A 72,089-nucleotide genomic window follows, 5' to 3' on the forward strand; every position below is an offset into this window, starting at 1 on the left:
TAATATGTACTGGTCAACCAAAAGATCCAAACCTGTCTCTATTGTAGAAATCATATTAGCATAGCTAATACGAGCAGACATAAAAAGAGTTGTGAATTTCAACCATCAACCAGCCAGACTAATCCAAGAAAAAGAAAAGCAGATATAGATCCAACTGATGGTCCTGAACCAAAACAACGTAGATTTTTAACTACACCTATTGCAACAGCTTGGTCGTCTCAATGATTACCCTTTTGAATCAGAGCCACACTGTGTATAAACACTTTCTTGAAGAACATAAAATCTTCAATAATAGAACTCCTAAGAAATAAACTAAAATAAATCTATCAAGTTTTATACTACTCTATCCTCTGAATATGAGAAACCTGATAAAACACATCATACATTTTGCCATTCAGCTTCTATATTTGAGAGATATAGATAATTTGGAACAAATCTATGCCCAGCTTATGGGCATATTACTTACAAAACATGAGGAATTTGAGGCTAAAGGATCTGGTTGGAAATTATGTGGACTCCTACACAAACTAAAACTTAAAATAAGTCAATTTCCATCTCTCTCAGCTTCTACTTATCTCCCTCTTCCAGTGAATATTCAAAATAAGAAAGCTGTAGTTAATATAGAAAATAAAGATAACAAGTGTTTTCTGTGGTGTGTCTTGGCAAAACTTTACCCAGTTGATAGGAAAGACAATCCAGAACTAGTTCATCATTATATACAGCATGAGACAAAATTTAAGCATGCTATGTTAGGTATCCAAATCCTGTTGTTATATCTGATGTAACAAAGTTTGAAAAACAAGCAAGATAATTTTTCTTGGCAATCAATGTGTATGCTTATACAGATAATAATTTTGTATATCCTCTCAGAATAACTACCAACGATGATAATAATGCTACTGAGATTGATTTGTTACTTATTTCAGATGACAAGAATTTCCATTACTGTTTTATTCGTAATCTTTCTCGTTTGGTTAGAAGTCAAATAACTAAATATCCTGGGGAAATCAAAATTTGTCGTAGGTGTTTGACTACATTTGATAATCATATTGAACAGAAATATGTCAAATATAATAATCCAGAAATTGCTAACAAGAACCTTAAAGAACACAAACAATACTGTGGTGAGAACAAGCCTGTAAATATGATTATGCCCAAACCAAAAGAAGTTGAGAAATTCAAACAACACAAGGTCCTGTTGGAGCATCCAGCTATAATAATAGCAGATTTTGAGGCATTTCTCAAACCATTCAACTATTCAGATCCTGATCCTGAAATTTCTTCTACTACACCTTATCAACTCCATGAGTTTTGTAGTTCTGGTTATGTAGTTGAGTGGCGTAATTCATTAAAACCTAATAGCCTTATGTATACAGAGGACCTAATGCTGTCAAACACTTTTTCCAAAAAATTAAAAGAAGAATTAAGGACAATTGGTAAAGTATTATGTGTCAAAACCAAGAGTACCATTATCTGCTGCTGAAGAGCAATTATATGATGCTACTGAGATTTTCCCACAGTGCAATTCATATTATGCAGATGATAATAAGAACATTCATCATCATTGTCATTTCACAGGAGAAAATTTGGGGATTTTGTGCAACAGCTGTAATCTCAAAATACAAAGAGACAAATGTGTCCCCATATTCTTTCATCATGGCACTGGCTATGCTTTTCACTATTTGGTGAAACATATCAGTTATGATACAGAGCATATAGATGTTCTAGCAGGAAATCAAAAGAGATATATTAGTCTTAGCAAAACAGTAAAGATATCTGAGAACAGTACTATTAAGATGAGATTTCTAGACTCTATGGAATTTCTCTCTGCTGGCCTAGATGCTCTTGCCAACAAATTATCTGATGATCAGTTTCAAATCACAACTAATAGTTTGTAACGTGTAGCAGTACCACGTTACAAATATGTATATAAACTAAATGTTTTTCTTTGTTTGGTACTTAAAATTTTTGTGTGTTAATGGTTAATTACGAAGAAAAGTGGAACACACCTCGTATATAGACTATACATCCAGATGTTAAATATAAGTTCAAAGAGTTTGTTTCTTTCTGCCAGCAAGCTGAGCTGGAATTTTTTTTATCGGTGACAACAGTGCGAGAAAACAATCGCTATTGTGTAGAAGCCAGGCAGACTCAACTTTATGTAAACGTTGAAACCGGTGAAAAGACGAAAGATTAGGCTGTCTTCCCCACGCTATATCTGTCGTGTCCCTTGGCGGACAATAATTTAATTAATATCATATTAATCCCTGATTCTTTTACTGCAAGACGGTGTAATCAGAATTTAGTTACGTTAAGGTAAACGAAAGTTATGCCCGCGCAAGACAAAACCTGTATTTAAAAAAAAATTTGCTTAACATTTTAACGTTGTAAACTTTCTTTCTTTTCTTTGTTGTCTTTTCGCGTGGCCGTTGCAGGGAGAGAGGGGAGTTGGAAGAAGTCATACTCCCTAGTCAAATTAAATGCTGAGTGTAACAATTAAAATTATATTGCATAATTAATATTCACAAAAGGGTAAAAATAATAATTTCTGTAGGTAGCTAATTATGTTCCTCCTTGATATTTTATTAATATGTATTTTATTGTAATGTAAAATTGAGGTAAAGATAAAAGTTGGTAAATCCTTCACGGCACCGAGAAATCCTATATAAGCAACAAAGCTCGGTGGCCCGGGGCCTTTGTATTCGAACTCCAGATAAATACGGAACTCGTATTACCGTCTTTTCTTTTCACACCCGTATTTCTGCGCTTACTTCCACGTCGCTACTAGGAATTAGTTTATTCTGGATTACCTTGGGACAATTACTTAGCTCTTCTGGTCAGAAGGCTTATGTTCTCTCGGTTCTATGCTCCTGGTCAGGAGATATAATTGAGAGGATTGTGATTGTCGTAGGATATACCAGAATTCGGGATCGGTCGATAGACTGTTAGTAGTCAACGTTTGTGTCCCTGGTCAGGGAACACCTTTTCTTATTCTGTGGTCACAGATTAATTTTCAGTTCTCTGGTCAGAGGCTGAAAAGAGAAAAGGAAGTTGGATACTTAACTGAATATCGACAGAACCTAGTGGGAAAAAGGATTGTTGATTGCTTATAGAATCTTGGTCAAGATCTATAAGTACATTGAGAACCTTTGACCTAGAATTACGAGGGACCTTACATCGAGGATTGAAGAAGCCGGAATAACCCGAACCTTGAGCCGAGGAGACTCAAGCCCCGAAGCGATACTGAGTGTGAAGCCGAGGCTCAATAGACCCATCGAACCAAGTACGATCCAGGGCGGACCGTTACAAGTTTTCCTGGCTTGGGCATAGAACATATTAGACAAAAATTGGTCTGTCCATATGAATATGTGACTGACCGTACTAAGTTTAATGATGAAACTCTTCCTCCTCTCAAGGAGTTCTACAGCCAACTCAGAGAAAATAATATTACAGATAAAGATTACCATCATGCACAACTGATGTGGAAGACATTAGGGTGTAGGACACTGGGAGATTACCATGATGCTTATCTAAAATTAGATGTGACAATTCTTGCTGATGTATTTCAAGCTTTTAGAAAATTGTCTATGAATATTTATAAATTAGACCCTGCACATTTTTACAATCTGCCAGGGTTAGCTTGAGCAGCTATGTTGCAAGAAAAAAAAATTGAGTTGGAGCTAATTTCAGATGTGGACATGTTTCTTATTATAGAAATAGCTATTCGTGGGGCATAGTACAATGCACACAAAGATATGCAAGGGCCATCAATATACATATGACAAAAGAATATAATTCTAATGAACCCTCTAGCTATATATTCTATGTTTAATTTGTATGGTTATTCAATGATTCAGAAACTCCCCTATGGTGATTTTGAGTGGATAGACCCTTCACTAATAGACATAGAAAATTTTGATGACACTAAGTATGGTTTCTTGGCTGAGGTGGATCTTGTTTTTCCTCATGAATTACATAATCTGTTTTCTGATTTGCCACCAGCCCCTGAGTTAAAGTGTTCACTTGTATCAAAAGAAAAGAAGCTTCTGATTACTCTTGACCCTAAAGAAAGATGTCATACGCTATAAGAATCTCAAATTTTTAATAGAGAAAAAGGTTCATATAGTGCAAATTCGAAGAGTCCTCAGATTCAAGCATTCAAAGTTGTTGAGGCCTTATATTGAAACTAACACAAGACACAGAATACTTGCTACTTCAGATTTACATAAGGATTTCTTCAAATTACTGAGTCATGGTGAGATCATGGAGAATACTAAGAAGCATGTAGATGTAATACTAGTCTCGGATCCAAAAAATGTAATAAGTTATGGCAGATCCAAAATTTAAATTTCGTACAATTTATCATGAAGATTTGTCAGTTTTTCAAATGGAAAAGCCATGGTTCAAATTTAACAAACTTATATATGTAGGAGCTGCAGTTCTGGATATGTCTAAGCTCCACATGTTCCAACTTCACTATAATACAATAAAGCCTTTTTATAAAAATGACATTTTTCTTCTGTATATAGACACAGATAGTTTTATATATCATATCAAGACACCTAATCTGTATGAAGATATAAAACATCCTAAGCTGGTTGATTATCTTGACACATCTTCATACCCTCTTAATTTTGATATTCGTTCCCACAACAAAAAGGTACCAGGTAAACTAAAAGATGAAAAAAATAATGATACTATTAAGGAAGTTATAGGATTATGAGCAAAAATGTATGCAATTAGATCAGAAAAAAGACATTATTAAAAAAGTCAAGGGAGTAGGTAGAACCATAGTAGAGAATAAACTCTCTTTTTATGATTATTTCAACTGTCTCAAAACGGTAAATTTCTCGTAAGGGGCAGACGGATTTCATCAAATTTATAGGAGAAATTACTTACCGAATACAGTTTCTTTATACTTCTGGAAGTTCTGGGAAGTGTTTTCTCGCATCGTTCATTGAATTTTACCTGTAAATCATTTATTTTTCGATATAAATATGTTACCGATGCACGAAAGCTCTTGTATCCAGTTGGATGTAGCCTGTGTGTGATGACGTAATCCCGGTCAGTGTTTCCAAACATGTGTTTTTGTAACTGAAGAAGGTACGTTTCCGCAAATGTTTGTGCGGCTATGTGTCAATGGTTTGTGGGACTATGTGTCAATGGTTCTGGGGTTATGCGAGAATGGTGTGTGGGGCTACGCATATTTTTTCGAAACCAATTTTTAAATATTGTAACCTATACGTGACCCCCTACCTAACCTAACCTTACCGGAAATGGTTCGTGGGGCTATGTATGAATGGTTCTTGGGGCTATGCGGTAATGGTTTGTGGGGCTACGTAGTTATTTTTGGGTGCAGTGAGGTGGAAACACTGCATGCCGAATACGGTAGTGAAGCTGTGGTTGCCGAAGGAAAAAAGAAACGCAGAAAACTTACTTGATATGTCGCAAATAGAGCTTATTTCCGTGAAATAAGCGAAATGCCACCTTCAACAATGTTTCTCAATGCAGAATTAGTAAGTACGAATATTCAAATTAAATGAACTAGCAAACTTCAGCCGTTTGTCCCTTACTAGAAATTTACCCTCAAAACTAAGTCCCCCAAACTAAGGGAAGAAAAAATAATTCAAAGTATTGATCACATATTAACTATAAATAAAATAAGAAAAATTGCCCTGGATTCAGACGATGACTAGAGACAGATTCTCTCATATGAAATACACACATTTGCCTAGGAGATGACAGCCCATTTGATACTTGCCAATAAAAATAACAATGAATCTATTTGGATTTAGAAAAGAAGCTATGGAAGTGCCTGCTCAAATAGTCTCACCAAATTTTACTAATTTCTTGTCTAAACTAAATGGACTACTAATTATCCACTTGTACAGTATCCTAACAGAATATAATGATGATACTGGTAAAATATTATTATATTTTTAACAAAAATCTAAATTTTTACAAATTCCTTATTGGTGGGAAACTTCAATTTACAATAAATCCCGAGAACAAAGGTGAGCTAAAAACATTTACTGGGAGTAATATCTATCGTATTAAATATGATAAGATGAATACTGCAACCACATATGATATATCTGCAAATGATTGTTTGTATATAGAGTTGCTGGGAGAGTATGATAAACTAATACCTTTCTTTATAGAGTTGAAAATCACTTATCCTATAATAAATAACCATCACCACAATGACTAATGATATTTTTGGTCAAACAACAAATATAAAATACATGAAGATAAACAATTGTCTGTGTTTTATGTTGAAAATGGTGACCAATTATTATTTGAAGTTAAACAATTGTACCCTGAGGATAATCCGTTTTCTGTAATCTTATCTTATCAGACACAATGTCTAGACAAGATATAGTTAATGAACTACACAGACCAGGAATTGATGATTTGTGGCAGGCTGATTTGATTGAAATGAACACAGGAAATTTGAAAAATCTGAATAAGATAAATTATGGTTTTAAGTATTTGCTTACTGTAATAGACACTTTTAGTAAATATGCTTGGGATATTCCTCTGAAATCTAAAACAGGAGCTTGCGTCACTGAAGCCTTTAAGTCTATTTTTGAACAAGGCAGAATACCTCGTCACCTACAGACAGACAGAGGAAAATAATTTTACAATTCCACATTCATCAAATTAATGGTCCAGCATATTAGACATTATTCTACATACAGTAATTTGAAAGCTAGCTTAATTTGAGAGATTCAACAGGACACTAAAAAATCATATGTGGAAACAGTTTAGTTTGCAGGGTAGCTATACGTATGAAGCCTGCTGAAGTAACTAAATCTGACGAATTACAATTGAATTACAATTTAGATAGTTTCAAAAATCAAGGCACCCACTGGATCTGTTATTACAAACAAGCTAACATAGCTTTTGTTTTTGATTCTTTTGGTGGAATACCACCATCAGGCTTAGTTAGTTATCTTAATACTTCTAATCTTTATTATAGTGACGAGCGTATCCAGTGTTTTGAGGATGTAAATTGTGGCCACCTATGTGTTTCTATGCTGGCCTTCTTATCTCAAATAAATAAACCAGCAATTGAAGATTACCAGAAAGGATTGTGGCATCTAAAGCATCAAGGGAGTATTCCATCTCACTAGTGAGACTTCAGTACTAAAACTTAGCTTACCCAATGATATTATCTATCCTAAATCTATAACTCTACGTGCTTTCTACAGTATGTATCTTATTCCTAATATCACAGAATACAATAATAAGGTTACAGTAGGAAAATAAAAATATATTATTACTCCTGGTCAGTATAATCTATCAACATTAGAAGTTCACTACCTAGAGGAGTGTTACTATCACAAAATTCTGTTACACCAGAGTAGAATTAGTTTCTGCTACTGAAACAGTTCATCTAGGTACACTTGGTAACCTACTAGGTTTTGAGAATAACACAAAACTTGAGCCTGCCATCAAACATAGGTGGCAATATTTCTAAATTCTTGGCCAAAGAGACTTTGAATATCCATTGTAATGTGGCAGAAGGAATGATTACCAATTCTGATGGCAACATAGGTAGTCAAAAACAAACTGGAATAATAGCAACTTTCAAACCAAATTCTGAGTTCATGGAACCTATCATCTACACACCCTCCTGACCTTTCTATTTTCCAGTAACTCACAATCGTATAGACCACATAGAGTTGGTGGTAACCAATGAAAAAGGAGAAGTAGTAGATTTTGCTGGTGCTTCTACAACAGCAATCATAGAAATTAATATATAACCATTAAAATGGAGCATGTTGAAAGTTATGAATTACAATCTTTTCCTTCCAATCGTCGTATATTTCCTAATCTCAATGAACCCAATCTTGAAATTGAATTTGACGTGTACGTGGGTGACAGTTTTGTACATCCTCACAGGGCTGACTTGTATATTAAATTTGAAATAGTAAAAAATGAAAATAATGAAACATTTCCCCAACTGGTGCAAACATAAAACTAGTAGATAATTTTGTACCACACTTGTTCTCTCAAGTAGTAATTAGAAAACATGGTACTGTGATAGATAGTATAGACTATCCTGGCATTACTTCTACTGCCATAGGAACACTTAAATTTTCCAAAGTAGATGCAACATAATACCAGGCAGGGGAATTTGAATTAGGAACCAAAATTTTGACAAAATAGCACACAGTACTATTTCCCATGCGTCTGCTGCCAGGTCTCTTCTCAGACTACAAGGACATCATATGGAAAGGTGGTTTGAGGGTCACTTTTCGCAGGGCAGCTAATAACAATAATGCACTAATGCGTTATAGTACTTTTAATCCTGATGGTACAACATTACTCAACACCTTACCTGAAACAGCCAAGTGTATCATCAAGACCATGGAGCTGAGGATACCAGTAGTATGATATGAAACTAATTATCCCCTCAAATACAAAGCAAATATTCTTCAAAATCCACAAGTTCCTATTGGATTTTGCATTTACCAGTTTGTCCCAAAACCAGCCTCAGGTGGACACAATAAATTTAACGTCACTAATCCATTCAATAGTATACAATATGATATGCCAGATTTTGTGATTGTGTTGTTCCAGACTGGGAAAGAGAACAGCCAAAAAGAAAAATTCTACCAAATTTGATAATTGCAAAATTAAAAATATTTATCTTAAAAACAGACGTAATAAAATTTTCCCCCGTGAAAATTATAATCTGGACATAGCACAATAGCACACAGACCAATGTTTGTTATTAACACATCAAAAAGAAAACAAATGGTAGTCAATGAAAAAACTAATATCAATATTGTGTGTGAATTCCATGAGCCTGCCTGACAAAACTTTAGGAAGTGTTATTCTTATTGCAGAGAAAACTTTTGTTTATGATGTGAAGAATGAAAGAGTCACAAAATAATTTTAGTTGTCAAAACTCTCTTGATTGTTAATATTACTTAGATCCAAATATTATAAAATTAAACTCTTAAATAAGAGTATATAATAAGTAACATACTTGTAGTATTTACCAGATCTGTGCACATATGAGTATCTAAAATATAACTAGTAATCAAGAAGTCTGTAGTTTTTTCCATACCTAAGAAACTACCTTGACTCCATTCTCAAACAAAACTAGCCACCTGCTTGAAGCATAACCACAAGTACACCCTCAACCAATCAACAGAGTATCATATGACTCTGAGGGTAGATATTCAAAAATGTTAATCACCCTAGTACGAAGGTTTTTTTTAGCATTCGTACTGGGGTTGGGCATTTTGCTAAACGTACAGACTAGCTAAATCTAACAGAAGATATGAAAATATAGCTTAATTTTGACCAAAATAGTTTACTAATATTAATCATCCTAGTGCTAGGTGGGCCAGAACATATCAACTCCTTCTGGCAATTTGCTACACCTAGAAATGAGCTAAATCCACCAGAAAATATAAAAATATAGCTTAATATTGACCAAAATAGTATACTAATATCAATCATCATAGTACGAGGACTTAGAATTCGTAGCATGATTAGACCATTTTGCTACACCTATGAATTAGCTAAATCCACAAGAAGATATGAAAATATAGCTTAATTTTAGCCCAAATAGGTTATGGTATCAAATGACCTTGGAGAAGGTCGTGCGGTGAACTCTCCATATAGTACTACTTCCCTGCACTTTGTTCCATTCCGAGATGACCCCTTTCAACACTCAATGAGAACTAATATGCATTAACCTCAGCTAATCAGTTGGAAGTAAAGTTCCCACACGAGGCTCGCTTTCCTTCGACCTCCAGTATTTCTTAACCCCGCCCCTCTTTCCAAATCAAAGCCATCTGGTGGCAAATTAACTAAACATTTATCTTTTTTACACTCGTACACCTTGCATATGGTTGTTGTTCTGCCATGCCACAACTGTCGGAGAATCAGTCACTCCAAAAAGCACTATCAAGCTTCATCACTCTGCAGGAAGTTTTCTGTCAACTACATGACAATCGATTGCAGTAATCAAGATTGCAGGCTCACAGCCTAGTGCTGCAATTGCGGAGAAGACTATCCGGCGAATTATCTGGGTTGCTGAACTTCTCAGGCTGTCCTTCAGAAGAACACCACTGGCTCGTCTTATAGGCAACCGCGGAGAGAGAAGAGAAACAACAGCAGTGTCTGTCGGCGTAGACAACACCACGTGCGGCAGCAGCAGTGCCCAAGAAACAGCAACCTCACCAACACCAGGGAAGAAGGGCAAGGAATTAGATAATTCGCAATGGACGAGTCATTGGCCGTATTAAACGGATCAGACTCAAACTACAGCAGGCCCATGATCAAACTGCCAAGCTGCAAGTCATGATGGACACTTTCCTCGACTTCATCATTTTTCTATCATGTTCAACTTCACATTAGCTGATAATGGAAAACAGGCATACAAACTGTATTTTTGAATGGCATGAAATGAATGATAAATACATTATTTTTGTACATGTATAACTTTCATGTACAATATATGTTTTACACATATGGAAAATGGAGCGACATGAATTAAGGAAATACATCTGCAACATGCTAACACTAAATTGTCTACGTATTCAAAGTTTATTCAATATACGTATATAATACACATACTATTAAATACATTAGAGAAAACAATTACATCGGGAGCGAAGCGAGCAAGAATATTTTTACATTCAATTTTTGCAACTGAGAACAATTTTGATTTAATAATTTCACGGAGTGCCATGCATTCTCTCTTTTACAATTTTTTTCCGCTGAAGATAATTTTATGAAATGATTTTTTATTTGCATAGAATTTGAAATCGAGGGGGGCAATAGCTCCTCTGTGTCCTCTTCAATTCCCCTTGGCCATGCCCCTAATAGGATGCAAAAAATATCACTGGGCGCCAAGGCATCCTCTCTATCAAAACTTTTTTTCATTTAGATCATTCAGCGAGCATGGCCGACTCCCGCAGCTGTAGCTACTGCTCTGAATTTGAGGAGACTGAGAAAGGAGGACTGCGAGCGAAGCGAGCAAGAAAATTTTAAGAAATGTATTTTTATTTGCATAAAATTTGAAATCGAAGGAATCAATTGCTCCTCTGGCCCCCCCTGCAGGTGTCTTTGCCCGTCAACGTTTGCCCCCTTGCCCCCCTAGACTTGACTTGCGCCGAATGTTGGGGGCAACAATGCCCCACCCTTGTGGTTGCGCCACAGGGAACTGGCTGTGTCAATGAAATCATTAACTTCAATGAAATAACACTCTGGATAAAGTGTAAAGGTGTAGAATTTTAGTTTTCTCAAAGCAAAGCATTTATGAGTGTACCACTAAATGAATCACTAACTGAAACATCTGAAGCCGATGAAAAAAATATTTTCGGAAGAATTTCCTTCAGGGACTTACTGATAAAAATTAATTCCAGATTTGAAGATCATGGATTATTCGAAGATGCATCTGTTTTGAACCATGAGAATTGACCAGAAAATGAAACAACGTATGTTGTATGGTGACAAAGAAATCACTTTATTGTGTGGTAAGGCTGAAATGGAAAGGGACTGCTCAGTTCACAATGAATGCAAAACCATGAAGACGAGCTCAATAGGTGCTCTGCTGAGTGAACTGTCTTCAAACTACAGAACATTTTAATATCAACGACTGAGTGTGAAACACGTTTCAGTAAAATGAACGTGACTCTTACTGAACAACGAAATTGAACGAAGGATGAAATAGTACGAGCATTCTTATTTATCGCTGTCAATGGCTCTAAAGTCAGAGTTGAAAAAATATTATAAATATAAGATTTTCTTCTGATTTTTTTTAAAAAAACTAATATTTTGACTTTTTTCCAACTTCGGCTAACATACAGTATTTCACTTGCAGCTTCAGTTGTGAGTTTTGAGGTAAATTTTGCAAAGGAAAAAAGTCAAAAAAAGCCGTGGAAAAAACTGTTTCTCCCCACACACAAAAAAGCCTTTTTCAGGGATAATTTTACACTCTACCTACAGGGACGATTTTCATGTGACAAAATTTTCTGAGAGAAGGCTACAGGAAGGACAACATACTGCAACACATAATTTATACATTGACATCAATAGCGGCGATTGGATGCTATAACTTGGGGGGGGGGGGGGGGGACCGCAGGGGCAGTTAAATTTTTTTCTTTGTAAACTAGGCTTAGCTTTACGAGGCCATAATGTGGGAGCATGAAGTGGGAGCAGGGGGGGGGGGGGCAAATGTCCCACTAATCCCCTAGTCGCCGCCACTGATCAGTAGCACTGCATTTTCCTTATTCGAATACTGCATAGAAACGACGGGAAAACATATAAGTGCCGGAAATATGCCATTTTTATAATCTGCCGTGCAATTAATTCTGTGAACCAAAACGAAAATGACACTTCAGCTTCCTGTTTTAACAGCAAACAATCATAAATTCCTTGGAGACTGCCTCTACATCACACGTGAGCTTACAATTTCAGTTTATCAAAAGCTTAAGCATGAAGGCCTGCTGTACTTTAGCCCTGTCGCTTGTTCTTCTGCAAATGCAACTTATGCATCACACTGTGAATGGAGAGGTGAGTATTTCGTTGCTGCTATGTTAGAACGTAGAGGGGATATTTTTTTAAAAAAAAAACTTTATACTTTTAACTGAACAAACGAGTATTTAATGAAGACATATTTTAAAACTAATATCCAGTTCTGAAGATAAAAATACAAATTTATTGTTATGTTTCACCTATTATAATTTTTTCGAGTAATTTCTCATCCTTCGAAATGGCATATTGGCATATTTTCCTTTTACTGTTCCGGAGACCCTCATGGTGCAATCTGAGTCCAAGACAGCATCTCATGTATCAACATTCGAGGTATAGAACACGAATATGTGTCGTTCATAAGGATTGTCCGGGAAGATCTGAGAGTTTTCGACACGGGCATTTTTATGTAGCACAAGATAACTACACAATTAAGAGACAGGTGAAATGTTGGTGGCACTGAATAGAAGACATTTGATTCTATTGGTCAGTGACGTTCGGTCGTGTGAAGGCGAAGCTGTGTTTCTGTATCGTGTTTTAAACATGAAAGATCAAAAGACAAAATGCTATTCCTTTACAAGAAAGGTGAACACATGCAAACAGATTTGTGACATGTATGGAGACGACTCTACAGGTGGATCAACGGTTTGAATATGGTTTGCCAGATTCAAAGAAGGGAATTCCAGCCTGAAAAATTAGGATCGTGCTGGGTGATCGTCAACAGTGAACGACTAAATTACGGTACAAATTGAATGGAACTAAAGGTCTTCGACCAGAGAAATAGCAGAGCGCTGAACATACCTAAAAGCATTGTTTAGGAACATTTTATACAATTTTCGCTACGATATTTGGACCCCAGACGAACTGCCGAAGAAGAACTGCCTTGTTCATTATTCCACCTTCGACATGTTACCAAAACGAAACAAAACAAATCCTTTCTTTGAAACGAATGCTGATTGCTGACTGGTGATGGAAAGTAGATGAGTGTGTTGTGCTAAGACTATCATACGGCCAAGCCGGCGAACCACCAAAAGAAGCATCAAAGCCAAACATTCATTCACAGATGATCATGCCCTCTGTCTGGGTGGGATTTCAAAGGGAACTGTAGTATGAGCTATGAACCGTACTGTGGACAATCAATTCAGACGTGTTCTGGAGACAGTTTAAGAAATTGCACAAACAAGAAGCAGAAGACACCAGAACTAGCGAAAATGAAGGGCGTTGTGTCCCAACAAGACAATGCGAGACCGTATGTTTCTTTGGTCACTCGCAGAAACTTGAATGAGCTAGGCTGCGACGTCTTACCCTACTCAACATACCCACCGGACATTGCCCCATCCGACATCCACTTGTTCAGGTCTTAAAGAACGTGAACGAAAAATCATTCCGCGACTCCAGCATTATCAAACAGTAATTTTTAAGTTGTCAAAACGATGGAACAAGGTCATCGAGAAAAGTGAATAATATTTTGCGGAATAAAACAATTCTCGCAATATCAAATTTGTATTCTTTTCTAAGACAAAAATGTTCAGAACTATCCGGACAACCAAATGTAATTCAGTTTACAGTAAGAGAAGCTCTTTGGAAGCAACGCTAAATGTCCTACATATGCAATAGATTATATAAGCTATAATATATAATAATCAATACCCCCACTGGTACAAAATGACATAATGTGACTAGTAAATGGCAGCCCTCTATGCAACAGAGAGAATAGTGAATTCTCTCAGTTCTTTCTGGCTATTTATTTATAATTATATTAAGATAAATGATTGACTTCTTTCGAAATCATCACCTTAGAAAATTAATAACTTGACACTCGATGCTAAAGTCCTCCCAAACACTCCTGGACACAAATTTGACTGCGGTGTTTCCGTCGACCACTTCTAAATTTGAACGAACGCCCTGAATAGTGCAACTGCTTGCTGCTCCCCCATATTATACTTATATTTTTCTAGTTTTCAATATTGCTTCGTGACGAGTGTTGTGATTGCATCATTGTTGAAATATGGAATGCGATTTCTTTTTAAATTTCCCCACTTTTCTGCAGCGTTGTGTCTATTATTAGGGGCACTGATTATTTTGATTCACTTACTGTTACTTGCATCTGCTCCATCACCCTTCAACGTCGTGTTACAGCGTGCACTAGGGCAGATGGGTACTTTCTTGTACAGAATTTTCAACATGTGAAGAATGGAAAGAGGAATGAAAGGGACAGCCTGTAACTAGATATCCTGACGCTCTAGGCAGGATTCTAGTTTGAAGCCCCCGCACTACCAAACACCGACATTTTATGTGTGCCCTCCAATATTTTTTTCTTCTCACATTAGAATGGGCCGAATGATAGAATTACTCCCATCTCCGCGACGAATTAATAAATTATCAAGAAGCTTTTCACTTAGACGAGAGGTTGTGTTAGATAGAATCCTCGTTTTGGCTTTAAATAAATAAGCGAGTATTTGGTATCGATACGCCAAACCGTTCATATATTTTAGTGCATTTGAAAGTGCATTTCTAGACGAATTCTATTCCGTATGAGAAATAGAGAGAATTTTGCAAATTCGCTACCAGATGCGAGAAGAGTCGCTTATAGTTTTCGTACGCCGTGTACGTACGTACGTTCGAGACGTGTCGGCAGTGGTGTTTCCGAAAAGAGAACCTTTCTTAGAGCCTAACAAACACCATTTCAAATTATTACGAAATCAATGTACTTTCACCAAAAGTGATTTTGATATCTACAAAATCCTTATGTACATTACTCTATAAATTATTTCTTTAAAGTGTTTTACATCAGTGATTTTTGAAAGAAAAAAATAGCGATTTAAATCAACTTAATTTAAATCAATTCACCTTGGTCATAATGCGCTGTTATTTAAAAGAAACACTTCCTTCGGAACAACTACAGTTTGTAAAGAAAAGAAAAGCTACAAGGAACATAGGCATTTAATAGTAAAAGAGCACGATGTTCCACAAATCGCCCAACTATTTTACCGCTAGTGTGTCCTTGACAATAGTACGAGCAACGTTTCTTTCTCCGTGATATAAAATGTCACCGAAGCTTATAAGAGCTATTCTATTGAAATTCGAAAAAAGTGAGATAGTTGTATATTTTGATTGGCTTGATTTTTTTATATTGAAGTTGGTCATGAGAAAATAATATTGTGTAATTTTGAGACCTCAAAAAAAATTTTCCCTGCCCTGTAGGAAATGTCAAAGTTCAAGGTCAGACCGTCCATTTTTCATGAAGAGTGAAACATGACTATGTTTGGAGTGCTGTATCTTTGGAAAGCAACAACACCCCAAACTTTTGTTTTGATATACTCTTAATATACGACTGTTTGCTGATATGCATTCAATTGTTTTGATGGTGCATTGTTGCTTTCCATTGTTAAGAGGCAACAAAGATGGTCCAAAATGCAGTTTTTTCCCCTGTTTTCGGTCCTTAATATCTTCGCTAAGCAACAGTAACCCCAAAGATTTGTTTACTGGGCATTGAAGCTCACTATTAGGACAAGCTACCTGAAATAGCACATTACTTGGATATTGATGCTGTTAGCAGATATAACCCTTTGAATACTGAAAAATTACGAAATCCGCAACTTTAGAATTAGACTTATCTCAAAACAGCATCAAGCAAGAAATAAACCAAGTATGCCATCTTGTAGCTGAATATATGTACTAACACACGCAAATGAAAAGACTTTGGGGCCTCGTTCCATTTTCGAGAAAATAATTCTTAAAATATTAAGAAATGTCAATGTAAATTAACACACTTCCTCCCCTATTAGAAAGTGGAACACGCCTTCTCCTCCCTTTCCTTGTTCCAAATGGAACAGTCCTTTTCTTGACAAGTTGTGGGACATTTTTTTGTTTCCTTTCTTTTATGGATAGCGTAGTGGTAACATCGCCTCCTTCTAATAAAGATGTCCCAAGTTTGATGTAAGGTTGAGGTACAAGTTGTTTGGATCCCACTTTAAATTGCAGGTCCCCAGTCTCGATTATCCTGTGCATATAGTGGACTTAAAAACCAAGCTGTACCAAGCTCTATATACAGTGGCGTACCAGGGACTTTCGAAAGAGAGGGAGACATATACATTTTTTTAGTAGCCAGCCATCTTTTTCCGATCTTTTCCTGCCTTTGACATTCCTTTTACTGTTCTAAAGAGGGGTTATGATCACCCCCCCCCCTCTTGCGCACAGTTGCGATAGGAGTATGTTTGTAAAATATTCTGTATTGTTTTACCAAACAAAACAAAACTTGCACGTGAAAGTCTGTACTTGTAGCACTATGCGGTGTGTGCGAAATTCCCAAATTAAACCAATTTCAGTTCAGGTAGGCCTAAGAGCGGATCTTCGTGGTGGAGTGGTTACCACAGTATGACGTTTTTCAAGCACTCTAATATACGAATAATACACGTCACATTGCTTCGGTAAAACACAAACGCAACCTGGGATAAAGAAATAAGACACTACTTACAATTTTTCGATTTCAGGCTTCAGCCATCTTATTTTAGTAGTCCATGATAATGTTTTACCTCATTCTTTATTGATATTTTTTCTTTCCAGAATCGAATACAAGTTGACATAATTTCTACAAAGTTTTATATTAACAAATGTGAATGGCTTTTTACAATATTGTCTCATTTTAACTTATTATTGAATAATTTGAAATAAAATAGGTTTTAAGAGAATCACTACTATGTTGGGATATGGTTTGCTATTTTGAACTTTAGATGGCTCTGGACTTATGAGTATTTTTCTAACATTTTTCTTTATTGTTTCTGAATGTTTAACTGTAGTGGAAATGAGTTAATATCTTTATCTTTTTTACAGAATTTAGAATTTTATTTGAAATTGAGAAGATAAACCACATGTAGGAAGATAACAAAGTTTAATTTCTAATTGCCATAAAGAAAAATGTATGCAATTTCCTTTTATAGAAGAAATAAGAAAGCTCTACATTTTTCTTGCCAATTTTTCTTTCATATCAATATCATTTGCATGATATTGATATATGGCGCTCAAGGTGGGTTCGAACTACAGACCCTGAATATCTCAAACCATCCACTGCTCAACTCAACCAAGACATATTACATGAATTTTAAAATGTACATAAGTATGAATCTTTTCTTGTACAAATGATGATTACAATTTGTTTTTTGAATATCCTGAACCTTTCTGTTTTGTTTTGAAACATTTACCTAAATAAATTTACTTCACAATGATTTTTAGTTTTACTAGGTTTATATTGAAACATACAAAGGCAAAATGATATTTGTAGATAATAGAAATCAAGTGATAAAGATTCTGATGTGAAATTATAAAATGAACCTTTATCTTTTTGAAATATGCTAGCTTAATAGCATAATGCTATAAAAACAAGAATAGTAAATATGGTATAATTCCTGAGTGAATGACTAATTCGCAATGACAACATGCAACAATCCAATCATGTTACAAAATAGTAGTAAGTTCTACAAGAATTTTTAAATAAATTCAGCAGGAAGCACTTTGCTACTTCCAATCTTAATGCAATACAAAAATTAGTATAAACTCTTCATTTGATAGCAAGATGCATATATATATATATATATATATATATATATATATATATATATATATATATACACACACATACACACATTTATTTTTGCTGACTTCACATTGTCAACATGAATAAAATGAGTTTAAGGAATGAATATTATATATGCAGTATATTTGCAACCGAGTGTGTTTACACCACATGTCATTCAAATACCAATTATACCTGAACATGGACAAAATAAGCATATTGAAGGAGCATACAAATTTTGCCTTGAGCAGTAACTAAATAAACACTGGGCATATTCTTTTACATGTAAGTATTGTGTGGAATGCCATATCGGCGCAATACCACCTTATTAATCTTGCAAATTTAACATTTTGGTTATTTGCTCTTGCATATATTATGCTAACTGAGTATTAACTATGGAGTTAAAGCACAAAATTTGTTAACTAGTTATTCCGACTATTCACATACCATCAGTGTTTATGCTCATTGCATACCAAGATTGAATATTCAAAAATTAAAAAATTAAGATTGCATATCTTAACTATTCACAAAGAACAAAACATTTAAAGAAAATATAGATCCGACGAGCTAGGTATAACTTACATTATATTGGAAAAGAAATATTATGTGATTTTATAACATTTCCTTGAGAAGTCTAAGGGTATCACATATATTTGCATCACATTTAAGATACCTCTCTACAGAGCTTACGCGTCTACGTATATATGAAGTTACAAAATATTACCAAATTTACATTACTAAGATATTGCACACCTTGTACTTTACAGATATATCTATTTTTTTATGCACTTATGTCATAACAATTAGGAAAATTATACATAAGCTAAATGGGATTGTATTGATTAGTTGATTATTTTAATGAACCAAACAAATTACCATCCTAGGATAGTACTAGGAAATGTTTACCAACTAAATAAAATACCGTATGTTTTTCATACTATAAATATTGTTACGGCAAATGCCGTGTGTGTACAATACTGCCATAGCAACTTTATAAAAATCATAATTTTATTTCTATGTCTGTATCTATATGGTATTAATTGAGCATGAACCATGAGTGAAAACTTAGAACTAATTCACCACTCAATTTCAAGATTGAATATTCAAAGTACAGTAAATCACATGAGACAGACTACTAAATACCTTGCATGTGAATGAGACACTGAATGAAGTAATGGAATACTGTAAATATAACTCACTATCTAGAAGTCAAACGCTACCCTAATTACTATAATGCCTTTGAAATATTTGTCTTTAGTAGAGATGTGAACACCAAATTGACCTTTTTGTTCTTACAATGCCAATACAATTTCAGGTAAGTTTTCTCCTAGTGTCACGTTATCAACAACTTTGTGATCGATTAATAGCATAAAAGTATACAGCTGGCTGGAAATGTATCGCAAAGTACATTGCACTTCACCATATTTACTGACTGTAATCTAATAAACATTACATGTAATTCTAAAGAAAAACACTTTTACAACATATTATAGTACCGAATCATTGTCTGCATATAATTCAACAGAAGGCTAAAACAAATACATTGCTTCAAAAATGAGCATGCATGTCTCACAATAATAGATAAACATGCAGAAATAATATCTTACTTTGCTATTGCACAAACATAAATTCAGATCTCTCAAAACAATATGCAACACATTGCAATAGCATGTAAATAAATATTTAGTACACTGTATCACATGAATGCATCTTATTGAAGTATGTGTCCGTGGGTTATTTGTTTACTATTCTAAATACATGTTCTTACATACTGACACAAATATTTACTCATTTGTTTTTATTTGGAGTTCAAGAATTGAACATAAAATGCAAAGACACCGGAATACAAATGCTGGACTAGCATCATGAATAATAATGTTATTTTGAGACATGAAGGATATAAAAGAAAATAAATGTATTTATTTTGCAGCTGACTGTACCAATAGTGATATTTAAAAACTGATACTTTTCAATTCTCTAAATACCTGATTTAAGATTTTGCCAGCAAAGCAGTTTTCGTTACATCAACATACCTAGATGTATGCACATATAGAGATATACATGAACATGCATACACACTTATCATCTCTAATATTTTTAACGTACTACCTACCACTCAACTTATTATTAAAACATAATTCATGGTACTCGTATGAGAAAACAAAAGTAGTTAAGTTGCTTCAATGGCATTACATTGCATTCATATGGTTAATTCTACTATTTAAACAATCCAACCACTGCATTATGGTAGTACTAGGAAATTTTTGTACTGTTCTCGTTTCATCACCTTAATATGCTGAACATGGACAAGAAAAATAATGTTGCAGTGCACGTTACTTAACATTTTCTTTTAACATATAACCTCGCACTTAACTTTTTTTATATACATTTATGAAAGACTTATGAAAGAACAAGACATGTTTCACTATAAACCACTTTTGAAAGAATTACGATATATATACATCTGGTTAATTTCACAAAGCACATTATTGACATTAAGGCAATACTAAGAATTTCGTGTGTGTGTTTTTGGATCCAAGATTGTCTGTATTGTTGCCTTTACGATCACCTTGCTTCTTCATTTTCACTTTTTTCTTTTGTCTCTCGTCGTCTTTATTTCCTGTTTGCTCGGAACTTGCAGAACCAATTCCTTCATCTTCCGTACTGTCTGTAACATGCTTTATCTTAAAAGTTTTCCACTTTGTGTGTCTTCTGACATCGTCACTAAGCATTGGTAAGACTTTATCTTCTATCAAATATGCCTTCTCACTGTCAGAACTTCTACATCCAGCTTCCTTTCTAGATTTCTTTTTTTTTGCTCTTACTTCTTTCTACTTCTTACATTCTTCACCATTTTCTCTTGTTTGTGACTATCGGAGGAGTTGTTACTGCTACTGGATATCTTGGAGCTGGCAATCTTAAGTCGCTTTACATCATGCGTTTGATATTTATAAAAGTACGTAGAATTGTTCTTATGCAAACTGTTCTGATGATGTATGTTTACTTCCATAAATTCAAGTAAGCTTACATTGATTTTACTACTCTCCTTAAGAGACTCTCTAATTTCACTTAAGGCATTAACTATACACTTGATGCTTTGTTCCACATTGTTTTTACCTTCTATTTCCAAATCAAAACTGTTTGTGGCAATAACTACACTAGAAGGTGAACATGCATCATTTTCTGGGCACAAGAATTTACATACCTCTTCTATGTCTGTTGCATTGCTGTGTCCTTTTTGCTCAATTTGGATTCCCGATTGGCTAACTTCTTCTGTGTCTAACTGGCTAATAGCTGCAAACGTGGGTATCAAGATTGGTGAGTCATCCAATAGATTTCCTGAAGTATTTCTGTCTAGCATGCATCTCACTTGTTTTTCTAATTCTCTTAATCTTTTCTTAACACTGCCCATAAACCTTGAGTTTGTTCCATTTTCACTTTTATTTAAAATCTCTCTGCTAACTCCTTTCGAATTTCAGTGATTGAGGCAGTGTTGTGTTGGATAATTTTTATACTCTCCTCATTTTCCTTCTCCATCATGTCAACGTTTAGCTTTAAACAGGTGGTTTCCCTGTTTTGTGTATCTATCTTCTTATCTAACTTTTCACTCCTTTGACTACACTCTACTCTGTACTGTGCCAAATCCTTATCCATTTGTTTCATTTCACTTTTCAATTCCTCAAACTTTCTGTCCAAGCTTTTTTCAAGACTAATGTTTGTGTCCATTATCAATTCTATTATTTTATCTAGTTTCTTCTCCATTTTGTTGTGATTTTCCTTTTATACACTTTCACTGAACTTACCTGTTCAGTATCAGTCTTGCACGTGCGATTTATCTTATGTCATTTATCCCTTCTGAGTCTGGTATATCTTATTTATGACGTTTTTCAAGCACTCTAGGCGTAATGTACGAATAATACACGTCACATTGCTTCGGTAAAACACAAACGCAACCTGGGATAAAGAAATAAGAAGCTACTTACAATTTTTCGATTTCAGGCTTCAGCAATCTTATTTCAGTAGTCCATGATAATTTTTTACCTCATTCTTTATTGATATTTTTTCTTTCCAGAATCGAATACAAGTTGACATAATTTCTACAAAGTTTTATATTAACAAATGTGAATGGCTTTTTACAATATTGTCTCATAACATTTTTCTTTATTGTTTCTGAATGTTTTACTGTAGTGGAAATGAGTTAATATCTTTATCTTTTTTACAGAATTTAGAATTTTATTTGAAATTGAGAAGATAAACCACATCTAGGAAGATAACAAAGTTTAATTTCTAATTGCCATAAAGAAAAATGTATGTAATTTCCTTTTTTAGAAGTAATAAGAAAGCTCTAAATTTTTCTTGCCAAATGGCTTTCATATCAATATCATTTGCATGATATTGATATAACAGCACGCCGTGATGCCAGGGGTCCCAGGTTCGAATCCCGGTCTGAGGACGATTGTTCTTTGTGAGTGTCGCTTCAAAAAGTTCATACCATTAGCACTCATTCTCATTGTCGCGATTAGCCAAACGTGGCAGAAAAGCGACGTAAAATAACTTAATATCAAGCAATCAATCTCAAATAGACCTATAGGAAAAAGCAGGCTTATGATATTTCCATCATATTTAATATTCTTCTTGCAAATAACCAACGTGTTTTTGTTATCATCTTCGCAATTGTTTTGAAGCAATTTTAAAACATCAGATAATTTACCAGATAACTTTGCTAATAATATAGTATGCCAGGGAATAACATCTGTAGATCAACTTACAAGTATGTTGAGAATACTGGACGTTGTGAAAACTAGCTGAAGGGGACAAATGTGTCTTCATGAAGAGGAATTTGATAGTGACAAAGTTTCAAAGTCTTTTAAATGGAACGAACAAAAAAAGTTAAATTGAATGTTCGACAGGTGAATATTAAAAGGAACATATTTATTACTACTTCATCTACTCAGACATCTGATTCTAGTCGCGAACAACGAAATTTGGGAGGGACATATTAAAGGTAATTGTCAATTTAATCCTGGCAATAATGAAAATAAAGGCGGAAATCAATCCTTTAAAAGATTTAAACAAATTGGAACACTCCAATATATTCAAATATCTTCGGGAAAAGGTTTAATAATAGAACCAATGCAAGAAGCAGACATTTTTTAAGAAACAGGTATAGTAAAATGTATCAGTCTAATTATTTACAACCTGTTCAAGGTGTGTCTCATGATGCTAAATCCTATTGTCCACGAAGAGTGAGTAATTATAGGCCTGAGTACAGTAATAATTTTAATACACTACATCCGGCTCAATGTGTAACTGTTTGATCTAATTGACAAAATTTTCAAAAATTACATATGGACATAATTTTACAAGTGTTTTACAGGTTAATTTTTTGAATGAGTGGTTTGAGGTAGAACCAGACTAGCTTTCACTGGAGTCGATGTACCTACTCCATTAATAGAAGTTCCAGTTATGCATAGTCGTATTGTTGAAATACCTATTATTTGCACAATAAATACAGGAAGTTAGGCTAATATGTTAAATTTTAATATTTGGTGTGAACTATCAACGTTATTTGGAAATCTAAAACTGGACAAAGTGAACGACTTAAGCCCGAATCACACGGAACTGGATATCCAGTTAGTTGGCGCTGAACTGGTTACCTGCCCGGATGTGATGGCTGCAACAAAGTTAGGCCATGTGAAGATAATCTGTGAGTTTGCAAAGGGTAGATTTTTTCTGTGGTTTTCGAGTGTTGGCTGTTTTGTTAGTTTCTCGATAAAAAAGGAAAGAGATGACGTGCAGTCCATTCGTGTTCAGTTCATTAATATTTACGTATTTATGCAAAGCGATGAGATGTGTACGTGACAAATATGATTAGCCGAAAATTAAAATCCTTATTGTTACAAGTGTATCAAATTAAATGTTTGATTGTTTTAAAAATTTGTGAATGAATCCTGCGAATCTCATTTATGAATATGCATACCCGAGTTAATTAAAAAGCTCGTTCAGTACGCGTTGACTACCATATTTTTATCGTGCCGATCTCTAGTCCATTCTTTCCTTTTTTAATGTTTAATAAAAGCACAAAGCAGTAATTATCCTACAACATTCTTCAAATTGCTCTTTACACAGATTGTCTGCTCTGCGCAATGTCTTATAGAAACAAAAGACTATCGATAAGTACGGTAAGAAGTATCGTGTGAGGCGAAAACTAGCAAATAGGTAGCCAGTCCAGCTCCAACTATAATGCAGTAACATAGAGGCACCATAACGAATAAATAAATTATCTGTGACATATGCTGCCCTCCTTTTCCTCCAAACAATTGAGGACTAAAAGTGGTAAACGTTGTAAGTGCCAAAAGCGAAAGTGTTGGAAAATCGCATCGTTCCGCACATCATCCCGTAAGAACGTTCACACTAGTGACCTCTTTACACGCCCTTTGAACTACTTAGAGGGCTACTAGCCAGTTTTCACGTTTACCACATTATAAAGCATGGCACATTTCACAGTTTAACGTGGAAAACGGTGTTTGAATTATTGTGGCACTTACAGCGTTTACCAATTTTAGTCTTCAATTGTGTTCATGCATTTAAGACAAAATTGTTTAGCAGCAAGAGTGTGAAGTACTTAGATATAACTTGTTTTTCTGGTAATTCACAATGCATTACAGAAAATAATAAAATTGCTAGCGAAGCGAGCAAGAAATGTTTTACATCCAAATATTTGCAAACTGAAAACATATTGATTTAATATGGCACAAAAAATTTCATGGGGCGCCATGGCATTCTCTTTTAATTTTTTTTTTTCATTTAGATCGTTCGGCACCAAGGCCCAACTATCGCCGCCTTCTAGTTACGGCTCTGAACTTAACAAGACTGTAAGAAAAGCAGACATTGCGAGCGAAGCGAGCAAGAAATTTTTACGAATTGTATTTTTATCTGTATAAAATTTGATATCGAGGGGGTAATTGCCCCTTTGTGTCCCCCTGCAGGTGCTCTTGGCAGCCTGGAAGAAATAATGCAAGAAAGAGTATCTTGAGTATCATTTTGTCCTGTTACTCTTAGATCCTACTAGTATTGTTTGTTTTCTTTGACCTCAATGTTGGTCCCCCTAGAATTGATTTCTATCCAAGGTTGGGGAGGGGCAATGCCCATTCCACCGTAGTGCTTTGAACTTTAATCGCTTGAAAATGCTTTATTTTCCTTTAGAGTTCAATGTCGTCTAATATCGGAGTAGAGTAAGTGGACCGGTTGACAAACCGAAAATGGGGCTCGCCTTAATGGATTTCTCTCGTAAGGCGAGAGCCCCATTTTCTTGCAGTGTTGCCAACTCCTCACTCAAAAAATCACCAAGGTTTTTGTCTTGGTCTAACCTAACCTAAAGCAAGGAGCTGGCAACACTGCTTGAGGCTTGTACCTAACCTAACCTAACCTAACCTACCTAACCTAACCTAACCTAACCTACCTAACCTAACCTACCTAACCTACCTAACCTACCTAACCTACCTAACCTAACCTAACCTAACCTAACCTACCTAACCTACCTAACCGACCTAACCTAACCTAACCTAACCTACCTAACCTACCTAACCTAACCTAACCAACCTAACCTAACCTACCTAACCTACCTAACCAACCTAACCTAACCTAACCTAACCTAACCTAACCTAACCTAACCTAACCTAACCTAAAGCAAGGAGCTGGCAATACTGCTTGAGGCTTGCCTTAATTAATTGCATAAAGCAATTTGCCAACCTACTGGTATTTTTGCCATAGCTTTTTTACAAAAAAAAGAGAGGAGAGAGAGAGGGAAGAGTTAAACAACCGACAGTGTTGCCAACACCTACCTACAGCTTTTTTTCTTACTTGGAAAGGGCTTAGCTAATTTATATACTGGCGTAACATACATTCACTGGGCAATAGAGCCGGTAACAAATATATACTGCCGTAAAAGAGAGAGAGATGGATGGATGGCAACACAGTATGTGTGTGTGTGTGTATAATATGTAGCATTATTAACTAGAGTGTGTTGGCAACCCATCTACAACTAAAAAAAGATAGAAATACCAACATTGCCGTAAGATAAAGAAAGAGAGACCTATCGCGACTTTTGTAAACCTCTCTCGGGAAACACGATGTGCTATACACACGTGCGCGCTGGTGCTTCTTATTATTTTTCGTATTGTGAGGCAAACAAACAAATAAATAATTGTTGTTTTTTAGGATGCCTGGCCCCTAACCCCGCCAGGGTGCGTGGTGCCCAACCCAAAAAGGTTCTAACGGCTGCGGCTGTAGATAACCGCACCTCTGTAGGGTTTCACGTGTTTTTTTTTTTCCCCCAAACTTCCATGAAACCCTACAGAGGACCTCCGTAATGCATGCAACGTGTACTAACGACTCTAGTGTTATTTGATGTTGTAATATTTTGGATATAGAGTTTTATTGTGTGATAGATAAAAATAATTATGTTTATTATAATATTTTTGATGAAGATGGAGAATATATGTGTGTGTGTTACAAATAAAGTTGCATGCTTATTTTTTAGTGTCTTTGTATGTGTATGTGTTTTTGATGTTTCGACAGCATCTGAAACGATAAAAAAGAATTTTATTGTTAATTTTCTCGTGTAAAAACAACAACAAATTTTTTTGTGCAAATTTTCTGATTTGTCTCTCGTGCTATAGTGCAAAAAAAGATATTGTAACTGATAAGTGATGAAATTGATATTGTAACTGATCTTGAACTAGTGAAATTTTTCGTATTGTGCCATTGAAACTGATTGTGCTAGTACAAAAATTTCTTATTGTGCAAGAAAAAATGTTAAAAACTTGTTAAAACTGCTCTGTGACCCTCTCGTTCTTCACGTCGTGGACGAAGGACTTCTCGGCGACCAGGATCACACTGCATACGGTGTCCTCGGGCAACGGGCTGTTGAACTCGCAGACGACCTTGATGTTGGTGCGATCGTTGACCACCACCTGCTTCCTCTTCGTGGTATTGATGACGGACATGGGTCTGTGGGTTATGAATTCGCTGGGCGTGTAGTACATGTCCACGTTTCCCTCGGTCACGCGTTTGAAAGAGGTGTAAGCTTCGTAAAGTTTTAGGTAATCGTTTTTGGTCATGTCGAGGTTGTAATTCTCGCGCGGGAACACTTCGTTTCTTCCATTCTTCAGATAAATATTCCTGATCTTGCAGTTGTCGAATTTGCTGGAATTTTTTTCCTGATTTTTATCGCGCCCGGTCTGAAAAAGCACCACGACGAAATCTGGCATGTCGAACTGTATGTTGTTGAACTGAGTCGTCACGTCGAATTCCATGTGACTTCCCGACGCCACCTTTTGCACGCACTGGTAACCGTGAAAGCGAATCGGCACCTGCGGACTCTTCAAGATCTCCGCTTTGTACTTGAGGGCATAGTTTGTTTCGTATTCCACGATCGGCATTCTCAACTCCATGCTTCGGATGACGCACTTGGCTGCTTCGGGTAAAGTGTTGGCTATCGGCGTGCCGTCGGCGTTCAAGTTGGTGTATCGCATCAGCGCGTCGTTGTCGTTGGCTGCTCTTCGAAACGTGACGCGCAATCCTCCCTTCCACATGATCTCTTTGTAGTCCGAGAAGAATCCCGGCAGCAGACGCATGGGAAAGAGCACCGTGTGACTTGTCGTCGATATTTTCGTCCCTGCTTCGAATCCTCCTGCTTGATAGTATGTTGCGTCTGTTTTGGATAATTTCAATGTTCCCACTGCCGTCGACGTGATGCCTGGATAGTCTATTCTGTCGATGACGGTGTTGTGTTTCCTCACCTCCACCTGCGAGAACAGGTGAGGCACGAAGTTGTCCACGAGTATCAAATTTGCATTGGGCGGAAACGCGTCTCCGCTTTCTGTCTTCACCACGTCGAATTGAAGGTAGAGGTCCGCTCTGTGAGGATGAACAAACCCATCGCCTACGTCCACGTCGTATTCGATCTCCCTGTTCGCTTCGTTGAGATTGGCGAACGTGCGACGGTTGGGAGGGAAAGATTGCAATTCGTAACTTTCGATTTGCTCCATTTTCACTATGCGTGTTATTTATTATATGTTGATCTCCACGATGGCCGTCGTAGTGGCACCTGCGAAATCCACCACGTCTCCTTTCTCGTTTGTCACCACCAACTCTATGTCGTCTATGCGGTTGCGGCATACTGGAAAATAGATCGGCGAAGAGGGTGTGTAGATGATCGGTTCCATGAACTCGGAACTGGGTTTGAACGTAGCTATGATTCCCGTCTGCTTGTGACTTCCTAACAATCCGTCCGAAGATTTAGTAATCATTCCTTCCGCTACGTTACAGTGAACGTTCAGAGTCTCTATGGCTAGAAATTTAGGAATGTTTGCTGCCGTGTGCTTGATGCCAGCTTCGAGTTTGGTGTTGTTCTCGAAACCTAAAAGTTCTCCTATGGTACCCAGGTCAACGGTCTCCGTCGCCGACACGATTTCCACTCTGTGCGTGACCGAATTTTGAGAAAGGTACGTGCCCTTGGGTAATTGAGCTTGCAAAGTGGAAAGATTGTATTGGCCTGGCGTGACGACGATGTGTTCGCTTCCGACGCTAATTTTGTTGTTGTGCTGCGTGACGTTAGGTATGAGGTACATGCTGTAGAATGCACGCAGAGCTACGGATTTAGGATAGACGATGTCGTCGTGCAGCGTGAGTTTTAAGATTGAAGATTCGCTCGTGAGATGAAACACGCCCATCGTGTTTAAGATTCCACAATGCTTTCTGAAAATGTTCCACCGACGGGTTATTTATTTTAGACATGTATGCGAGAACGGAAAGGCATAGGTGGCCGCAGTTAACATCGGTGAAACCCTGGATGCGTTTGTCATTGTAGTAGAGGTTGGCAACACTGAGATACTTCACCAACCTGGCAGGTGGTGTGCCACCGAACGAATCGAAAACAAATGCATTGTTATCGTCAATTTAGAGGTAGCATATCCAATGTGTACCAGAATTTTTGTAACTATCCAGGTTGACCACACCATACTCTTTTTTCTTCACAGCAGAGGGTAGAGAATCGGACATGAAAACACCCCTGAAGTTTTTTATTCCCAACAGTTCGATTAGAGATTCAATATCGAAGTTGGACAGGGCTTCTTCTTTTTTTTATATTTTTTCAAAGCATCGAGGTTGCTTTTTTGTTTTTTGGTTATACCTTTCCCTTTCTTCTCCATAGCCAGGTTGTGACGTTTCTGTTCTTCCAATTCTGCCTTGTTCTTCTTCGAGTCGATGACTGTTTTCGCGATGGCGGCACTTCCGCCGGCCAAACTTCCAACGGCCCCCAATGCTGCCAGGATGGCTGGGATGCTGAATATGAAACCTCCGATTTTTTGCTGTTTCCGCGAACGCTGCAAGCGTCTCAATTGAGGTGTGCTGAGAAGTAATTTCATTCCGTGTCCTTTCGTCAAGCAAGAACGTTTCTTCTCGCGTTGTTTCTTGGTGAGTAAACCATCGAGGGCACCTAGATTTTTCAGATTGGAGTATGGTATCTGGTACACGATACCTTTGGGCTTCATGTTGATGCTCTATATGTTATTTTCACGGTATGTTATTTATATATATGTTTTGAGATTTTTTTTGTTTTTGTGTAATTTTTTTCGGTATGTTATTTATATATAAATGTTCTGAGATTTTTTTGTTCTGTGTAATTTTTTTTCAAGGATATACTCCGCGCAGAGCCGTTACACAAATTCTATTACGTGCTTTGTTTTCTTACCAAGAAGTTCCTTTGTACCCTTGTACACGATTTGAGTTTTGTTCTCGATTAAAATAGCTAGCTTCTCGTCAGATAACATGTTAGCGTATCGATCTGGTAAAAATAGACTGTATTGTGCGTTGAGCAACAGACGCGCCTTGGGACCATACTGGGTAGAAACAATTGAACCGGAAGTTATCGTGTAAGGTTTGCCCACTTCCAATTCCTGAATTTTTACATATTCGACTGATGAATTTAGCATTTGTTTTAATGCTTGGGCATCTAGTGATTGTTTACTCATTTTTATAAGATGACAAACACAATTGGAGTTTTTTTTATGTAGTGTTATTTATATGCCGAAGAAATTTTTTTCACGGTTCGAGAATTTTTTTTATTTCTACACACCCCATCCAAATTTTTGTTTTGTGTTCATGGCTATGGTGGTGCCCAGTGCTGCAGCTCTTTCTCCCAGCGAAGCGTCTCTGCTAACGAATCTTTCGAAAGCTGCGTGCTCTAACTTTCTGTCTGCTTCGTGACGTGCATCCAGATCGGCGCGAGTGGTGTTGTAGGCGATGTCGTGATCTTTGCATGCGGCGTCCAACGGATTCACACCCTTGTCTCCTCTCTCCAATCTTTTCTTGAGTTTGGTAGCCGGTCCGCAGAACTGGTAGCCGGGTAAATGCATCTCGAAAGGTAACTTGTTGATGATGTCGTTCACGAGTCCTTTTCCTTCGGCCACGTTCCAGAATCTCGGAGGCAGCGTGTTGATAATTTTAATGAGGTGACCTATGCCCTTGTCGTCGTTCACGATGAAGTTGGAAAGTTTGGTGCTGATCATGTCCACAATTCCTACCTTCTCGTTGTAGAAATTACGATTGCCTGCATTCTCCTCTCCTGCAATAACCAACAATCGGTCTATGAGCTTGCGCACATCGTCCACCCACACAAACTCTTTGGGCAGGGTGTTGTAGAGTTTGACGCCGCTGCCTGTTTTCACCTGGTTCCAAATCGGTTTGATGAGATTTCTGTACTTCTCGCCGCTGCTCGATTTCACCCTATTCTGCGAGGCGTCGTTGTTCTGGTACAAGGCATCCGTCATGATCAAAATTTCCTTGTAACTCTGGTAATCTTCGTCGGTGTAATCTTTCGGCTGCTTTTTGGCAACGAGTTCCCACAGTCCCACCGTACCCGGATACCTGTTCCAACTATCCTTCTCGCCTAAATTAACTTTAATGTCGTTGCCTTCGAAGCTCACCTTCGATTTTCCAATCTTCCAAACCACACCGCCGCCTTCGTTGCTCTCCATGCTTGGATACAATCCGAACACTTCATCCTTGTCGAATTTCCCCGTGCTCAGGTAGTCTCGTGCCAAAGGTCCCAACTCGATCTTATCCAAAGACGACGGCGTGCTACCTATGGCTCGACGTCGTGGCGGTACGTCCTTCAGTTCGAACGGCGTGGAAGGAATGCTTGAAATGGGCGTGGGTACGGTGTAACTTTTAGCTGCAAGTGGTACGAGTTCGTTGATCAAATTTTTATTTTGTTCCGTCACGCCTTTAATTTCTTTACCTAGATCGCTGATGGCATCGATCACAGGTTGATCTTGACGTTTCTTCTCTTCGTAGAATCCGCGATTCTCGGATTTCCAACCTTTGAAGCGTTTCGCGAGGTAATCACGAAGCTTGAGATTTTCGTCTTCAATTTTTCGTTTCGTCATAACGTTATTTATACACGTCGTTTCTCACAACGTTGCAACGTTTAGAAAGTTGTTGATTTTGTTTCTGTATTTTCCGTTGTTGGGTTTTCTCGTCATGTCGATCGTCGCGAATCCGAAATCGTCACTGTTCCAACAGTGGGAGCAGCAGCGTTCCGAAAATTGATTGTAGTTCATGTCTCCGCCTACGTAGTCATCATACGCGTGCTTGAGGTTGGTGTGATCTTGACGAAACAAACATATGAAATTAGCGTTGTCGCGTACTAACTGTTTTGGAATTTTGGAAAACGTTTGAGCTAGGAAGAAGCAATCTATTCCTTTGTGACGACCTTGCGTGAAAAAATTGCGAATTTCATTTTGATTTTCCAGGATGACATCGTCGAACACAACGACTGAATTTTCACGACAATCGTCGAGTGGTTTTATTTCCGAAGAGAACGTTGCAATGTCCAGACCATCGTACAGTTTTATCAGTTGCTGGTATTTCGCTTGCTCCAAACTTTTCGAGAACACGTAGAGGTGCCTGTTCTTCCAATCTAACCAATTCGGTGCGAGGAGAAAATTGTCCACGAGCAGTGTTGTTTTCCCACACCCCGAAGGACCAACGATTAGACAGCGGATGCTGTCGGGAAGCAACTCGCCGTTCTTTTTTTTTGTTTGACTTTCCGAATCCGGTAGACGCTTCACCACGTTCCACGTACTCACAAGATCACTTCGTTCGCGTCGATCCAACTCTTTTCCGGAAGTCCCAGCCATTTGACAAACAGTTTGTCGTCTTTCCTACGCAATACTTTCTCGATGAGGTACGTGTTGGGATGTTTTGTTTTAGAGAGTTCCTCTTCGTAAAATCTTCCTTTCAAAATCTCGCCGCTACTATCTTTTATTATATACGTGTGTCGGTTTCCGGGTAAAACTCGAACCACCGTAAAAAGTTCCGTGCTCCAATTTTTTGTGAACCCCTTCTCGAAGGTGCGTTTGAATTTGCTGATCCTCACCTGGTCTCCAATTTTGAATTTTGATTTCTTGGTAGTCGTGGGAGTGTACTTTGGACAGTAAACTGTAGAAATTAAACGCCGCTCGTCAGATTTCGTAACATCGGCTGGCTTCATGCCTATCGTTCTGTGTACCGTATCATTATAGGTGTCGACGAGTTCCGGCAGTATGTCGACCCATTTGTAATTTCCTCGAAGCGTGAATCGTTTCCACATGTGTGTTTTCAAGGTTCGATTAAATCTTTCCACGATGCTGGCTTTGATGTGACTGAAGGTTGAATAATGTCGAATGTCGTGTTTCCGAATAAACTTTTGGAATACGGCATTGTAAAATTCCTTCCCCTTGTCTGTTTGCAAAAACCGAGGTCGTCTGTTGCTTTCGCGAAAAATTGTCTTGAATGCTTCCGTGACGCATGTCCCCGTTTTGGCTTTCAAAGGTAGAGCCCATGCGAATTTCGAAAACGTGTCTATGACGGTGAGGAGGTACTTGTTGCCCTTGTTCAATTTATGCACATTTTTCAGATTGCCGCTACTCATCTCCACGAGGTCACTTTGCCAGAGGTCATCGATTCCCTTGGTTACCACTGCCAAACGTTCGTAGTTGCGGCGTGCAGGTTTATGCAATTCTTCGACGATGGCTTGCCTAGACATTTTTTAGAGATTACGTTTGAAGAGAAGCACAAGCGTGATGGGATTCAAAGAGGGTGGCACTTCGCTCGTGTTTTGAATGATCAGCTTATCGCCGGCACTCACGTCAAAAACGGTGAGATCTTCGTCTTCGTGTATTTCATATATGTTGCGCGTTTCGTTCCAACGTGCCAGAGGAATGTTTCCTGCTTTCTGGACACCACGATTCGATATCAAGGTCATGGTGGGAACGCTAGCTTTTCTGCCGTGAGACCAGTACGAAAATTCGTTTATCTGAATCGTGCCATCGAGGAGAAACTTGTAGTACGGATGATAAGGATGTAACATGTACAGTTTGTTACCTTCGACGAACGTGGAGATTCTCTGTTGATTGGGTATGCTGTTGATTTCGATGGCTTGCAGAGAATGCAGTTTAGCGAATTTAGTATCGACGCTAACGAGGTTGCTGTGAAGCTGTCCCAGTGTATTTTGTACGGGCAACAAATGTTCGACGATGGTATCCGTTACTGTAGAAAATGACGGTTTGATTTTCACTTCCACGTTCAACTGCTTGAAGTTTTCGTTGAGTTCTTGTAATTTGGCACCGAAAGAGGCCAGCGTCGATTCCTGCGTGGATTCCAACACTCCAACTTGATCTCTGATGTTGACGACGATACTCTGAAGATTCTCGACTTGATTCAATTTCGAACTTTTTTCGGTAAGATCGTTCACGATGCTTCGCATCTCGGTAAACTGCGTGTGAAGGTCGGCGACGCTCTGCGAAGTGGGCAGCGTCGACACCAGCGAAGCAAGTTCGTCTCGAATCTGTTCCACGTTCGCCGTTTCCGTTTCTAGTCGTTTCAGCATACGTGATATGCTCCTTTTCAAAGCGTGTAATTCTTTTGAGGTGGGGAGATTGGCCACCCTACTCTCGAGATCGCTCAATGAACTTTTGATGTCGCTTGAATTGGATAGTGCCGTCACCGCCGATTTCAATTTTTCCAAATCTTCGCTCGAAGGTACGCTCGTCCGTAACGATTCCAAGTCACCCTGTATGTTGTCCAGTACGTGATGAAAATGAGCAAGGTTCGTTTCGACGTTCAAATTTTCTAAATATTCGATCTTCTGCTGAACCGTGCTTAACGTGTCTTGTATGCTCGTCAACGCACTGGCTTCAGCGTGAATATTTTTAATTTCTTCGTTGATCAACTCCAGAGACGCCTGAAGCGTAGCGATGGTGGTTTGAATGTGTTCGAAATCTTGATAGGCCTCCAATTGAATTTTTATGTTCACGACGCTTTTGCTGATGACCTGCAGTTCGTCTGACGATGGTAGGTTCGTCATGGTATCTTCCAAAGTCTGTAACTTGGATTTAATTTCTTCCAACGTGCCTGCGAATTCTTCTTGTAATTTGGAAACAACAACATGCAAGCGTTCTACATCAATATCCTTCACGACGGTTTGAAGTTCAGAGAAATTCTTTTCGATTGCCGAAGTTCGTTCTTCGATTTCGAGTTTCAATTTTTCCAAATCTTCATTTATCGATTGAAATTGCTGCAATTTGGCCAAATCATTTTGAAGCTTATCCACGCTCAACTGTATATTTTGAACGTTGTCGTAAGAAGGTACGTCGACATAATTTTTTATGAGCGTTTTCAGTTCGGAATCGATTTTCAGAATGGGGTCGAGACATTGCGTTTGGAGCGTAGCGATCTCCGACTCTAAACTTTTGTTTAAGGTCTCCTGCAAAGCGATCAAATCGCTCCTCAACTTTTTAATTCGGACGTCCAACATGAGAATCTCTTCTGCGTGGTCTACACGCTTAGTGTTGCCGAAAATATCGTTAGGCATTTTGGTTAACGGTTATTTATAATAGGATAGATGATTCGTAATTCTACGAAGAGAGGAATGAGTTTGTCGTAATCTCCTAGGAGTTCCACGTATAAACAATCTCCTGCAGAAACATCGTACGTAATGTTAGAAAGCATCTTGTCGTGCTTGATTCGAAAAATGTTCTTGCCGGTAGATATTTTGATTTCGCCTACGTTTTCCGGATTCACGGTGATTTGAAGTTTTCCATCGATTGGAATTTTGTAAAAATGTAAATTGTTGTTGAAGACGTAAAACATCTTGCCTACATCGTCATCCAATTTCGTCCAAATGCTGTTAAGGTGAACAATCAGTAGACCGTTGAGTTTAGTTAACATGGAAGGTAGAAATTCATGATCTGTCGTCGCGCGGTGTACAGTCTCCATGTTGGTTTGTTTTCGGAAACCAAAGAGATTCATAGGTATGCTGGTTATTTAAAATACGGTCAAAGTTTTTTTTGTAATAACAGTCAGTGTTGTTTTTTTGTAATGACTAACAAAATGATTTTTTTGTTTTTTTTTTGTTTTGTTTTATGAATCTTCTGTTGAAGATGGGCATATGTTGCAGGTTTTGCTTTCTGCTAAGCGATAGTGCCCCCACGGCAGTGTGTGGATTCCACATTGGAGAACGTACCTCTTGTCGTCGTTGGGATCCAGGGCAATCTTCCTCACTTTGTTGGTGGTCAACACATGGTCAACGCTCTGGATGCGCTGTTCAGCTCTTAGAACAGACGACCTGGTCTTGAGGCAATCCACGAAGTCCTCGAATGTGAGATGCCCCCGAACCACCTGTCTGCCGACACCCTTGGCCTTCTTGGTAACGCTGCCCTCGGCTTTGATGGTATAGGCCTTGGCGCGAAGACCTGCAAACTCAAGAATCACGTCTCCATCCTTCTCGTCTTTGAGTTTGCCAGGCACCTTCTTGTTGTGGGCCAGGATATCGTACTGGTTCGGCTGGGGATAGCCCGAGGTGTCGAAGAGTTTAACCAAAGATGGAACTGTGGCTATATCCCCGTATGCGTCGGCTGTGCGAACGTGGTATACCAAGCTGTCCGTGTCCGTGTAGAGAAGCGAGATGTCGTGACCGTAGTGTGGACGTAATATGTTGTAATACGTCTCGAACATGTGAAGCTTGCTCAGATCCAGAACAGTAGCTCCGACGTAGATGGGCTTGGTGAGTTTCACCACACCTTGCCTCATGTGAATCAGAGCCAGCTGCTCGTTATAGATTGTTCGAGACTTGAACAATAGACTTGCGACAAGCTGACGACATCGCTCTTTCCTCGTCACCAATTTTATGTCCACGCGATTCCGTACATTCTCCATGGTTTTGCCAAACATCGCATTATTCATGAGCTTGAAAAAATCCTTATCAAACTCGGACGTGGCTGCGGTGCGGTGTTTGGTGTTGACTTCGATATATGGACGCAACCACGGAGAATGCTCGAACTTGAGGATGTGGTGAACTGTGCGGACTGTGACCCCTTGCTGCATCAACCACCGGAGATTCTGGTAGTGAAGAACGTAATTCTTCTTAGGTTCAAAATCCATGACGAGCTTCTTCTGATTGGAATCGGGTGGACACTTAAACTCGGGTGCAGGGGGAAGATCGCAGAACAAATCCTGCAGCTTCTCGGAGAACTCAAGGTCCACCTCGGCAAAAAACCCATGTTTCGAATCGTCGAAGCTTTCGATGTCGAATTTGGAAGGATCGGCCCACTCGAACCCTCTAAAGGGGAGTGGCTGCATCATGGAGTGCCCGTACAAGTTATTCACGTCCGTGTGCATGATGTAGCTCGACGGTTGGGTAGAGTCGTAGCCAGTAACCATGTGATGGTTGTTGGCGCGTGCGTGCCGTTGCGACACCTGGACCATTCCACCCCGCACGGCGCGTTCCACAAACAGCACCATGTCTACGTCCGAAAGAAGCTCCAGCTTGATTTTCGTCACCAGAAACATGGCTGACCACGCCAGTCCGGGGAGACTATAGAAGTAGGCGGGATCCAGGTGGTAGATGTTCATTGCGGTCGCCCGGAACGTCTGGAACACGTCGGCGAGGAGCGTCACATCAAGTCTGAGGTAGGCGTTGTGGTAGTCTCCGAGAGTTCGACAACCCAGCTCGCGCCACATGGACTGGGCGTGATGATATTCCTCGTCGGTGATGTTCGAGCCTCGTAGCTGACTGTAGAACTTCGCCTGGGGAGGTAGCGACGTCTCCGCAAACTTGGTAGGGTCTGTGACGTATTCATAGGGGTAGACCCCCTTACGCCTGAAGAGACCGGCGTCCAAGTTTGGAAAATTTGCAGAGGTAATAAGCATTTGTTCGTTGCTCAGCTTCCCCGCAAGAGCATCGAGGCTGGCCGGGAGGAACCTCAGGGAGTCGAGGAAGCGAAGCTCGATGCTCCTGCTTTTTGAGTTGGGGATCGGCACCCACTTGCTGACGCTAATATAACGCTCCTCGTTTTGTGCCAGGACATTGATTCTTGCATTGTCGTATCCAAGATGCTTGATCAGGTGGTGAAAATCGTACCCCGAGCCATTGTGAAAAAACACTGGGATGAAGCGCGGGTCCCAGGCCCTACGGTTGCAGTCGTTGCACCAAGGACCAACGTACCTACCGTTAAAGTGATCGTGGTGATGGACTTTACGGTTGTTGATGCTAAACTCGCAGGTGCACACAGGACAGGTAGTAGACTCCTCGTGCTTGATTTTGTCGTCAGAAGACAGCGATTCCATAGGCTTGGGGGTCAACAGGAACTTCCCTATCTCGATGGCCTCGACAACCATCCTCTCGAGGAAGTGTTTGGCTGCGTCGGGACCACGGTACACGTAGGGCTCGGGGGCAATGTGTTGGCCCCGTCGCACCACAACGTATGCGAAACTGGATGCCTCGTGGAGTTGGTAAGGGGTGGTGGAGGAAACTTCGGGATCGGGATCGCAAGTGGACAGGGGTTTGAGGAAGGCTTCGAAATCCGCGATGATGATAGCGGGGTGCTCCACCATGGCACCGTACATGTGGAAACACTCCACGGTACCAGGTTTGGGCAAGTCTGCCACCCCCGGTTCGTTGGCATTGCAGTAGAGCTTGTGGTTAGCGAGCTTCTCGGCAGCGATGTTGGGACCTCTGATGCGTTGATAATCCTGCTGTTCTCGATTATCAAAAGTGGACAAGCACCTGCGACACACCTCGACGTGGTGACTTTCACTGCTCCGTTGGCTCGAAACAAGTCGAGAGAGCGAGCGGATAAGGGTGTAGTGATGGCGAGTTTCATCCTTGATGATCAGAAGGTGAATTTCCTGCGCACCGTCGTCGTCTACGTCGCTCACACGGATGGGGTACACCACATTTTCGTCAGTGAGACCATAAACATTGATGGCCAACCGAGGGTTGTGTGTACGGTCCTCGAACTTGCGAATATCCGAGACCTCCACCGGGTAGTCGATCCCAGCAATGGCATCTTCCAGCTCTGGCTCATAGGGTAGGTAGTGGTTAACTCGGCGTGGTTGTTTTTTTCCAGTGAACAGGGTGCAATGCTGCAAGCACCGACCAAACAAAGCACTTGGCGTCACTGTTCTGAATGTTCAGGACGGCCTTTTTTTCCACAATCGCTTTTGGTAAGGGGACGTAGCTGGAGGCGGAGAGAGGCACAAACTTGCAAAGTTTGACGCGCAGTTCGTGACGCTCCCCACACAGCGAACCCCCCGAGCCCTTAGCTTCATGTTCTTCTTGCTTTGCCAGAAGCTCCTCGACAAACTTGCTGTAGATGTCCTCTAGGTTTTCGACATCCGCCAGATGCAGCGTCTTCGCCTTGGTGTTGTGGCAGAAGCTGTAAATTTCATCAGTCGGCTTCTTGTACCAGCAACGAAGCGATGCGTAGAATTTAGTGGAGGAGTGCGTAGCCAATGCATTACTAAGAATAGAAACTATCTCTGCTCGCTTCTCCTCTAAAAAGCTACAAACATCGCAAGAGCCATCCGACAATTGGACGTAATCTTCTAATATTCCTCCGAAAGCAGACCGGTCTGCTTTTATCGCAGGCTTGACGCGTTTAGCAGGTGGTGCATTGATGGAGGCTGCTTCTGCCTCCCTCTTGGTGGAGGTCGAAGGCTGGGCCCCAGATGTATTTTTGCTTAGGCAAGTAAGCTTATGCTTCTTGGCATATGCAATTGTAATGTGTTTATTGCATCCGGAACACAGTTCGGTGGCAGCCAAATGCTTGCCTGGCACGCAGGTGCGACAATGTCTTGCAAAATGTTTGCTCGATATAGTTTTTTTGCACACAGGGCAACTTTTCATGGAGCGCATTTTTTTGGGGTATGTTTATTTATATATGGGTGGTGTTGCCTTCCTCAAATATGTGCTTTAATCAACTCTATAAAAAAATAAAAAAAAATATATAAGAAAAATATAATTGTAGATAGAAAAAAAACACAATAAATATTGTATGCATGTGTAATTCTATTTAGTTTATTTTTGTTAGACACAAATTTTCTTCAGATTTTATTGCCCATTAGTATATTTTTCCACCAATCTAGTAGAGGTATGAAACTATGAAAATATTCTTGTTTATATATATTCTATTATTTTGGCTGATATAATAGCAAATACATATATATAGCTATTTTGAAATTCTAAAACTTTCAGGTATACTTATTTTTACATGCAAACCTACATCATAAAAAAATTACACAATTGTATTTTTTTTCCATACACACATTTTTTTTATTTTCAGAAAACAAAATTATTTTCGATCTTTATTTTTTTAAATCAAGCAATAAACATTATTTGTGTTTATAGTATTCGTCGGGCAATAGCAGATAAAACAAGAATGGGTTTTCTACAACCCATAGTTTACGAGTTACAAAACAACTTAGAAATTACATCTTGAAATTTAAATTTAAAATAACTCGAAAACAGTAAGCACTAATCATTATGTTTCCAATAGGTTGTAGAGTACATTCAATTTTTTATCAAATATCATTAAAATTTTCGAAATAGGGTAAAAACTAAGCCAACAAATCAAGTTTCTCAAAAAAATAAAAAAATTGTCTATATTTTCGAAACTTGAGGGAGTGGAATCGATTTTATTTGCTAGTCGAATAGTTTTCGTCGAATCTTATCCAACAAACCTAAAATCATCATCCTAGGTCAATTAGGAGCCGAGAAAATCAATGTCTTGGAAAACATCTTAAGACAAATATCTTAATCTTTAAGAAAGTCGACTTCCGGTCTGTCAAGATGTTACTTCCGGTCTGTCAAGAAAATTTTCTTAAGACATTTGTCTTAAGATGTTTTCCATGTCTTGGAAAACATCTTAAGACAAATGTCTTAAGAAAATTTTCTTGACAGACCGGAAGTAACATCTTGACAGACCGGAAGTCGACTTTCTTAAAGATTAAGATATTTGTCTTAAGATGTTTTCCAAGACATTGATTTTCTCGACTCCTATGGGACTTAGAACTATGTAACTTTGGTCTATGTATATACTAGTACTTGCCCGACCCTGTGGCTGAGTGGTTAGCACATCACGCTGTAACGCCAAGGGTTCCGGGTTCAAATCCCGGTCGGGTATGGTTGTTTGTGAATGTCGATTTTCATCAATTTCATCACTCATCCCCATCTTCGCAAATTAGCCAAGAGGCACAAAACGCGAAGTTAAAATAAACTAAATCAATCAATCAATCAATTATTAAGTTTCGTGTTGCAATCATAAAATTAAATTTTAATTAACTTTTTTTTCTATCCATCTCTCAAATCTATATAGCCTGTTCATATTTGGCATGTCGACCATTTTGTTTACGTAGCAAAAAAAAATCTCAAGCCATTTTTGTGAATGTTCGTTGTAGCTATAAGTATATTTGGATATAATTGTCAGATTTTATTTAACTTTAGGTTTAAAAATCAATAAGCATGCATAAAAAAAAACTAAATATTTTAAATAAATAAGATTCGAATAACTATGTACTTTCCACTAGCCTTTGTGATGGCGCAGCGGTAGTATTGTAATCAAAAGTTCGATACCTGCACAAGTGGTTCTTGAAACTGTAGGTCCAGTCCCAATTAACCTTACTGTGCATAAAGTAGACTTAAAACATCAAATCAATCAGTACTACTTCCACTAGCCTCTGCGATGGCACAGCAATAGTCTTGTAATCAAAAGTTCGATACCTGTACAAGTGGTTCTTGAAACTGTAGGTCCAGTCCCAATTAGCCTTACTGTGCATAAAATAGACTTAAAACATCAAATCAATCAGTACTTCCACTAGCCTCTGCGATGGCACAGCAATAGCCTTGTAATCAAGGGTTCGATACCTGTACAAGTGGTTCTTGAAACTGTAGGTCCAGTCCCAATTAGCCTTACTGTGCATAAAATAGACTTAAAACATCAAATCAATCAGTACTTCCACTAGCCTCTGCGATGGCACAGCAATAGTCTTGTAATCAAGGGTTCGATACCCAGTAGAGGTACAAATGGTTCTTGAAACTGTAGGTCCAGTTTCGATTAGCCTTACTGTGCATAAAATAGACTTAAAAACAACAAAATCCAATCCAGAGTATCAACAAATTCAAAAAATAGAGTTTCCCCTGTACACTTGTATAATTTTAAACTCCAAGTTCGATACTCGGCAGAGGTGGTTCGGATCCCGCTGTAGGCCCAGTTTCGATTAGCCTTACTATGCATAAAATAGACTTAAAACAACAAAATCCAACCGAAAGTATCAACAAATTCAAAAAAATAAAGTTTCCCCTGTACACTTGTATAATTGTAAACTTCAAGTTCGATACCCAGTGGAAGTGGATTCTTTTCAAGCACATGTTATATATGCTCATATTTTTTTGTTTAGCATAATTTCGCTGTTTAATCAAAACAACACTTTCTGTTCACTAACACCGATCGCAATTATTATTAACACACATACATGCAAAAAAATAACAAAAAAACAAAACTTACCTACAAAAAGCTGCTAGCAATTTAACACACACAAAAACAGTAGTATAATTGCGTAAATTTTAGTTTTATAACTGGTCAAGCAACTTGTGTGCATATAACTTATGCTGATATGGTACTCACCTGACAGACCAAACTAATTCGGTTTCTATTACACTTGATATTACACTTGGTATAGCATACACTTTTATGCGACTACCCAGTAGCAATACTCGACTGCAACTGATGTGCGCGGGGTTTCTAATAAAAACTTATACCTGTCGGTAGCTAAAATTCCAAGGTTGGTTTGAGTTACGTATACATGGCTTTTGACGATAAATAATAACAAAAAACAACACACCCATCCATCATGATTTGGATCGCCGCCTTTGGAATTTTCTGTATTGTAGTCGTCATAATATGGGTCACCTTGGCATACTATAAAAAATCCAGCAAGAAGAATAGCGAAAAAGCAGACAAAAGCCCTGGCATGTATCACGCCCCGGATTCGCCAGATGTTAATCAATACCCGGCAGAATCAACACAATACCGACGAGGTCACCCGTACAAAAACCTACTGGAACTGTGCGGAGCAGACCTTCCGGTGGGAATAATGGCGGCGGAGACAATCAGACGCCACCGCCTCACGTTCCCACGCTAACTTCTCCAGTTACCAGTAGCACTTTGCCAAATAACCAAAATACTACAACAACAATTAACCTATTCATTATTGTCAGTATTATTATTATTATACAAAAAAAAACACGTGAAACTCTACAGAGGTGCGGTTATCTACAGCCGCAGCCATTAGAACCTTTTTGGGTTGGGCACCACGCACCCTGGCGGGGTTAGGGGCCAGGCATCCTAAAAAACAACAATTATTTATTTGTTTGTTTGCCTCACAATACGAAAAATAATAAGAAGCACCAGCGCGCACGTGTGTATAGCACATCGTGTTTCCCGAGAGAGGTTTACAAAAGTCGCAATAGGTCTCTCTTTCTTTATCTTACGGCAATGTTGGTATCTCTATCTTTTTTTTTAGTTGTAGGTGGGTTGCCAACACACTCTAGTTAATAATGCTACATATTATACACACACACACACATACTGTGTTGCCATCCATCCATCTCTCTCTCTTTTACGGCAGTATATATTTGTTACCGGCTCTATTGCCCAGTGAATGTATGTTACGCCAGTATATAAATTAGCTAAGCCCTTTCCAAGTAAGAAAAAAAGCTGTAGGTAGGTGTTGGCAACACTGTCGGTTGTTTAACTCTTCCCTCTCTCTCTCCTCTCTTTTTTTTTGTAAAAAAGCTATGGCAAAAATACCAGTAGGTTGGCAAATTGCTTTATGCAATTAATTAAGGCAAGCCTCAAGCAGTATTGCCAGCTCCTTGCTTTAGGTTAGGTTAGGTTAGGTTTGGTTAGGTTAGGTTAGGTTAGGTTAGGTTAGGTTGGTTAGGTTGGTTAGGTAGGTTAGGTTAGGTTGGTTAGGTTAGGTTAGGTAGGTTAGGTAGGTTAGGTTAGGTTAGGTTAGGTAGGTTAGGTAGGTTAGGTAGGTTAGGTTAGGTTAGGTTAGGTTAGGTAGGTTAGGTAGGTTAGGTAGGTTAGGTTAGGTTAGGTAGGTTAGGTAGGTTAGGTAGGTTAGGTAGGTTAGGTTAGGTAGGTTAGGTTAGGTTAGGTTAGGTAGGTTAGGTTAGGTTAGGTTAGGTACAAGCCTCAAGCAGTGTTGCCAGCTCCTTGCTTTAGGTTAGGTTAGACCAAGACAAAAACCTTGGTGATTTTTTGAGTGAGGAGTTGGCAACACTGCAAGAAAATGGGGCTCTCGCCTTACGAGAGAAATCCATTAAGGCGAGCCCCATTTTCGGTTTGTCAACCGGTCCACTTACTCTACTTATCGGTGATAAGATTGCTCTACACTAAATTTCTAGGTGAAAGTATAATAATGTAGGGACATGGACGTCTGGAAGGGGGGGGGGCAAGGATGGCCACCCCTCCCCCTTAGAAATCGAATGTCAACCTAAAAGTATATACGTATTTAACACGTGTAATTTGATTTCAGTCATAGTAATTTACATTAATGCGATGATTTCAAATTCAAGTTGTGTTTTTGAGGGGACAACACCCCATGAAAAATACCTTGCTTGTCCCACAGTGGGAAAAATCTGCGGACGTCCATGATTAGGGGGGGTAATTACCTACCCTTGCCCCCCCCCCCCCGTGCTCATGCCTATGGTCTAAGAGACAAGCTTTAGAGAAAGAATTAGAAAAATGGCAGAAATGGGGGATTATTTATGAAGAATCGGGTCTCCATGCTTGAATCCGTTACACATAGTTCCAAAACTAGGAGGTTTATGGATGTCTCAAATTAACATTTAATTACACTTCAAGTGAGAGTGGAACCCATAAATGAAACACTACAACTTCTTTTGGGAGCAAGTTATTTTTTCATCGATCGATTTATCTTTCAACCGAGGATTCGTATAAGTATACAGCGTTTTCCTATCGGGGAAGACAATATTTAATTCTATATTTACCTTATGACATTCGATCTGCTGTTGCTGTATTTCAAGATAGAATGAACAAAATTTTCTCACGAAAATAAGGTTAGGATACCATGGTGGGGTCTTTAAAGCAGCTGGTACAATGTCTCTCAAAAATCTTAGGACAGAGACATTTGATACTAGGCAACCTAATTTACACAAGGCGTTGGTGAGCTGTGTATAGAATTATGCTTGATTTCAGGATTGCTATATGCACAATAGATATGTGTGAAATCCGCGAGAGAAAAAAACTAAGTTTTATGGTCGCATAGACTATTATTTGTTTTAGTGTCCAGACGCCAGAGCCTCGTTAGTGTTCAAAATGCAATCCAGGCGCACAATCACGTACGCATTCGTAGAATAAATACGTATACCATTCTTTGTTAGAGAAACGCTATCTAAAGTACTGCGTATTCTGTGACCTTACTTGCTCGTTACTTCTCAGGAACCGGTCGCCATATAACACCATAAAAACAGTTTCAACTTGTTTTATTGTTTTATGTTTAAAAACTTCGGGTTAGGAGGTTGAAAGATATTTCGAAGACGACAAGCAAAGAATACTGTCCAACGTGCTGATTGTAAAACATGTGTATTTTTTCGTTTCCTCGACAAGGGTAGGAAAGCTGATCATGCCTGGAATTTTCATATGTTTTTATCCTTCTTTCATTTATTCATTGCAAATCTCGATCATTCCGAATTCTTCCAAAAACTACAATGTTAATGTCTGACAACATTCCAACAGAAAAGTAGCAGAAAACAAGTTTACTTGCATAAGCCTAAACATCAGGCTCCGTGCTTCGAGGTACTGATATTCTTATCTGAGACACCACTGTCTTATCAAAATGCAGGAGTAATGAAATGTATCAACTTCATGCTTTAGGAGGAGAAGGGGCTCTTCTATAGCCTCTTTACAAAACTACTGCCAACTGCAGAAGTCAGGTAACTTTCCAAAGAAGAGTCAAGCATGCAGAAAGTACCAGGGGCAAGTAACAAACTAAAAATGAAGATTAATTTTATCTTAACGTTTCTGCAAATAGCATGCGCTTTGGGAGAAGTAAGTTTTCTCTGTTTTTATTACAACTACTTTGTCGATCCTGTAGATCCGCACAATATAATTAATTATATGTTTATTGAAATTTTAACTTCATATTATACAAATCCTTTATATTTACGGTTCAAAAATGTATAATAATTACTTTGTACAACATTAATTATGTTTTATGTTATTTATTGAGCTAAACGCTGTATAAATGACGTAATGTTTAGAATTCTAACGTTGCTACGGCAACGAAAATCAATAGTCATTATGTAGCAATGGATGTAATGGAATTGGAAATAGATAATAGTGAACTGCATATTGCTCAGTTATTTTACTAATACATAGACTCATAGAAGTTGTATCTTAACCTTCGCGTTATAATTCGCAATATTTTTGAACGAAATGTAATCGTGCAAATGATTGACTAGTGAATGTCACACTATAATTGGTGGTCCAGTTTTGCGGAACGTTACCAGAACGATCTTGAGCGATGTATTTTGCTTAAGTGTTAACTTACACCATTGTTCTCGTGAATTTAGTTTGTACATAAAGTTATATTATGTACGCATCGAGTAATTCTTATAATCTGAGATCGAAAACAAGTGTTACAGCTAGATCTGTGGCGAACCTGATGAATCGCAAAATAGAAATGGTGCAATGAATATGGTGAAGTGCTGAAAAGATCCCGATAAGGAAAGGTTGGTAGCTCGTGAAAATTGTGGCCATTGGTATTACAAGCATTGGGAGTTATATCAGTTAAATGAAAATTATTTCTGTAATAATTGTGATCCATCTTATGATCCGTTCAGTATTGAAGCTTTCGTGCCATCTAAACGAAGCCAGGAAAATGTTCAAGAAATTAACATTCGTTTTTCTGTGTTGGCCGAGATGTCCATGGGACAAAGTAATGTTCCTTTCCAAATGTTTGATCTGCTGGCAGAGTTAAGGAAAATCAGCGAGTCACAACAGGTGGAATTTACAAAAATTAGGGTAACTCAAGAGTCCATGAAGCAAACTCAAGAGTCTCAACAGCTTGAGTTTACAAAAATGAGTGAAACTTAAGAGTCTCAACAGCTTGAGTTTACAAAAATCAGGGAAACCCACGAGCTAGAATTTACAAAACTAAGGGAATCTCAACAAGAACGTCAAAATTTCGCAGAAACTACTCAACCTTCACTTCCACGAATTGAGTACATCGTTACGAAAGGAATTAACTGAAGTTGCCGAGTCTTGGAAATTAGTAACACGTTCATTACATCTGGAAATGGAAAGGGAAGTCCAAGGACTAACAGAGAAAATCTAAAAAGTCAACGTTACTTGTACAGAGAATTCTGCTAAACTTGCTGGATTGAATGATCAGATTATAGAATATCAGAGCAATGTTTCAGGCATGTCTCGGCAAGTTCAAAGATTTGAGGAAGTTGTGAACAAAGACGAAATAATAAAGCGCGTGGAACCTTGTGAGGAAAAGATTACTAAATTGAGATATGAGACTTCGACTAATGTTGAATCAAATAATCATGTACATGTTTATAGCCCTCACATGATGGTATCTGTCAACCTGGTAATGCTGCATGGAACCTAACTTCTCTTAAAGCATCTGATTCTTCAGTATGTGATGTTCTGACGACAAACACATCGCATTGCTTCGCAAAGACACAAACGTTATAGAAATAAATGCATGAGAGCTAGTAATACTAAGAAGTTATGTCAATCAACTCGTTCTTTATATTCTGATGGTTCTGGACAGGAAAGAAAGAGGCAAGTAAACCAAAAGTCATCATATCCGCAGAATCATCGATGTGATTATCCTGACAATTGTGTGCGTTCGCTTACTCAAGAACCTGGAAGATTGGTAAGATTGAATGAACTTACCGTGCTTCCTAAATATTGCGGAGACCCTGAAAAATCAAGCCCACGCAAGTTTATTAAAACTTTAAAGTCATACTTACACTTACTGCAAGTTCCTGACATGCAAAGGCTCGAATGAATCACTAATTGCTTCCAAGGCCCTGCAGAAGGTTGGTATAAAACTCATGTCGATTGGTTCACATCATACAAACAGTTTATTGACTAATTTCTGAATCACTACACATCTTTTTCGTTAACTCAGGCTCAATTGTCTGAACTTAGAAGCCGTAAATATGATTCTAAGTCGACGAGTAGTATAGAAGTTTTTGCTATTCGAACGCATTCAGCATATTGTAATTTAGTTGATCGTCCGAATGATGCAGAAGTTATTGATATTTTAATCAATCAGTTGCCACATCTATTGCACAAACTATATTAGCTTCTAGATTGAATAAAATGGATGATGTAATTGCGTTACTAAAGAGGTTGGATTTATTGAATTCAAGATCGAACAAGAGTCTTAATGTTCATGACAATGTATATGAAAAAAAATCCGACATGATGGGAATAATTCTAAAAGCTTTACCGACAATAATAGTGCAAAAGCAAAACTGAGAGTTCAAGGTGTTACTAAACGGTGATCAATTTGGTGAAAATGAATGTTCAAGACGTTATGTTGAAAGACCTAATAACAGTGTTAATTTTGTTTCTTCTAGCGATTAAAATAAAATAATTAAGATTCCACTTACAGATTTTCCATCTGTTGCTGAAAACCAACAATCTAACTCCAGCCAGAAGACGATGATATTTAATAAAAATAATAATTTTGGGAAACCTAACCTAACTAACGGACCATATTATCGTTACAGACGTAATGGTGCAGGAACTCAAAATTTCCGGCAAAATAGAAGTCCACAAAGCTGTCGGTACTTCAACAATAATGGTAGATTTACGGGCAACAGTTTCAATGCCAGAAACGAGCAAGAACAACAGCAATTTACACTGCGTCCTAACTCTCAGTTCTCTAATTATTATTTCCACTCATTCCAACCATACGGTGTATGTGCCAATTGCGGATATTTGTCGTCTCAGTTGTCAACGGGAAACAGTTGCAATGCAACTGCAGTGGCGAATACTCCATTGAATGAAAATGCTCCATCTTTCGATTAAAGAGAAACTTCTTGTAAACAGTTCATTTCTTTTGCCCCTGAAGCAACATTAAACGAACGTCACGGGTGAACATGGACCAGTTTGCTCGCACTAACATAAAGGAGGGTCCGTCTAAATCATATCGTAGTAGGTACAACTTGTCAGTATGCTGTATAAAGTAATACCGTCTTATCTGAAGTTGATCATTGTTATCCACTTTCAATATTTTTCCAGTTAGATTGGTACGAAGATGAGCCTTTTTGGTATGGTACTGGAATACCTACTCCTATTACAGATCAGCCTCAGATCACAAGGACAGTTCGCTGTATTACCATACAGTGTGTCATCGACAGTGGAAGCCAGTGTAATTTAGTCAGTTATGAATTATGGAGCAGTATAAAATCAATATTTCCGAGTGTCAAACTAGATACAGTGGATCAAGGACATCAGAAGTTTCGTGTTGCTGGTCGGAATATTATAAGTATTTCAATTAACTCGGAAGTTTTTATTTAGAGATGTTTGTATTGAAGCAACTGCATGATGAATTCTCGGAATACCATTTTTAAGGCAATACAAAGCTGTACTCGATTTTAGAAGAAACTAAATTAGTTTGATGGCGTCTACTGGTTCCGAATTGGTTCACCCATTTAACTCTAGCAAAAGCGCAACTGATGGGGATCGCTGCCAGATGCAGGAAGTTAATATAGTCAAAGAATCAGCAAATTTACTTGTCGTTTATCTAGATCAAATTACAACGAAGGTGCGGTGTGTGAATCACTCAACACGGAGCAGCAGTCTCAGCTTGAAAATCTAATAATATAATATCATAGTTTGTTTTCTGATCGACTCCGATCTGAACCTTATCAAATTGAAGTAGACACAAATGAACCAATTAGGCACCTATATATCCGGTACCGTTCGCCAAAAGAACAGCGTTAGAAAAGGAATTACAGAAATGGAAGGCCTGGGGAATAATTAAAGATATGTCTTCGCCTTATTTAAAACCAGTACATATCGTCCCAAAATCTAACGGTGAGTGGCGTCCAGTGGTGGATTTTCGTCGCCTAAACCAACATATAATTTCACCACTTACCCACGTTGAACCGATAAACGAGCTGCTTCAACATTTTAAGGGTGCAAGATATTTTTCTTCGATTAATCTCTCATGTGGATATTTTCAAATACCACTTACACCCGACTCATGTAAGTACACAGCCATTTCGTATCGAGGACGACAGAATGTGTTTTGTTATTTGCCATTTGGTATAAAATCAGCTGTTTCTGTTTTTGTTGAGAGAATGAATAAAATGTTTTGACCAGAGACTCATTCATTTCTGATGATATGTGGATGACATTTTAATATTTAGCCCAATAGAGAAACATTTTGAACATCTTGATTATGTTCTACAGACATTGCAGGAGACGAACATGTCCATAAAATTTGCCAAATGCAATTTTTTCCAAACGGAAATTAAGTTTTTGGGTCATATGGTGTCTGGTTCCGAGATTAAGGTCAATCATGATAAAGTCTCAGCTATTCTACAGTTTCCTCTTCCACAAAACAGGAAGTCACTACGCAAATTTTTAGGACTGGCAAATTGGATGAATAGTTTTATACAAGGATTTTCAGATATCGCTACTCCACTATATCACCTTTTACGCAAGAATGTTTCTGTTTATTGGACACCTCAGTGTCAAGAAGCTTTCTTGTTACTAAAGAATGCTCTAATTTCAGCACGAGCATTGAGTCAACCCGACTTTGAGTTTAGGTTTTGTGTTTCTGTTGATGCAAGCCAGAAAGGTAAGTTGATAATGATGATATTCGTGTCATACAATACGGCAGTCGTGCTCTTAGAGGAGCAGAGATTACATATAGTACACACGAATTGGAATGTTTAGCTATATTATTTGCTCTGGAGAAATTTGCTATATATATATATATATTAAAGGAACTCATTTCAACTTATATTCCGATCATAAATCGTTGTCTCGGCTTAAAGCAGTGCAATCACTTAATTCTCGTCTCACGAGATGGGATCTTAAACTGCAGTGTTTTGATTTCACGTTATATCATGTCCCAGGAGTTTCGAATAGTATTGCCGATACGTTGAGCAGATTTCTGCCTTGTACTAGTTTTTCTGCACTTGATGATAAATAATATATCAATGAAGTAATCGTGGAAGATTCACAAGATGATACTTCTTCTATTTGGTTAAAAGCTCAACGATCAGATGAAAAATGTAATAATATAATTTCTCACCTCGAAGATAGTACAACTGATAAAGGCTTTTCAAAGTATCTTCTTCGCAACAAAATTCTTTTTTATACACCCAATTCAGATGAAATTCGTAAACTTGTAGTGCCACGTGAGCTTATACCTTTGGTAGTGCACAAAATGCATGATTTAAATGGACATTTTGGTTATCAGAAGGTTTTAGCAGATTGTAGAAGGACACATTTTTGGCCGTACATGAGATAATCAATTAGATATTACCTGAAAGTTTGCTTAGTATGTTGGTGGTACTGAATTTTGGATATGTACCATCACGTTTAAGTAGTAGATATCTGAGAAATTTATTTTGAAATTTCTGTAATTTTTCTATATCTTTCTTGAATTGTGGGTTCCAAACAAGAGAGGCATATTCGAGTTTAGATCTGACGATCGTATAATACAGCAATATAAATGTTTTTTTCCTAAATTCTCATTATAAATCCTAAATTTCTGTGAGCTTAGCTTAGAGTGCAGGCAATGTGTGGTTGGAATGTTAGCTTGTGGTCAAAAGTGACCCCTAAGTCAGTACCGATATTCGCACTTTGTACTAACATTTTAAAAATAGTGTATGAATGTTGAATAGGGTATCTGTTGCGGGTGAATGATAAGTGTTTACATTTATTTAAGTTCAGGCTGACTTTATTATTTTCATTCAATGAAGCAAGTTATCCAGCTCTTCTAGTAATATTGTAGACACACCAGCCATTACGATACTTTTATTTATATTTTAACATCGTCAGCAAAGATTAATATTTCAGATTTCGTGAGTATTTCTGCAAATCTTTTATAAAAAATTAAGTTTAGCAAGGGACCAAGGTTCGAACACTGTGGGACTCCTGAACTGGCCATATATTCAGTTGATCTGCAGCCTTGATACATCACATATTGTCGGCGGTTCTGCAGGTAGGAAGAGAGAAGGGTTATAAGTGGAGGAGAAAGGCTATTGTTGGCTAATTTCTGTATTAGTATACCGTGGTGAACAGTGTCGACTGCCTTTGAAAAGTCTGAATATAAGACGCCAATTTGTCCTATCTATACTAGATGCAATATATCTTATCAATTCGACAAGATTAGTTAAGGTTGAGCGCTCCTGGACAAATCTATGCTGATTGGGGAATAAAACGGGTTTAACATCTGAATATATATTCTTGTATATTATCTGCTCGAAGAGTTTGCTGGTACTGACAATTTTGCAATATGCATGTGGTTACATATGTCGGCCTTATCAGCCTTCCCCGTAATAAGGGGGAATTGAGTCAGGGCTGGCGGATTTTTAGGTTTAAGATATTTTTATTACTTGCTCAATTTCATTTAGTAATATTTCAGAGATATTTAATATACTAGGGAGTGATTGATTGTTTGAATTAGTGTTTTAAGTCCACTTTATGCACAGTAAGGGTAATCGAGACTGGCACTACAGTTTAAAGTGGGATCCGAACCACTTTGTGCTTCCAACGGGTATCAAACACGGGACCCCTTGACGCTACCATTCGCCATCGGGGAGGCCCTAGGAAGTGAGTTTATCGCACATTCGAATGTGGATCTTTTTGTGATGATGGTTCTTTGGAGTATACGGATTCAAAATACTTTGCAAAGAGATCTTGTATACTTCCATTATCGTCAATGGTTTTATCATTATACCTAGGTACTTAGTTGGCTGCACAGGTGGATTTTTCTTTGATTTTCTTTAACTGATTATTGTCTACCATCATAATACTTTATCTGCTGTTCATAACGCTTTTGTAAATTATCATGCGCTGCTTTTCGAGCTTTTTCCAGTTTATGAAATTTATCCTCAATAGCAATATTCTCACAGAGCGTTGCATGTAGCAAAGCTTCCTAGAGAAGCCGCGATTCAAATCCATGCAAGAGATAAAAGGGCGATTAATGCATATTTTCGTTTATTCGAAATATTATACGTGTATACTGATGGTTGTACGTATGCTGTCCAGTTCGTGTGTGTTCCATTAACATAATCCTTTATCACATTTTGGAGAATACCATGTCCTCGCTCTTGCAAACATATTGAATTGTGATGGAACGCCGTACCAAACTTTAACTTTATTCCCAATTTGGAATTTAATTCCTGAAAGAGTTTGAACGTAAAAGCCGAACCCTGATCAGAATAAAGTTCCGTTGTACAACCATACTTGTGAATGACATCCTTATACAGAAAATCTACTGTATTTTCCGCGGTTGCGACTCCTACCGACGAGGCGATCATATATATATATATATATATATAACTAACTAACCCCCTAGCCTTCTTAAACCCGAAGGTTCATGGCTGCAGCAACACAGGTCTTCTATCTTTCCCTATCTTGAGCAAGTTCTATATACTCTTTTCCATCCCTACAGATTTCCTTTAGGTCCATCTCAACGTTGTCCCTCCATCTTCGTCTTGGCCTTCCTACAGGTCTCTTACCATCAGGTTTCCCAACAAGAATCCTATAAACTCCTCTTTCCTCTCCCATTCGTGCCACATGGCCTGCCCACCTAAGTCTTCTTGATTTAATTATTCTAATAATATCTGGACATGAATACAAATTATGTAGTTCTAAATTATGTAACCTTCTCCACTCACCTGTCTCCTCATCCCTTTTAGGTCCAAAGATTTTCCTAAGGATCTTATTTTCAAATACTCTCAATTTAAGTTCCTCTTTCAATGTAAGGGACCAAGTTTCACATCCATATAATACTACAGGAAAAATTACTGTTTTGTATATTTTAACTTTTAATTTCTTAGATATGAAACGAGAAGACACAAGTTTATGAAGAGAGAAGTAACATGCATTTCCTAAATTAAGCCTACTTTTTATTTCCTCTTTAATATAATTTTCATTTGTTAATATTACTCCTAAGTATTTGAATTTGGAAAGTGGTTCAAACGAGTTGTTATCAATAATTAGATTTTGATTATTACCTAACATTTGGTTTCGGCCTGTAAGCATATATTTAGTTTTCTCTTTGTTAACTTCCAAACCTATCTCTTTAGCAGTTTTGAAAAATATTTTAGCATTATTCTTAATTGTATTCACATCATCCCCCAGTAAGTCTACATCATCTGCATATGCTAACAACTGAGTCACACCATTTAATTTTAGTCCTTCTTTAGTTTCTTTTACCTTCCTTACAGCATATTCTAAGGCAAAATTAAAGAGCAATGGAGATAATGCATATATATCTGGTACCGAAATCCATGGCGGACAAACATAACCATGACGTAGCGGACCACAAATAGGAAATGAACCACGGAAATCTATCGCTATGCGCTGAAATCGGCGAAATTATGAAATCGTTTGTAATCCTCCCGGGGGTAATCCCGTGGGCCTTTTATTGGTTTGACATGAAGAGCATTCCAGACAATTTTTTTGAATGAAATTCTTCATACATATAAGGGAAATAAATCCTACTCAGTGCACTATTATATGTCTTAGTGAAGACAAGATGACTTCCGCTACAAGTATGCGAATCCAGTTCGTCTACTACTATATTTTTCACAGATTTGGGGATACATAGCAATTTTTTACTACCGCCGGACATTTTATGATTAGGGTCTAAAATACAATTTTCTAGGACATAATAATAAGCTTGGTGGGATTTCAATTGTAATATGTATTATGAGCTTTTACGACAAAATCGGAGAATATATTCAGACGATTTCTGTGGACAGTTGCATAAACAACAGGCAGAAGAGATCTAGTGAATAGGAAGGGCTTTGCGTCCCATCAAGACCTCTTGTGTTCCGTCCAAGAAGAGTAACGTTTCACCCACCCAACACATTCACCGGGTATTGCACCATTCTCTTGTTCCATTCTTTATATAACTATTTGAACTGAAACTTATTACTCGACCTCAATGTTGTAAAACTGCACATCCTTGACTTTTTCGGTTCCAAACCAGGCCAATTCTACACGGACGGTATTTTGAAGTTTGACACGCACCTACACTGGTCCTCCAAGGCCTTGGAATGGTCACAACTAAGTTACCCAAATCGGACTTCTCAGTTAGCTAATAGGGTAAACAGATGACAGGCCCTGACTGGTCACTGGTGTCGGATTTATACCTTTCTTTTAGTTAGAAATGAAAGGTTATGGAACTTTCTTCCAATAAGGTTGATTTATTATCCTTTCATTCACAATATACAATATAACGTACCCACTGGCAATGGTGGATCGAGTTGACAGATGCAGATCTGCGTACAAATCTGTAACGGGCAGCCCTAACAAGATTATTCACGGTTCGATGGTATCGCAAGAACCCAGAACATAAGCAGCAGGTTATGAGAAACTGACCCAAGCATAAGCAGAGACCGACATGGGACACAGGCAGTTCTCTCTACTACATAGGTTGACTTGTGATAGATACCAGTCTAACGGCAACCGGGTAAGAAAGCCGAAATATACAGAAATCTGGTTCTCTTTTATATTGAGAGGTTGTTTACAAAGTACTAAGGAAACTTGGTCGATATTTACATGTATCCATGGATCTCTATATTTACATCATGCGATTTAGACTTTTACAATATTCACATAAAGTTATTAAAGTTGTAAATTACATTCCTTCCTAAAATATTTTTCAATGCCGAAAAATATCACATAATTATTAATTTTGTTATCTTAAGTACTGCAGATTAATTCCAGAACATTCGAATTTTGTGCAAGTCACAGATAATGTATGCATAATCTAGCACGCGCATATGTCGAGCCCCTGCTTTACAAATAGAAGCATGACCAGATTCAACTGGGGCGACACAAGTTGTCCGAACGATGGACCAACGTCATCGAGAAAAGTGGCTAATACTTTGCGGAATAAAACTTTTTTCGCAATATCTTAATGTCTGTTTGCTTTTCTAAGTATTTTAGTTCATATTGCTAGTTACTTGGTTAGTTTACCAATTAGTTTTGTCTTCATATATATATATATATATATATATATATATATATATATATATATATACACACACACACACACACACACACACACACACACATTTAATGATATATTAAATTATATTTATCTCCTCATTTTTGCAAATGCGAGAGTCAAGGTTAAAGTGAAATAATTGAGTAAAACCTGCATTCAAATATTTTTCTATTAAATCAATTTAAACTCTAGTCATTTGGAGAATTTATCCACGACTATAATAAACCCTTGCTTATTTTCAGGATATGAGTCTCCTCTTGAGGGAATTTAAACCATGCAATGGATACGAAGCTAGCAAGTTTGTGATTAATGATGTCGAACTTCTATGGATTAATGATACATCCATGATGATAGGAGCCACAATTGTTCTGGAAGTAGAACTGGACGATTCTTTCAGAGTAAGGGGGAAATTCTTGCAGTGTTTCTATTTTAATCACACAGTATACATACATATCAAAGGCTAAATTTTTATTACTATAATTTTGAATATGAAAAGTTTGACAACGTGATAAATTTACTATTACATTGACTGAAAGCCGGTTTTTAAATGTACTGTTAAAGTCCGTATTTAGAAGTAACTAAAAGTTACTGCAACTTCCAGCTTTTTCTATTTGGAGGTTGAGTGGCAGCTACCTTAACCCGTGATCTATCTGATGGTGAGTGAGGTAACTATTATAGCAGTTGCAAATAATCATGGTTCCCTCATCGATCGAAGTAGAAATGGGTATCTCTTGTTTTCCTTTCGGCGGCAGACTCTACCTGAAACTGGTGGGCAGTCTAAAGGGCTGTTTAGTAGCTCCTTCCAGCCTGCCTGTTGATGGTACCGAGGGGTGTAAAGCGCGTGTAGGAGCGTCGCTTATGAACTGTGACATCGACAAAATAACTCTGTACTCCATTTCGAAAATACGATTGGTCTATCACCGCTAGACTCGCCACTTCTTTAGTGACGCCACTGTCCGTAAGTACATGGCCAAATATGAGTCATTTATCTTTCGTGTTTTCTCTTGGGTTATATACAAACGCATGTATGTTTACACTACGTAACATCATTATGTGTTTTGTGAGTTCGATGTCTTCGTAAAATGGAAAATTTGTGTAGAAATTAGTTTCCCCTATACAAGTCTTAATGTCTTAGTACAAGTGCTGGAAACTTGGTATTTACAATATAACTTATGAATTTCAAAAGCCCCAAGTTCCTTGTTGCATGTCTAATATTTCACAACAGGTTGTGCGAAAATTGAAATTTGAAGCGATCTGAGACACCTAGATGGCAGAATGCTGGAATTTCTTGCTCCAGCATTAGCAACTCATAATCGTTATGCACGATCATGCCGTCAGATAACCATTGCTTATTTTCACAGAAAAAAGGCGCTGACAAAGACTAGAGGTAATCTGCAATTCGTAGTTGCCTAACCAAAACGTTATCACAGATGGAGTAAGATGGGGTACAATTTTGATTTAATTCCTGTTATAAAAAGGTAAAGTTCTCCTTGCAAATAGCACAATGCCAGGAAGGAACAATCAGTGGATGTGTGGGTAAACCCCATACAATTTCGATCTGGGCCATTTAGGACGTTATGTGATCAGCACCACGCTTCGGCTACTTATACCCAACAGCATTTCTCACAGGTTCATTGATTTGAGGCTGGGTGAGCATAAATCCAGTTCTCTGTTTTATTTTGTAATTACTAAAATAAGTAACTAGCCTAGATATCAAAAGGCAAAACAATTACAGATATTTCATTTGAAGTGCAGTCTATAGGAAACTCAAATATTGGTTGGTTGGTTGGATGATTTGGTGTTTTTAGTCCACTTTATGCACAGTAAGGCTAATCGGGACTGTACCTACAGTTTAAATTGAATTGAATTGAGTTGAATTGTTGTTTTAAGTCCACTTTATGCACAGAAAAGCTAATCGAGACTGGACCTACAATTTAAAGTCGGATCCGAACCACTATGTGTCTCCACCGGGTATCAAACCAGGAAAACTCAAATATTAACTCATATCTTGGAAACTTTTTTTAAATCTGACACTTCCCTTGGATAATTGTGTATGGGTTTCCATGTTCTCATCTGCAGCATTTCTATACATATTTTTATTCTTGGCGAATTGCAAGTAATGGTATTCTACTTTACTTGAAGTTGATTGCGTATTAATTTCCTGATTCAGAAAAAAATATTTTCAGGTTAAAGTTGAGGTACAGGCGTGTCCCAGTAATTCCGAGGAAAACTGCAAAACTCAACCTGACTTCTGGATCGAAGATGCATGCAAAAAACTATTGAAAGAAGATAAAATATATTCTCCAATTTTTCAAAACATCGATGATCTTGACGTTAAGACCTGCCCTTTCCCAGAGGTATGTAGTTATCTGATTTACTTCAAGCTTATTTCCATAATCGGGGATGGGGGATTATAAAAGTATGCCCCTAGACTATCCTTTGTTTCTGGCATTACATTCATAGCTATTAACAATTTTGTTATCATGTACTTTGCTCCCACTAATTATGCGCACTTGTAAACTTTCAATTACAGACACATCTGATTAACATTTATTCATTAAATTTCTCTAAAACAATACAAAACAAGAGAACACTCGTCTAAAAGTATTTCCTTCTGCCTTTCATGACAGCAAACAAATGAATGAAAGCCTCGAAGTCAATTTGAACAAGACATAATCCGATCAGAAAAAAAATAGGTACTTTCCATAGAATTTCCGAAACATGTATTTTTTTAAATTTTCATTTATAAGCCCTACTTGCATGATGCATTTCGCCACACAATACTAATAGTGAACACGCACCAATGGGAAAGAGACCGATATTACATTACAGTAGCCAGACTGTCCGCGAACTGAGAAAGATGTGATATTAACCACCAATATCACACTACTTGACTGGTCTTGTAAATCACTTATGAATTAAGTATTTAAAAACATCAAGGGAGATATTAATGTCACCACCAAATCTCAAAGTTTCAATCGTTGGCATTTCCACTCAATTTTATTTTATTCCATTTGTGTTATTTTACGTTGAATTTCAGCTCCGTTTGGCTTCCGCGACGATGATTACACGAAATAAATGAAGGACATTCACAATGAACATCTATCATCAGGCCATGATTCGAAACCAGAATCTTCTGTAATGAGATCAAAAGACGACGCTTAACGTGTTCAGCCACCGAAACCGCTCACTAGATTTGCACATAATCTTTTTATTGCTTCTAATGCTAACGATATGAAGAAAACATTAATATCTTATATATTTATTTTCAGGAAGAGTACTATTCTGATAGCTATTATAATATTTTGGAGACTCCAGAATCAAATTGGCAGTTAGTGAGTAACGACGAATCAGACAATTACCTTAAGCTGTACTACTATCTTGGTGACAATGAAGTGGGTTGTCAGTACATTAAGGCAACAGTTCAACCTTACAAAACACTGACGCAAGAGTTTGATGACCTTAGGGGGGTAGCATTTTCTTAATTTTTTAGTTCTGACTTGTATTCATACATCTTTGGTACACATACATATTTGTTACAGAAGTTAATTGAAAAACTGTATCGGATTAATAAATTCTGGTGTAAATATACTACTTATATACCTATCTTTTTTCAATATTACCTTACCTTGACAACTTTCGTTACAGCTATGTGTTAACTTTTGCCTTGTTCGCAGCATCAATGCATCTGTATTTCTTGCCATCCATGTCCACCATCTCACTGTCATTGATGGAAGATTATTGGGACACTTTTCAACCACATTATTTTGGGATGTTCTCTACTTGTTGCTGAAATAGATTCTATTTTATGTAAAATGCTTAACGTCGTAATTTATTTCCCACTTTCTTCACATGGTCTGTACATCTATCTTTCCATGCATTAACAAACCTTACTATGTCTTGTTGTTCTGCCATGCCACTACTGTCAGAGAATCAGTCATTCCAAAAAGCACCATCAAGCTTCATCGCTCTGCATGAAGTTTTCTGTCAACTACATGGCAATCGATTGCAGTAATCAAGATTGCAGGCTCACAGCCAAGTGCTGCAATTGCGCAGAAGACCATCCGGTCAATTATCTGGGTTGCTGAACTTCATAGGCTGTCCTTCAGAAGAAAACCACTAACTCCTCTTTGAAGGCAACCGCGGAGGGAGAAGAGAAACAACAACATTGTCTGTCGGCGTAGACAACACCACGTGCGGCAGCAGCAGTGCCCAAGAAACAGCAACCTCACCAACACCAGGGAAGAAGGGTAAGGAATTAGAAACTTCGCAAGGGACGAGTCATTGACCGTATTAAACGGGCCAGACTCAAACTACAGCAGGCCAAAGATCAAACTGCCAAGCTGCTAGTCATGATCGAGACCTTCCTCCACTTCATGGCAGCTGAAGAACACCCACCAAACAGATTCTGCCAGATACTCCAGATCAACTGTCAGAAAGCAGTTACCAGAAGAGCCATACAAATAGAACGTTTAGATCAAAGTAATGGCAGTCATGGCTGCTCACCGAGCAATTCAACAGTTCCCCTGCCCTTGTAAGGACCACAAACCATCAACTAAGGTGAAACTTCTAGCAACAGTTGCAGAAGTAAGCCAACATCCTCCTGCATGTCACTACATGCTACAACCCAGATGACAACGACACTTCTAACATCATCAGCTACATAGGAGAGCCAGCGAGCGGAACTCAGTCTGCGTTGGTCCGCTGGTAACTCATGGCCGAACTCTGCTCCCGCAAAAGTCAAGTATAGAAAGAACACGGGTACCTTAATAAAGCCTCCTACGGCGTGGGATACTTGTAGAAAAAATCGCACTCTTAGTGAGGCCTGTAGGTAGAACTTTACGCATTGTATCAAGTAAAGCTTCTTAGGGTGCGGCCTACTACGTACCAAAAAAAAAGTATTATTTTCGGCATGCATCGTAGAATGATACGCATTGTACCAGTTATACTGGTAGATCGTGTATTATTTTCCTGTTGTGAGTCTACGGAAACGGAACTGAAACGACAGGTAGCAGTATATCTTCACCTACTAGGTAAATTATACTAACGATGTCGGCCACCGTTCATTAGCTTTTGTGTCTAGAGAATAAACAGCTAATTAATTGCTACAAGCAAGTCACTGATATTAATTAGAAATGTCAATGGAATGAGCAATTAAGATTATAAGCTTATTATCGAATTATTATTGTTACTGTATTTTTATTTTTTACTTTCATTGGTAGGAATGCAGATTGAATGTTTCATGAGCTACGAAACAAATTGATTATTGTCTCCATATGCCAACACTTTTCCCAAACATAAATGAAATGCTAATTCAAGTTATAGTGTGTTGAGAAATAATATCCTTAATAAAATAATATTTCCTCACTGGTATTTCTTTAGAGAAAAAATGGATGGTCACTGCCCTCCCTTTCTGAATTTAAGCAGCAGAGAATCGAAACTTGATCTTGATGGAGAGTTGCGTGCAGTGATATTACAGTGTGACTAGTGAATTCGTTCTTCAAGGCCGATATACGAATGACTAAGTTAAATAAATGTATTAATCTAACGCGTACTTTCATTGCGTATACACTCGAGCTGTGAGTGTAAAAGAGTGTCACATATCCAACGAGACTAAATCTCGCAATAAGAGTAATATATTTGATGCACTTAGTTTTAAATGTGTAGTTTATTCATCAAGATTATTTTTCAAAGACTGCCTGTTTTAGTCTGAAAGTATTTTTTCGAGATCAAAAGTTCTGAAAATAGTTTGAAATCAAAATTTGTCTAAATGAGGTTTGCAACCACTACCATGCCATCTTGAACGAGGTTACGCTAGCGAAGTTAATAATGGTATAAAACAAGATCAAAACAAATTTCGGCACTAAACCGAGATTAGAATGATTCATGTTATAGTCATTATTGAGGTTTGCAACGGATATCAGGTGGCTTGGAGTGAGCCAGTGACATTATGAAGTAAAGTTATTTGGCAGACGAAGGTTAAACTAAGCTCGCGAGAGAGATTAGGTCATACTAATGACCTTTGGGGGTGTTGGTACGAATACCGCCCAGTCTAAAGTAGTTTAAGCTAGCAAAGGTAGTGACGACATGAAGTGAACTCATACGAGTATGTCAGTAGCCTGAGGTTAAGACAAATCAGTCCTGTACCATGGAGAGGTTTGGTTAATGTTAGTACACCTCAAGATGTAGACAAGAGCGAGGTTAAGCTGACAGTGTTCCGTGACACATGACGTGAGATTAGTACGTGTGTTAGTAGAGAGCGGAAAATGTCTTCTTAAGAGACATCCTCTTACAAGTGCAAGGAAACCTGAACAACTTCTTGTTAATGCCAGCAATTTTTTTGAACTTCTAACTGAAATTGTAGGCAAGGATCAGTTGACATCTGATACAATCTACAATTATGACGAAACCGGAAGTACACACACACAAATTTGCCACTAAAACCCGATCAACCATAGAACAAACTTCAAATTCTATTTCCGTCTCTTTCGTCAAAAGCCATGGAGGATCACATGAACCCTTGAACGAATCGGCTTAGTCCAGTTGTCGTGGTGAGGGAATATTCTTTTGGTATTCTGCTTTGCCAAACTTATTCATGACAGCGAAGAAGGTGGTAAAAGCCCCCACCCCCCAACAAGGCGAACAAACCTAACGGTTTGCAGATGGTGTCATTTACGATTGAGCGTATGGCAACACCGCTTCATCCCCTTTAAACTCCCACAACTGAAGACGAAAAGTCTGTATTTCTTGAAGTTTGTTCTTTGGTCGATCGGGCTTTAGAGGTTATCGGCAGTTTGGAATGTCGATTTCAAATGATCGTAGATGAACGGTAGCATCAGACATTTGTTTTTCAGGAGCTGGAGAATGCATGTCTCCCATACTAGTTTCTCCCAGGAAGAGGACGCAGAAAGAATTTGAAGTAGGTTTACCTGGTTTTTGAGTAGACATCTATGAGACCGGTTGGATGGCATCTGATTGAACAGATCACCGCAGATCGTCGACCAGGGCACAGCAGCGAAAATACGTTCCAAAGAACTGTTCCCAAAAGATTGGCTTGGTTATGGCAACATACTTTTCTGGTGCGATAGTTCGGGGCGAAAGCTAGATCTAAGCGATCATAGGCTTGCCGATAACCATATATGGACGCTATATGTGATAGTAAAGTCTTATTTCACTATTAAATTGTAAAGTATATTTGAAGGCGGATTAGAAGTATAGCCATTTTGTTCTTATATCTGGATCGAAAATACGTCACAAGATAACACACCCCTTCAGAACACACAGAAACGATGGCTGTTAACCTGCATTAGTGGGCCCCTCCCAAGGTCCGTGGCATTAAGTCAGTAATTATTATTTTCATGAAAAGCATGAAGAAGAACTGGATAATAGACGGCAATTTATTAACATTCTCAATTACTTGAATTTTAACAATAATGAAACACATAATCTGTGACCGAAAATAGTACACTAATTTTCATAATGATATAGATCCATTTGTATAATTAACAGTAACACTCAATTAACATTAATAATGTCATTATTCCAATACAACAAGTGACTATCTCTGTTGAGTTGAATTAAAAGAAGGCAGATTTGTTCTTTTATATAATGTGAATTATATATTATTAATTCTGAAATTATGTATGTTTATATATCCCCCTTTTGTCTGATATTACGATCGTTCTGATGGAGCTCAACAAGGTGTGTAAGTCCTAGTACTACTTCTACAAAGTAAACTAAAAATAGTGTCAAACAATTAACTACGTACTAAACATAAATCAAACCGTCATCACTACGTGCAGTCAAATCCTATCCCTGTTATCCTATCCCCTGTTGAACTCATGCTTCACGTCGAGTGTCCACTTAGCAAGGTATATAAACAAAATTCTAGTAATTAGAATTGGGCTATCCGCAATTATTGGAGCTGTAGGAGACCTAAATGAAACCTTATTACGAGAAACTATAGCTCTAACATCAATTAACCACATATCATGGGTTATCCGGCAGCTGGAAGTGAAGTGAGTGATTCAGAATACCTAACAAACACTAACCTATATGGGTGGGTGACGTAAGAACACAAGTACGCCAAATTTTGTACAGCCAGAGAGGTCTAAATTCTTCACAAAGCTACGGAAGAAAGGTCGATCACTTGCCGTTAAAAGCTCAGAAGCTGAGCTCATCATCAAGGTGCAATTTGCTAGTGGTGATACAAAGGAAGGGAACTTCTTATGAAAGGGAGAAATCTGATCTAAAGTAACAAAGTCCTACGACTTCTTTTATGTGTTTAGTGGTTCAAATCCTTGCTGGAGATTCTCGGAGTTTTAAGTCTGGTTATATTTTCATGTCATATGTTTTGTAATCATCTGGCGGCTACGCAAGGTTGTACAGTAATGTGTTAAACCTGAGCTACTTTGCTTCACATTTCAAAAGTAGCTGAGATACGGCACCTAGTAAACGTTACACGATACGGCAGAACAAGTACTAAACGGACTCCTTCCAGACTATGTGGTGGAGAATGAAGACGACCATCATAAAAACACAAGACTAAAGATCCAGGACATCTACAACAACACACCGATCCTGCCCTTCACTGAGGAGGAGGTGGCCATCCAGATTACGACACTCAAAAGGAAGAAAACACCGGAACCAGACAACATACCCGCAGAAATAATTCAGATGGCAGCACAGAAGCTTATTCGGTTCCAAACCTCCCTCTTCAACAGCTGCTTGGAAGTTGAAAGAATCCCTACACCCTGGAGAGAGGCTAACGTCATCATAATAAAGAAAGAATCGGACCGGGACGAGACACGGATTAAATCTTATCGCCCGATCTGTCTCATGAATGTTCTGGGAAAAAAATTCGAAAAAATGATAATGAAAAGACTGTTAGGTCCATGAAACCAAACACAGGACTACAATTTGGTTTCACAGGTGGGAGGTCTACAGAAGATGCTATAAATAATCTGATAAATGCAATCACATCAAATGAAAATAAGTACGCAGTGGAAGCCTTGGTAGACCTAACAGGAGCATTTGATAATCTTTAGTAGCCACATCTACTAAGTACTCCTAGCAAGATGGAGTGCCCGGGCATCCTTTACCGAATTTTGGAGGACTACTTCAGGGATAGAAAAGTAACCCTGCATATCCCGGATAAGGAAATTACGAAAACGATAACAAAGGGTTGCGTGCAGGGCTCTGTTTTGGGACCCCAGCTGTGGAATCTAAACTTTGAACCCTGCCTCAAAACCCTGTAAGAAACACAAGTGCATAGCATACGCGGATGACCTTGTAATAATTACCACAGGCAACTCGAGACTGGCAATAGAGAAAAAAAAACTACTGCCGCTTGAAACGACCCCGGCGCACACACACCCACGTTGCAGTGGCAGTAAAAATCAGAAACGGGCCCCACTATCTGAAACGCTCCGGGTTCGACATGGCAAACACCATATATCTGAAACGTACCTCTTCAGCGTTAATAACTGCAACGTACCGGGTTCGATGTTGTGACGGTCATTAATATTCAGATTTACCCATAATGTTAAATCTATTTTATCCGGAGATATGAGGATCTTATACACTCAGGGGTTGTGTATACGTAATGAAAGTTTGCTTCGACTTAAGAAGGTTATTACACTGGGGGTAAATGTAGATATCCGCACTAAACAAAGTCACAATATCTTCTGATACGATCTCACTGCACTTTGTCGTTCCTGAAGTTCCAGGTTCGAAGCTCCTCTGCTGGCATCTTGGAGAGGGAAGACAGGGACCATTCAATTGTCCTCTTTAGAGAAACCAGAGGGGGTAATGGAACTTATTTTTCTTATAGGGCATTGGAATACAACTGTGTTGACATAGGGGACAATAGGGCATCAATTTAGCGACTCCAGGAACATTTAAATCTGCCTTCCTATTAACCAAAGAGGAATATCAACAAGCAAAATAAATTTATTTTAAGCTTATAATAGATAAGGCTTAATTAATGTTATTTACTTTAAATAATAATTTAATGAAGCTAAACTAAACACAGTAATTAACAACTGCTTATTTTACCCTTTATGAAAATTAACTATCGATGAACAACACCCTTCATATAATCTACATGGTAGGCCGAAAAATATTGCTACCACTCGTATAATCTGCCAGAGTAGGCCAAAAGATGAAGTCATTTCCGAATCGACTGTTGTGAAATGTATAATCTACTAGTAGGCCAAAGAATACGGATACCCTTCGTATAATCTACTAGTAGGCCGTCTCCAACAGTTAACATGTCCACCAGCTAAAACGTAACCCAATACAATGCGTATAATCTACCTGTAGACCGTACAAGGAGTACGTTTCAGTTCTACAGGCAGGCCACACTGTAGGAGGTTGAGCTTAAAACAATGCGTATATTCTACCTGGTAGGACGAGAAATATTGCTATGACTCGTTTCCGTTCAGAGTAGGCCACACTGTAAAAAGCCCTTTTGTATCCCTAAGCACCCGTGTGCTTGCAATGCCGGGCTATTTGCGGGAGCGGAGCTCGACCAGTAGTCTCCGAAGAGTCAACACAGAACTAACTGGCCTGGCCGGGGCCGCGTCGCTGCTTATATGCAATTCTCAGAGCAGCGCCAAAAACCAAATATATAGTTTTGAAAGGAAAACTGAGTCATAACAGAAACCCACTGATAACGATAAATGGCAAATCAATAAAAATGGTAAAGGAAGGTAGATACTTGAGGGTGATACTTGAAGAAGGTTTATCCTTTAAAATACATATTGAGAACATGACCTAGAAGGGAGAAGCTCTTATGAATAAAATAGCCACTACAGCGTCCAATAATTACAGACTTGCTCCTTCAGTTACAAAAACTTATCTTGTGTCTATATATTTTATATTATTTACCATCTTAGGAAGAAAACGATAGGAAAGTGACCGAACAAATGGGAGTTTTCCTCCCCACCGTCAAAGACATAAAAGCGATAATCTACAGAAGGTCGTTCGGGATCTCTGAGGACAATGTTGGAAGTGTGATAAGTTCATGAAAACCCATGTCGTCACCAACGATCATGCTCAATTGGAAAACCAGCATTCCGCGCTATAGCCCGACAACGTAATTTCCATTTCAACAGACTTTTCTGAAGAGTTAACATGTCCAACTTTTCCCACTCCTCCTGACAGGCTTTCCAGAGGCCATTGAGAGTGCGTGGACGTCTCTTTCCTAAGGCCCGTTTTAGGAGTCCAAATGCACAGAAGTCCATGGGTGACCCATCTGGCGACTTGACCAGAATGTCGCTGTAAGGAATTGCACGGATGCCAGTTTCCACCTCCATTCGCTGTAAGAACAGACAAGTCGAACGGGAGGTATGGCTGGATGCTTTATCTTGGTGCACCCAGACCTGGTTTTTGGCTCCCCCATACAGTGCCGGGATATCTATGTTATAAATGGGTGTTAAAACCTCATCCTGATAGTACGTGGAGTTCACCTTCACATTATTAGCTACACGGCGAATTGCTAGTTTGCCATTATAGCAGTATCCAGCGATGATCATGAAACCCCGTGGAAAACTTTCCTGGCATTCTCGATACAATGTTTGATAATTGTTTTTGTCTCGAGGACGGTAGTAAATCGCGCGGGGTTTGTGACAGTCACTCAGGTAGACATATGCTTCGTCTAATGTCACCACATTTTTCCATCTCTCCCCTGCAAGATAGGTCTCATAGAGCTTTCTAGCGTTCGTGCGACGTTCCGCAATGTGACGAGGCAACAGCTTGTGAACTCGCCGCTTATGCCGCATTTCTAGTTGCAGGTCCTTCTTGATTATGGTGTTCACTGTTGACACAGACATTCCCAACTTACGTGCGATACTCCTTTGGGGGGCAGGGTTACCACCTGACACAAGGGCCTTCACTTTTCTCACTATGTCTTGTGTACGACTCGTAGCTGCTCGTGGATTTGCCTGTTTCTTCCCCTGTGGAATTAGGCCCAGTTGGCCTTTGCCTTTTTTGTTCAATACCGCACCGATCCCGTTCTTCGATATCACAAAACCACGCTTCTTGCACATTCCTTTGATTGCCGATTAGCTATATTTAGCATCGGAAAGGGCTGTTACGTAACCCTCCCAGTATGGTTCAATTTTCTTCGGCATCATTGTAGGTAAATGGCACAACACTCTGCACTCTGCGTTCTCGGTACTGACGTGACTCAGCATGCACCGTGTGGACGGACTGACGTTGATAACAGTGCCGCCAGCGGCTTCCAAATCGTCACCAGAGATCCCGAACAACCTTCTGTACAGGGACTGGCAACGAGAATGAGACGAGTGCGAGAAAGGAAGAAGACTGCGTAACTTCCTCCTCTGCATACAGGAGAATGTACTAAATAAAGACTCCAAACCATCAAGAGGTCTCATACATCTCCTTACCGGGCACGGCCCTTACGGCAGCTATCTTACAAAAATAGCAAAAGAGGAAACGACACATGCAGATATTGCCGTCTGGAAATAGATACGTCGGAACACAGAGTGTTTTTCTGTTCCGCCTCTGACGAGAACATAATCCTGACCAGAAGAGACATGCCGAATTCCAACATATTTCAACTATTATGTAGTGAGTAAAAAAAATAATTTAAATGACCTTGCCGATATGGTGTCAGAAATGGAGCTGCGCTGCGGGCCTATCTGCTGGAACCGGAGTCTCGGCGCACACCTCCCCCGCTCCCCTTCAGAAGCCTCGAAGAAGTAGCAGAAAAAGGTGCCGAGCCCCTCTTCCCCCCGTGAACCATAACCACCGCATCGGGAAGGGATATCTGAGGAAGAAGAGGAGGAGGCACCGGAAGGGGCGTCCCTACGCAGAAATTGCACCGTGTCTACGGGAGGACGCCTGCCCCGTCTAACCGGAGAGTGCCATGAAGACTGCCTGGAGAAAATTCGTCCAAAGAGAAGCTTTGGTCTATTCCAAAATTGTAAACTAACAACCTCTAGGGATAAAATAAATTAATAACGAAAGCGATAAATCAAAAAGATGAATGAAAGACCCTCACTCAGTTTAAAACAAAAATTTAAATTTCCTGGAAATTAATTCCCGAGGTAGTATTTGAATTCATTGTTCAGGGCGCGTAAAGTAATTTGACTTGATAATTCTTCAAACTTAAATTCCGCTGGACTCCAGTGGGGATCCTAGAGGATAGACATGAACAAATAATTTTATGAATGTTAGTAGGGTAGAAATGTGCATTTGAGATCAAGTATAACTTGGACCCTTCAAAAACCTGTCATTTTAGTGCACGAACTCACTTTCTCTCTACGTTTCGCGGCTCTTTTATTGCAGTGACGAACTAAAAGAGCGACAAAAAGGCTCTGAAAAGTGTCAAACTCGTACTTTCAAGTACGCACGCTCCAGCGTTGTAACTTTCTAAAACATAGACATGTTTCTATATCGTGAGCTTTGTAAACCTAATGTTGTTTTTCTCATGTTTCTATATCGTGACCTTTGTAAACCTAATGTTCGCACCTCTTATTTCGGAACATTAGAGGTTTCCATATCGTGATCTTTGTAAACCTAATGTTCCCCCCAACCTCTCTTATTTCTTTATTGCGAGTTGTAAACCAAATGTGTTTTTTTTTCAAGCAACAATATTTGTTTGTTTTTTTGTATTCCCTGGCCCCAATTGCTTTTTTGACACACCACCACCTGTTGACAGAGATGCTGCTGGACTTGGAAAATTTTCGATTGATGAAAATTTGGTTCTATGATGATGACCTATACTAAATTTTTGGTATGGGAGGACACCGGATACCGAGACGCGACCAACACACTAAACCCCAGACCCCTCTACGATGATCCTATCGGAAGTTACGAGCGATCAAAGTTTTGGGAGGGGGTTTGCAAACACCCCTTGCCCTTGAACTCAGAACCACCAAACTTTGGCATACGTACTTTACATCCCCAAAATCGTCAAAGGGTGGTGTTTGGGAAGATTTTTCGATTTATTTTCGCTCTATCTCTCACCGTTTTCGAGATATTTGCAATTTTTAACGCTGGACTTGGAAAATTTTCAGAGCCTACGTTATTTTTTGAATTTCCAGTCAGGGAGGACACGAACATGTCAATGCACAACCTTCGAAGTTACGAACGATCGGCAATTGGCCCACCCTTGGACCTCCAAATTTCGTACCTGCATCACCAAAATCGACGAGGGGGTCAACGGGGGAGATTTTTTCGATTTATTTTCGCGCTATCTCATACCGTTTTCGAGATATTTGCAATTTTTAACGCTGGACTTGTAAAATTTTCAAAGGTTGTGCGTGTGTTATGTTACCCTCACAAATTTTGATGCGTTAGAACTGTTCCGTCACCCTTTCGTTCTTCACATCTTTTACGAAGGACATCTCGGCGACCTTAGGATGACGATGCACACGGTGTCGTCGGGCAGTGCATTGTGAAATTCGCACACGATCTTGATGTTGGTGCGATCGTTGACCACCACCTGTATCCTCTTCGCTGGACGTGTATGGGAAAAAATAAAACCTATCAAAAAACAGCATATTCTTGGTTAATTAACATGGATGAATGGAATGTGTGATAACTAAAGTTTTCTCGTCTGATGGGAGGAAAAAAGTTGATTCCGGCATCTGAAAAAAGAAAAAGATCGCTCAACAACATTTGAATTGACCATCATTATTTATCCTCAACGTTGCGATGTAAAGAGGATAAGATTTTTCCATGTGAGTTTTCGTTATATTATTAGTTGGTTATATTATTGTCTCCCCCTTTAGATCTGTTAGGAGACACAAACTTCCAACTTCTTAGGATTTTATGTATTTATAATATATGAATTTTAGTTTCTGCGATATTATACATATATTCATTCTCTTATTTATTCTTCCCTTTTACATTAACTATCTCTCTCTCTCATCTAGTTTCATATTCTTATTAACAATTCTACAAGCAACAACGTTGTTCTTATATTTTTTCTTTTGTTAAATGCAACATGATTTTATTTTTTAAACACACTTAATGCATGTACCTCTTTCAATGAAAGGAACGAAGTTTTTTGCATCCGTGGACAAAATTATTACTTTATATATATATTTTAACTTTCAGAAGACAGAGAAAAGTAACACACATTTTCCGAATTAATATCATTTTTCATTTGCTAGTACTTGATTTTGGAAACTGACACACACACTATCATTTTTTACGATTGTTTTTTTGTGAGTATGTGTTAAATCACCACGCCCTTCCTTGAGCAATATTATTATTCCCTTGCTGCGACGCCCCTCCAGGGAACGCCGCCTTAAAGTAGCACTGACCGTGCGGGCGGAGGGGTTTGTGTGCTTTGTTGAGGCTGAGAGCTATGCCAGCGGTAGATTTTCTACCAGCAGGGTCACCCATGCTGGACAGGTCTCAGAAGAGAAGCCAGACTAAGGCGTTCTGCAACGCCCCATCTTACCTAATATATCCTATCCTAATATTCCTACCCAGTCCCAAACAAACAAATGCGAACATCTGCATCTGTGTCCCACATTGTGGAGTGGCAAGTGCCAAGGCCTAAAGATGGCAGCCCCATCATGGCACTCGGGGTCAGAGGGCCAATAACCCACTACCCTTAAAATAGATTATTAAAGAAACCAAACGAGGAAATAGCCGGACGGACAAACTGTTGACGACCTTTGGACTTAAAAAGAAAACTCTAGTGGGGTTTTGGAATGTTAGAACATTATATGAGGCAGGAAAATTGCAACAAGTAGAAGCAGAAATGGAGAAATATAAGTTGGACATCCTGGGAATGAGCGAAGTGCGTTGGAATGAATTTGGAGAGATGAAAACATCTAGTGGTATGACATTCCTCTATTCAGGTAGACCAAATGAAGATGATGAACATCGTAATGGAGTAGGCATACTCATAAACAAGAAGACTGCTCGAAGTATATTGGACTGGAAGCCTGTATCTGAACGAATAATTATGGTCAGATTACAGGCAAAGGTTAGAAATGTGAGCATCATACAATGCTATGCACCCACAAACCAAGCAGAAATAGAAGAAAAACAAGAGTTCTACAAAGAATTACAAGACACTATAAATAAGGTTAAGAAGAAAGATGTTATTATTGTAATGGGCGATTTAAATGCTAAAATTGGCTCAGAAAATGTTGGACTGGAGCAAGTGATTGGCAAGCATGGTCTAGGTGATAGAAATGAAAATGGGGAAATGTTTGTAGATTGGTGTGCCTCAAATGAAATGACTATTGGAGGTACACTATTTGCACATAAAAATATACATAAGATCTCTTGGGTATCCCCAGATCATAGAACTCAAAATCAGATTGATCATATAGCTATAAGTAGGAAATGGAGAACATCTTTATTAGATGTGAGTAGTAAA

The 72,089-nt window shown here is 38.5% G+C and overlaps 2 protein-coding genes across 2 annotated transcripts in view; both read left to right on the plus strand.

Moving 5' to 3' along the window:
* Positions 1 to 12,390: 12,390 nt before the first annotated feature.
* LOC145991018 (uncharacterized) lies at positions 12,391 to 59,315 on the plus strand. Its single transcript, XM_083126687.1, has 4 exons — positions 12,391 to 12,543; positions 55,960 to 56,115; positions 57,904 to 58,074; positions 58,990 to 59,315. Exons 1-4 carry the CDS (start codon positions 12,466 to 12,468, stop codon positions 59,200 to 59,202), a joined length of 618 nt encoding a protein of 205 aa, XP_082982813.1. The 5' UTR covers positions 12,391 to 12,465; the 3' UTR covers positions 59,203 to 59,315.
* A 12,147-nt stretch (positions 59,316 to 71,462) lies between these two features.
* The window catches only part of LOC145988109 (uncharacterized), a 6,288-nt gene continuing 5,661 nt past the window's right edge, over positions 71,463 to 72,089 (plus strand). Inside the window, exon 1 of the mRNA XM_083122944.1 lies at positions 71,463 to 72,089. This exon is cut by the window's right edge and continues 775 nt beyond it. Within this exon, the coding sequence (XP_082979070.1) occupies positions 71,463 to 72,089 (627 nt within the window).

Source organism: Lepisma saccharinum, chromosome 1 (genome assembly GCF_977018435.1).
Source record: "Lepisma saccharinum chromosome 1, izLepSacc3.1, whole genome shotgun sequence".
Classification (NCBI taxonomy): domain Eukaryota; kingdom Metazoa; phylum Arthropoda; class Insecta; order Zygentoma; family Lepismatidae; genus Lepisma; species Lepisma saccharinum.

What these genes read in the sequence shown, in the direction of transcription:
- LOC145991018 (XM_083126687.1), top strand. Translation starts at nt 12,466, where the DNA reads ATGAAGGCCTGCTGTACTTTAGCCCTGTCGCTTGTTCTTCTGCAAATG. An exon ending in ATCACACTGTGAATGGAGAG is followed by an intron (nt 12,544 to 55,959) that starts GTGAGTATTTCG and finishes GCTTATTTTCAG; the next exon opens with GATATGAGTCTCCTCTTGAG. An exon ending in AGACCTGCCCTTTCCCAGAG is followed by an intron (nt 58,075 to 58,989) that starts GTATGTAGTTAT and finishes ATTTATTTTCAG; the next exon opens with GAAGAGTACTATTCTGATAG.